This window comes from Peromyscus eremicus, chromosome 2 (genome assembly GCF_949786415.1).
Source record: "Peromyscus eremicus chromosome 2, PerEre_H2_v1, whole genome shotgun sequence".
NCBI classification, from domain to species: domain Eukaryota; kingdom Metazoa; phylum Chordata; class Mammalia; order Rodentia; family Cricetidae; genus Peromyscus; species Peromyscus eremicus.
The window spans coordinates 147,952,918-148,011,820 of NC_081417.1; the positions used below are offsets into that span (position 1 = coordinate 147,952,918).

The 58,903-nt window shown below is 54.6% G+C and overlaps 1 protein-coding gene across 1 annotated transcript; it reads right to left on the bottom strand.

Annotated features, from left to right (window-relative positions):
* Window positions 1-5,617: 5,617 nt before the first annotated feature.
* Window positions 5,618-33,936, bottom strand: Epha8 (EPH receptor A8). Its single transcript, XM_059256208.1, has 17 exons — window positions 33,846-33,936; window positions 29,010-29,074; window positions 22,281-22,944; window positions 16,696-16,851; window positions 14,582-14,917; window positions 12,318-12,442; window positions 12,045-12,207; window positions 11,179-11,272; window positions 10,672-10,739; window positions 9,774-9,938; window positions 9,442-9,627; window positions 9,125-9,186; window positions 8,352-8,561; window positions 7,918-8,067; window positions 7,643-7,833; window positions 7,312-7,485; window positions 5,618-7,185 (listed from the first exon to the last, which is right to left on the bottom strand). The coding sequence occupies exons 1-17, from the start codon at window positions 33,934-33,936 to the stop codon at window positions 7,071-7,073; spliced, it is 3,015 nt and encodes a 1,004-aa protein (XP_059112191.1). The 3' UTR covers window positions 5,618-7,070.
* Window positions 33,937-58,903: the final 24,967 nt, after the last annotated feature.

Below are 58,903 nucleotides of genomic sequence, written 5' to 3' on the forward strand. Positions count from 1 at the left end.
AGTTCTTCGTCTCACTCCAGGACCTTGGACAGCGCAGTCCTAGCCAAGTCACAGGGCCAGTTCTTTGAGCCCCTTTCTGAGACCCTGGGCCGTCCCAAGGCACCTCAGAACACTCCCTGTTGTTAAAACAACAATAGCGATTATCTTTTACATTTTATTTTATCTTGTGAGGGAGGGGGTGTGTCAATCATATGTGGCACGGTGTTCATGTGGGGTCAGTTCTCTCCTTCTACCATGTGGAGACCCAGGGTTTGAATTTAGGCTGTGAGGTTTGGTGGCAGATGCCTCTACCCACTGAACCTTCTTGGTGACCTACTCACAAAACTTATCTTTTAGAGAAGCATCAGGTTCACAAACAAGTTGAATGGGCAAAAGGATCTGTATGTACGGGTCCTGTGTGGTTTTGTTCGCCATTCATTTTATGTGTACGAGTGTTTTCCCTGCATGTATGTATGAGCACCACATGCCTGGTGCCTCAGAAGAAGTCTTCAGATCCCCTGGAGCTGGAGTTATAGATGCTTGTGAGCCACCGTGTGGGTACTGGGAACCGAACCCGGTTCCTCAGCGAGAGCAGCCAGTGTTCTAAACTGTGGATCAGTTGTCGTCAGCCCTATGTTGCTCTGTGAAGCGAAGCTGTCTTAGGGTTTCTATTGCTGTGAAGAGACACCATGACCACGGCAACTCTTATGAAGAAAAACATTTAATGGGGCGGCTTACATTTTCAGAGGTTTAGTCCATTATCATCATGGTGCGACATGGTGGCATACAGGCAGACATGATGCTGGAGAAGTAGCTCAGAGTCCTACATCTTGATTCCCAGGCAATAGGAAGTGGTCTCAGACACTGGGCGCCATTTTGAGCATATATGAGATCTCAAAGCCCACCTCCACAGTGACACACTTCCTCCAACAAGACCACACCTACTCCAACAAGGCCACACCTTCTAATAGTGCCACTCCTTTTGGGGGGGACATTTTCTTTCAAACCACCACATTGGTCTTGAGATGTATCTCAGGCTGTCTGCCCTACTCAGTCTCCTTGGTGCTGGAGTTACAGGCAGGCACCACCACATTCATTTCCTTCTGGCTTTCAAACGTTTTTATCTCTAAGATTTCTTTTATTATTTAATAGATGTGCATTTCATATATTTGTGGGTGCCCACAGGCTATAAAAGGAGATCAGGTTCTTTGGAGTTACAGGTGTATGTGAGCTGCCCAATGTAAGCGCTGGGAACCAAATTCCTGTCCTCCGTAAAAGCAGCCTGTGCTCTTAGCCACCGAACCCCCTCTCCAGCTTCCAACTATTTTTATTTTTAATCACAGACTACTTTGACACACAGGAGAGGAAAAAACAGAAAACAATTAACAGGCATATATGCATCCATCATCAAAACTGAGCACTTTTGGCTGGGCGGTGGTGGCGCACACCTTTAATCCCAGCACTGGGGAGGCAGAGACAGGTGGATCTCTGAGTTCGAGGCCAGCGTGGTCTACAGAGTGAGATCCAGGACAGGCACCAAAACTATATAGAGAAACTCTGTCTCGAAAAACAAATAAACAAAAAACAAAAACAAAAAAAGATTGAGCACTTTTTTTTGCCATATTTATTTCAGTTCTTTCAGAAAAGCAAATCAATGAAACACAACAAGTAGATGGGCGCTAAGCCAGGGTTTATCTGCCCCACACATTCCGTGCAGCATCCTGTCGCAACGTGTACTTCTGAAGTTTCCATAAATGAGATGACACTGTGTCTGCTCCGCTGTCACTCATTTCTCTCTCCAGATGACATTTGGAAGACTCATCCGTGCTGACTCATGCTGATCTGGTTACTTGTGTTAACTGAGGTAGATTATTTCATTGGACTTGTTAGGCAGTTTGTTTTCCTGATCCCCCACCGAGAGGCTGTCCGCTTGTCTCTGCTTTCCTGTTATGTGGTCGGCTGGGATGGATACCCTTGGACACACATGCTTCTGCATGTGAGTGGGAACCGCTGCTGGTGGGGCTGGGAGTGTAGTTTAGCTGTAGACAGCTTGCCTAGCATTCTTGGGGGAGCAGATCAATCCACAATCCTGTCCCCCAAAGTGCAAAAGTCACCATTGATGCCTCACTGAGTGTCTTTTCATCTGTAGGTGGCGTTGTCCCTCGGCTGCTGTGAGAGTTGGGTGCTGGGGGCTCATAGCTGTCCCTTCTAGGCAGATTATGAATTTGTGGGTGGCCCACAGCCTGTGACCTACATGAAGGTACAGAAAGACGAGCTATGGGGTCACTAATGCTCCAGTGCCTCGTTTGATCATAGTAATGCTAGTGTTGCAAGAACACTGCACTGCGGGGCTGGAGAGATAGCTCAAAGGTTAGGAGCACTGGCTGCTCTTCCAGAGTCCCAAGTTCAATTCCCAGCAAACTGCCTAACAAGTCCCAAGTTCAATTCTCACAACCATCTGTAATGAGATCTGGTGTCCTCTTCTGGTGTGCAGGCGTACATGTGCTGGAGAACAAGCAGAACACTGTATATGTAATAAATAAATCTTAAAAAACAAACAAACACACAAAAAGAACACTGCCCTGCCCTGCTGTCCCCTCATGAGTCACCTGTGTAGGACTCTCTATCCCGGGTCCTGCTGAGGGACCAGAAGTTATGGCAGCATGCATTCATAGTGGTATTGGCCAAGTCATAGACCTGTTCACCTTAAAATTTACTAAATGTTTCTTAGCTGGGTGTTGTGGTCCATTCTCGTATCCCAGCACTATGGAGGTAGAGGCAGGAGGATCAAAAGTTCAAGGTCATCTTTGCTACATAGTGAGTTCAAGGCCAGCCTGGGCTACAGGAGCCCTTGTCTTATGAAAAACAACAACAAAATTTTCCGAAGCGTTTTCAAATGACTCTCCAGAGTAGCATGCCAATTTGCATCCCCCCATAGCGTGCCAATTTGTATTCCCCCAGCAGTCTATAAACAGAGTTGTTTCCCGACTCAGTCCATAGCTGTTATTAAGTGGAGGTCACACTCAGATTGATGTAGTCTGTGGTCTCATTATTATTTTCCTTTGCATTTCTGTGTTGATTGAGAATCTTTGTAATATCTTTATTGGCTATTCAAATTTCTTCCTGTTATCTGTCCATCTCTGGCCCCTAGTCCTACTTCTGGGCGGGCGGTGGTAGTGAAAAGATTCCAAGGTTTTGTTATTGTTTATTTTTCATTTTCATGGTACTAGAGATGAGGCCCAAGGCCTTATGCCTACTAGCCGAGCACTACCTTGGTGCTACATCACAAGTCCTTTGGATTTTAAAAGGGTTCCCCTACCCCCCACTTATTCATGTGTGTGTCACATGTGTGCACACATGCCACAGTGCACATGTAGAAGTCAAAGAACAACTTTGGGGACCCACATTGATCCTGGGGATCAAACTCAGGTTGTCATGCTTGGTGGCAAGTTTCATAACCCACTGAGCCACCTTGCCAACCTCTGGATTGAAAAAAAAACATTAATTAGTTTGGAAACAAATTCTGTTTTGGCTACACAGATGACAGGTATTTCCACAGTCTGTAGCTTGAAAAAAACAACAACAAACAACCTATTCTTATTGGGCTGGGAATATATCTCAGTGGTAGAGAGCTTGCCTAGCATCATGCCCAAGGCTTGGATTCAATTCCTAATACCACAAACCCCACCATTCTTATTAGTCTATTGAGACAAATTCTTGCTGGGCAGCTCAAACTGGCCTTTACTCAATAATGTAGCCCAGGCTGCCCTCGGGCTTAAGAGCATTCTGCTTCTGCCTCCTAAGTGCTGGGATAACAGATACTCCCCCCCCCCCCAATCTACTTATCTATTTTCCACTAGAAGTTCTTGGGTTTAGTGATTAAGCCTCATCGTGTTTTCCTTTATCATTTATGCTTTGCATGCCTTGTCAGTATTTTCTCCTCTGTTTTCTTTTGAAAATTTCATTAGTGTTCTTTATACAGTCAAGGCTACAGTCACCCTGGGACTTCCTTTGTAACCGGTGTGAGCTGGGACCCCATTTTGCCTTTTCTGTAGTGCTCAGTTGTCCTGACATCATCCTTAAGCGGGACCTGGCTGTACCCTTGCCATGGTCAAACTCTCATGTGTATCGGGCTCAGTTCGGAAGCAGATTCTCTATTATTTTCAGACATTGGTCTCTGGCTTGGGACTAAATCAAACACTCCCATTCACACTTCATGATGGTGGCCAACACTACTGGGGTGAATTTCCCTGCCTTTCACCCTTGCTCCTTTCCAAAACCATGTTGGCTGTTCTGGCTTCTTTCTTACTCCACACATATCTTGGGCTGACCTTGTCACATTGCAGGGACGGTGCTGGTGACTCTTTTATTCAAAGTGCAAGGTACAATGTAAAATGGAGGGATACAACCAACTCTGCCTCGGCAAGCTTCCCCACCCCCACCCCACCTTGCTTCTTTTCCTCTCTGCATTCCATGCTTTCTACCAAGGGTTGCCTAGAAAATCAACACCCAGCCCTTCTCATCATTTAATGCCAAATAAAATGCTTCTCTCTGCAGGAAACCCTTGGTGACAGTCCCAGGCATCCTTCTCTGGCCTCCTCTAACGCCTTTGTGCCCATTTCTGGGATGTTTAGTATGTTGGATATTCTGCAAAACTCCACTCGGCTTCATAGCCCACGTGGGGCTCAGTAGAGTCTGATGATTGGTGTGTAAGGATGAAGTCTGGGCCTTTTCCTTCCAGAGAACAGCAGGAGCCACAGGGAGGGGCCCGAGGCTAGGTCTGGAGTTTCCATCAGGTATGGTTTCACAGGAGGCTCTTGTTGCATGGGACGGACACAGGCCCCGCCTACCATGTTTGCTCACTGCTGACTCCTCTGTTCCCACTTTCTCAGTCAGAGGGAGCTGAAGAGTGAGGACTCCTCCTCCTCAGTTGGAGAGTCTTTTATTTGTTCATCTCTATGAACATGAAAGCATCTTCCCCAAACACCCAAGCCACTGGCTCAAATGGACAGCCTTGAGTCCTGCTGTTCCCGTGTCCTGTCCTGTCCAGGCACTGATGCCCACTCGCTCACGCTAATCCTGCTGTTACATCCTTAGTTTCCTGAGGTGACTTCTAAGTCTCCCTGCCTTCCTTACCTTACAGTCCCAGCAAGTTGTTCCCATGAACCTTTTTAACTTCTTGTCTTTCTCCACTAGGGGGCGTGTTTCTTACAAGGAGTCTGGCAAGGACATTGAATAGCTGTGAGGACGGGGCTGGGGGCTGAACCCCAACTGCAGCCTTGGAGTCAGAACCTGGCCTCGGGGAGAAGTGCATCTCCCAGTGTGTGGGCTTCAGTTCACAGACATCCTAGACTTGACTGGGAGCAGGTCATTCTCTCCAAGACTGCTTTCTCCTGGAGCAGAGGGCTGGGAGGGATCTTGGTGTGAAATACACATTGCTGGTGCCTAGTGGAAGCAGGAATGGGGAAAATAAAACCCAGGATGCACAGGCAAAGATGAGACAGAATTTATTCTCATCACAGGTAATTTCCAGACAGGATGGGAGCCACAGAGAGGCCCCCAGGAGCCCCAAAGGGGACCCACCTCAGAGGCCTTGCCTGAGGATCCCAAGCCCAGACACTGGGTGAGTGGGGTGGGGTAGAAGACGGGGTGTCCCCCCACCTCGTGTCCTGACCATGTTTCCCACTTCCATAGGAAGGAAGGGCAGCTCGGCTACATAGTACTATAATATATAGAAGCGCAGGAGCTGGCCGCGGCACCTGGGTGGGGCTGAGGCCCCTGAATTATTGCAGGAGGGAAGGGGCTCAGTGCTGGTGTCTCGCGGGGTGCTGTGCTGGCTGTGGGCAGGGATGGGCAGAGGAGGGGGCCGCCCTTTCCTCTGGGTTGGGGCTCCTTGGGCCCCGCCTCCCCCGGGGTGGGGCTTTCTCACCCGGGGTGCTTTGTATGTGCTTTGAAGACCATTTTTGCATTGTCAGGAGTGAGGAAAAAATATTCTGACATGGTAGAAAAAAAGATATTTACATACCCTGGTGGGCCGTAACAGGGGGTGTCAACCTGTGGGGGGGATGGGCTTCCTAGGCACCTCCCATCCTAACAGACCATGGCTGGGAGGAAGGGGGCCCGACTCTGGAATTTGGTTGTCATGTGACCTCAGACAAGGCATCCCCTTCTGGGCATCCCTATCTGGTATAGGAAGGGGTGGGATTGGAGATTAGCATCTGCCCCATGCTCCTGTTCCCAGCATGGGCAGGGTGGCAGGGATGGGCAGTGAGAAGTTGGGAAGAGGCATCACAGCCATGAGAGTGGATGCTCAGGCAGCCAAGCTCCTCTGAGGGCATCTCACACTCTGCTGTGGCCCTCTAGGAAAGGTGGCCAGAGGGACTGGCCAGGAACCCTGTTTTCCTGTTGAGCAGCAGAAGGAGCCAGGCAGAACTGCAGGTGGCCCCCCAAAAAGGAAGGAGGCCCGGACCTGAGATATAGCCATGGTGGCTCACCCAGGCTGGACGGTGGGCCTGGTGCTGGTGTGGTTCAGAAGCAGCCTGGGCTCCAGCCTCCAGGCACTGGTGGGAGCAGATGTGAGCCTCTGTCTGGTCCCCACAGGTACGGGAACCGGGCAGTGTCAGCTCAGATTCCTCGCTCACACTATCACGCCTCCTCACTCATGATGTGTTATCTGTGCTCACACTCACGTGGCTTCTGCCCTAGTGGGTAAGCACACACATAGTAACCTGCACACATCTGTGTCAGGGCCTGACTGGGAACAGAGACATGGTCACACACTGTTTCCACCAGCTGCCAGGAACTTGTGAGAGTCCACCCTTACCATCACCTACATGCATGCATGCACACACAGGTAGGTGAGTGACATCACTGTTGGATTCTTGTGTTGGAGGACCTGGACTCCAGAAGACCCAGGTTCTGTGCCTCCAGAGGGCAGGTGTTCTATCCATTTGGTGCACCAAGGACCTTGTCCCAGGAGCCTGAATCCTGTAACTGTAGGTCCTACGGCAGAGCTCAGGGGCTACCCTGACTGCTGGGTGGCCCTTCGGAGCCCCTGACAGCTGGTATGACCAGGACCAGGTGGCCATGAGTCAGAGGTGCCGGCGAGGCCCCTGAGTGCTGCTCAGCTGGGCCCTCATGGTCTGGATGCTTCCAAGGATCTTCTTCTGGTGGCCCATGAGGGTGATGCCAAGAGCACGCACATCCCTGTGAAGGAAGCAAGGTCCTCTAGTTTGGCCTTAGGAGTCTGGGAGCTGGGAAGAGAGCCCACAGCCCACCTGAACTGCATGGAATTGCCTCTGGCCCTGCACCCTCTTACCCGCCCTTACTCACTGAGCATTCATGCGAAGCACCATGCCAAGAGAGGAGTACCCGCCGGCTGCAAAGTGGTCCCGGTACCGGCCCATTCGGATGGAGTCCAACCAATCGCCTACAGTGAGGTCCCCATTGCCACTTCCACCCCCTCGGAGGTCAAAGCAGCTCCTGGAAAAGGCAGGGGGTGGGCACCTGGGAGCAGAGTGAGTAGTCTGTTAGGGCTCCTGCCTTCGCTAGGGACATGGGCACTGGGCACCCTCTCCCTCCATTCCAGCCCTACATAAGGTAGAGGATTTGCCAAACTGGACTCCGGGAAGGAGGCAGTAGGGCTGCTGCAGGGCTCAGATACCTGCTGACTGTGGCTGTGGCCCTAAGGTTCTCGGGGCTGTGGATCAAGGCATCGAGAACGCTCACGACGTGGGAGAAGCGAGGCCGCTGGGCACGGTCCTTGTGCCAGCAGTCCAGCATGAGCTGGTGCAGCGCCCGCGGGCAGCCCATGGGTGCTGGCAGTCTATACCCCTCCTCCACTGAGCTGATGACCTGGGTGGGGCACAGGGCTGGGCTCAGGCTGGCTTCCCTGTTGAGGCCCCACCACTGCACCCCTATCCTGGGCCCCAGACTCACATCCTGGTTGGTCATGTTCCAGTAGGGCCGTTCGCCATAGGCCAGCACCTCCCACATGACCACACCGAAGCTCCACACATCACTGGCTGAGGAGAAAGTGCGGAAGGCAATGGCCTCGGGCGCTGTCCATCGAATAGGAATCTTCCCTCCCTGGGATGGATATGAAAATGTTGAGGGACCAGCGGCTGGGCTTGGCCTCTGGCCCAAGGCAGAGTCCTGCTTCCCAGCCCACCAACCAAGAGCACTTGTTTTAGGGGATCCCCCCCCTTCCCTGAGCCACTAGAAAGATAAGCAAGACAAGACTAAAGCACCCTGAAACACAGGGTGTGTTCCACAGAACCTATTAGAACATCACTGGCTGCTCACCAAGCTTTAGAGACAATAGTACAGCCCTGCCTATACCCCCTGCGCACAAGAGGGTGTTGGAAACGCACCGCAGTGGTGTAGGCAGCTTCGGGGTCGTCCTCCAGAGCCCTCGAGAGTCCAAAGTCTGACACCTTACACACCAGATGGCCATCGACCAGGACATTGCGGGCGGCCAGGTCACGGTGGATGTAGCCCAGGTCTGAGAGGTAGCGCATGCCAGCGCCCACCCCTCTGAGCATGCCCACCAGCTGCACAATGGTGAACTGCCCATCGTGGGTCTGCAAGGGGACAGAATGGTGTGGGCTTTGGGGACAGTTCCTGGCTCAGGGCTGGGGAATCTCCCATAATTCCTTAGCGACTAGAGATGAGCCCACAGTGGGCAAAGTGAAGTGTCTGGCTGCTTACACCGGCTCCTGGAGGTGTCTCCTCTGGGGAAACCGAGGCCCAGAAAGGTGACATTCCAGGCGTGAGAGCTCCCAGTGAATACCCAGCAGTGGGTGCTGGAAATGTAGCCACTCCCTCCCTCCAAGCTGGTGGTACAAGTGGCATGGGACAATGTCATCCCTTAGCTTGGGGTAGGGCAGTGGGGGCCCTTGCAACAGCGGGACCTTCACAGTAGGGGGCCAGAAAGCACTTGAATTACCGGACCCTTAGGATTCCCCTCGCACCCGCCTCTTCCCCATGTATGTGAGATGTAAGCTAGGGTGGGGTGAGGGGGGCCGCTTACAGACTCTCAACAGCCAGACTGAACCCCCATGTGCAGATGGCAAGTGAACATACCCCACCTGTGTGGGTGGCAGTGATGGATGTGCACCCTCCCCCTAAGTGGGGACAGACATACCCTGAGGAAGGCATCCAGAGAGCCATTCTCCATGTACTCAGTCACGATCATTGCCAGGCGGCCTGGACAGGGAAGGGGAGATGGAGTCCTGGTGTGTTTGTGTGGGGCAGGGCTGCTGATCAGGGGCCCCAGGAACATATGCCCCCTCCCCAGGAGGTGGTCAGGACAGTTTTTAGGATCTGACTGGGGTCTTGGGCTCTGAGCACTCCAGGGTCGTCTAGGGACCTGAGACATAGGGACAGAGTCAGGCCCATAGGCCTGATCCCTCTCTGAGTGGGAGTGTCCCACAAGGGAAGCTGCCCTCGTCTGGTACCTACCACGGGTGACAACACCCTCAAGGCGGATGATGTTAGGGTGGTCAAACTGGCCCATGATGGCTGCCTCGCTCAAGAAGTCTTGTCGTTGTCTCTCTGTGTAGCCAGCTTTGAGGGCCTTGATGGCCACAGGCAGGTCCCGCTGGCCTGGCACCTGCAGCCGCCCATAACATACCTCTCCCGACTCCCCTGTGGGGCCCAGAAGGAGTAGGCAGCAGTGGGACCAAGCTCCCCCTCAGGCCCACTCTCCAAGCCTCCAGCACCAGGTGCTCCTGGATCCCCATTCCCTACCCCTCTGGCCACGGGTCCCCTCCCTCCCAGCCTCTGGGGCTCACCCGAGCCTATGATCTTCTCAATATGGATCCTGGATGCCTCGATCTCTCGGGTGAAGCTGCGGCCTGCCCGTCCTGGCTCCTCATAGGTGTGGGGCTCTGCACCGAACTGGGGTTCTGGGAACTTCCCCGGGGGGTGATTCAAGGGCAAGAAGACAGGTGGGGGTGCTGAGGAGTCAAGAAGGGTCCTCAATGGGGACAGGAGGAAGTTCCCTCTCCCAATATTTCCTAGGGGGAATAGGGTGTCTCTGGGAATCCCCAGATATAGTACCAGACAGCAGGGACCCCCACAATGCTTACCCATGGGCGTAAGTGGGAAGTCTATGGCATGGGTCTGTGTTCTGGGTCTCTGGTTAATTCTGACATGTCTGCTGTTCTCTGTACTTCCCCTGCCCTGCACGCCTTGAGTCTCTGTGACCTTAAAATTGCTCTTAGGGTGGTAATGCCATTAAGAAAGAGTTCACAAGTGCCAGCTTTGCCTGAAGGTGGGTCACTAGAAGATGGCTAAGGATTCTGAGGCTGCATTGAGCTTGGTGGGAATGGGCATTCTGACTGACATTAACGGGCACAGTGGTAGGATGTGGTGGGAGGTTCCCCCAGGTCTCCCCTGCTTCCTGCAATCTACAGGATCCTGAAAAACTCTCTGTAGCAGAGGCTCTCGTCCATGGCAGCAAAAACCCCACCAGAGAAATCACACATGAACTATGTATGAGTGGACATGGCTGGGCCTTGCCCTGTCCAAAGAGCCTTTAGCATCTTCCAGAAGGCTGTCATCTGGCAAGGTGGGGGTGGTCTCTGTAACAGCTAGCCTTAGCCTATGGGCTCTGCCTGGCCTTTCCTATAGACACCTGTTCCTACCAGCCCTGCACTGGGTCCTGCTGAGGCTAGGCTGAGCACTCACCCTGCCCATTCTGATAATGCATCTTCTCTTCATCCGAGTCCTGGAAAGCCTTGCTGTAGCCACAGTGCCTGCATGGGGGTGAAAGTGGGGGCCAGTCAACACTCCGCTGGAGCCAGGCCAGCCTAGACCCAGTCAGAAGGTGAATTAGGGTGCCTCTCCCCCAGCAGGTTGGCTCTTGTCCCTCAGCAAGCCTTTGGGGGGTCCTTCTTTTGGGGGCTCACAGCTTGGCCCATGGGGACAGCCCCCAAACAGTTACAATCTACAAAATGCCCCCAGAGCAGCTGACCTTCGCACAGGTCATACTTGCTGAGGAGTGGGCTTTCAGGCTTTTCTGGGCCACCCTAGCAGATCCCTGTTTTTTCCTGGCCTGGGTGTGGCTGGGCATGGCTAGGTTGTAGTTGGTTGTGGCTGAGGTTGGCTGGGCATGGCTGGGTTCTGGCTGGGGTGGGGCTGAGGTTGGCTGGGCATGGCTGGGTTCTGGCTGGGGTGGGGCAGAGGGGTGCCTACCTCTTCTTGCAGATTAGAAGTAAGAGGAGCACCACCAGACCCGTGATGAGTGTCAGGCAGATCCAGACGATGGTCCGAGTGTCATAGCGGGGCCCTGCAGGAAGGCCTGGCCCTTTGCAGCCAGCAGCCAGCTCTGTTCCCACCCCACCCAACACTAGGCTTCCACTGTGCGAGCGGTGCATGCTGGGGAGAGTTACTTGCCCTCTTTGACCCAAACATTTAGAAGAGCTGAAAACCACCCATGCTGCCTCTCAGTCACACAGCACCAGGAATGTATGGAGAGATGTGAGTGCTGGCCTCAGGGGACCCTCTTCTCAGCCCTGTAAGACAGAGCCTGGCACTGTCTGCAGCCTACCCGAGGCTCTGAGAACTCTTACTGGAGGCCACGCAATAAACGGAACGGAAAGGGCATGATTGCCACCTTCCGTCTCAGAGAGACCTATGAACACCGGGGCTTGTGCAAACGTTTAACTGCTGGGCCCTCTTCTCCGGGTCTCTGATTCAGGGCAACGGGCCTGGGGACTAGTATTTCCAACAAGGCCCCTAGTGATGTGGATGCTGTGGGTCCCAGAGTACACACGGGGAAGCTTCTACAGGCTGTGGAGAGCATGAGCTTCTGAAAGATGTCCCTGGGACACCCTTATGGTCATCTGGAAAAGGCCTCACTCAGGCTCAAGAGAGGCCCTGTAGGTGAGGGGACTGAGCTTCACTTCCTGCCTGTAAAGATGCAGCCCCACTGGGTTGGATAATGAGAACAGGGGTCTTGTGGGCCCAGCCTGGTATGGCCACAGGCTTCCCCCCTGCTCACCCTCCTCCTCCTGGTCTCACCAGTGGGGCTCCCTGCCCCTCCCGCTCCTTGCACTCACGGGGTTTCCCCGTCTCCACCTCCATGGCCTGGCTGAAGCGGCCACAGCCTGCTGAGGTTCGGGCTCGGACCTGGAACACGTAGCGAGTGCCTGGTTTGAGTCCCGACACGGTAGCCTGGGTGGTAACAGCCTTGAGGGTAGAGTAGCTTTGCATCTCCTTATCCTGCCCGAGAGAGACCAGGGCAGTGAGGCCACGGGGCGCTGAGGCCCTCCTTGCTGCCCATATCCTCCTGTTGGCTCCTCGCCCACCCACCTTCAGGAACCTTCTCACACCTTCTCGTAGTACTTGATCTCGTACTCCAGGATGATGCCGTTGGGCTGCTCTGGCTCCTGCCACAGCAGCGACACGCTGGTCTGCCCCGTCCGCTCCTGCCGGATCACCACCACCTGGGACGGGGCTAGGGTGGCAGCTACCCGTCAGGCCTGGCATGGGCCATGCCTAGGCCTCTGCCCTGCCTTGCCCAGGCCCCTCTGGGACCCCAGGCTCAGCTTGTTGACCTTCCTGCTTCTACACCAGGACAATCAGCAGCCCTATACCCTGGAGAGGCACTGGCTGCCTCCTGGGTCACTCCTTGGGGCCAGCTGAACAGCACAGCCTGGCTCTTGGGCTGGGATGTGGAGCTGGCTACATCTAGACAGGCCTGCTTGCCCTCAGTGCCACCACCCTGAGCAGAGGTCTGGGTGTAACAGGACATGCCTCAGGTATGCCTGAGGAAGGACCTTGGGGTGGAGTCCTGGCTGGGGTAGTAGGGGACAGCGAGGGGCAGGAGCTGAGTAGGCCTGTCTGCATTCAGGGGTTCTTTGGTCATAGGAGGTAACCCACTTCCTACCCCCTGGCTTCATCTGCAGGTACTCTGTGCTCTCCTGAGTCTGCTTGAAGGTCACACATAGCTACAGACAAGGCCAAACAATGAAATAAGCTGGGCATGGTGGCTCCCACCTGCAATCCCAGTACTCAGGGTGGAGACAAGAAATCAACATGAATTCAAGGCCAGCCTGAACTGCAGAGTGAGACCCTGACTGGCCAGTTCTTCCTTGTCTAGGTGTCCTGTTGCTCCAGCATGCCTGGGAGCTCTTTGAAGGCAGGGGCTACATACAGTTGGTGCCCAATAGATGCTCCTGCTGCTAGAGACTCTGACGTGAAAAGTCAAGAAGCCCCTATGGAAGGACTTGAAATAGGGGAGTCAGATGTGGGAACTCACAGCTCTGCGGTGGCTTTCTTTTTCACTAGCCAAGACCATCTAAGTCACTTATGGCTGTCCCTGCAGCTGCTCTAAGGAGACCAGAGCTGGCAGGCAGATGGGCAGAGGTACAGAACAAGGAGAGGCACCTGCTCCATGTGGCCATGGTGCCAAGGTGGGGAAAAGACTAGCATGTGCAGTTGAGGTCGCTCTGCAAGGAGCCTTGTGGGAGAGAAGGCCTGTCCACAGGGACAGTACATGAGACCCGTGGTTGATGGAGTAGGGTAGCAGTGCATCTCTTTCTAATGTGGGTGCTGTCCAAATGCTGCTGGGTTCTCTGCTCTTCTGCCCCACCCCCCGCCCCCAGTACAGCCAGCCACCTGCCTTCCTGCTCCTGCAGACAGGTGACGGAGTGGGGCTATGAACCCAGCCACGGGTCTGGTCCTGGATACTGCTGGACAAGAGGGTGGGAAGATGCGGGGAATCAGGTGTGTCCTGGATAGATGTCACTGGACCACTGGAGAGATGGAATGCTGAACTCCCCAGGAGGCTGCTCATTTGGGTCCCGGCCTCTGCTTTCTATGCGGTAACAGGGGTTTCTGAACCATGCCTATGTACGGTAATGGTAGGGAGGAGCTGAGGGTCCTGGGAATGTTCCAGGGTGACTATTCATAGAAAGCTGCCCCTGGCTGCTCTGAGGACCAGGCTGCCACCTGACAGGCAGGACTGTCCCACCCCCTGCCAGAGTTTGGAAAGAAAGAACCTCCAGGGGCTGAATTCAGTCCACATGACCAGAGGTAACTGAATGGCCATGATCCCAATATGGCCAAACCCACCTGGCTCTGGAAATAGGCACCGAAGTGATGACATCTAGGACTGGGGGTGTGGTTTAGTTGGTAGGGTGTTTGCCTGGCATGCATGAAGCACTGGGTTCGAGACTCAGCCCTGCATAAACTGGGAGTGGTGAAACACATCTGTCATCTCAGCGCTGGGGAGGCTAATGCAGCAGGGTTGGTGTGGTTTCAAGGCCAGCTTGGGCCAGAGTGAGACTCAGCTGCCAGCTGCTGGACTGGACACTCTCCCTTCTCTCTACATCTCCACAATAGGAAGGCAGTACTGCTACGTCAACTGCACAAGAGAGAAAGTGGACACAGAGGCAGGGCAAGTTCTACAGTCCAGGCTCATGACGCACAACAGAAGACTGCCTCTGTGCTTTCTGGGGTACACTCATCCACTGGATGAGTTCCGCTTTCCTACAGGCAAAAATGTCCCCTGCTCAGGTCCTGGTGGGAAGGAAGAGCCAAGAGAGACAATGGCTCAGGAGGGGATGGGGACCCCCAGGGCTGCTCCGCCTACCTGCCTGGTTCGTGGTGATGTTGACCACAGCGGCACTGCGGGGCTCGGGGCTCAGGTTGGACACACCGTTGACGGCCTCGATCCAGAAGGAGTAGTTCATGTGGGCCAGCAGGTTGGCCACCAGCAGGCTGGCCTGTGCCAGGCTTGTCTGCTGCGGCACAAAGCGGGTTCCGCTCCCACAAGCCTCACAGTGGCTCAGGGCCCAGGGGCAGCGCCGGCATACTGCATTGTAGGTGATGTCACTGCGGCCGCCTGGGTCCAGGGGAGGGGCCCACTCCAAGGTCACAGATGTTCCATTCACACTGGAGATCAGGTTGACTGGTGCTGAGGGTGGCCCTGAGGGCAGAGAGTAACAAATTAGGATGGCCCTGGCCCAGGATCCCCATTATATCTGGGCCTCTAAACTAAGAAGTCACATCTACTCCACCCTCCAGAAGCTCCCAGGGCAAAGGTTGTGTCAGCATCTGAGGCAGGAGCCTGAGTTTCCATGCCACAGGGCCACAGTGTGTGTTCCTACAAGTCCCTCCTACAGCTGGAGGGACGCTGCCCAGTCCTGGGGTGCCCATAGCAGTCACACTACATGTAAATTCTCTGGTCATGCCCACCCTCCTCCATCTCTGCATTCCTGTGCTAATAAAAACGCCACCGGGCACTCTCTGTGGCACAGGAAGCCTGCTGTGTATCCACCAGGGTGTGGGGTACTATGCATCCCTGCCTCACCCCTGGAATGCAGGCCCAGGCTGGGCAGCACACACTCTGGAGAGAGGGGATTGTGGCCCCTTACTTAGGCTGATTGTGGGGCTGGAATAGAAATGTCATGGGGTTGAGCTGGGAGGGCACAGGGTAGGTAAAGGACCACAGGGCTCAGAATTACAAGCTGGGAATCTTGGCCTTGAGAGACCAGAAGCACACATTCTCAGAACCCTTCTTGAAGGGTTCTCAGGGCTCTCGAAGAACGCAGAGAAGAATTTCCAAGCCAAAGGTAGGACATCAAAAGCCCCGACTTATGGACTTAGGCCAGCTGGTAGCTTTGATCCCTGTATCATGGGCTTGGGAAGAAGCCAGAGTCTAGCCAGATGCGGGCACCTGCCTGGGACTAAGAGCTGGGCTTCCCCTCAGCTGAGGAGGAACTCTTTCTGCCCCATCAGGTCCCACATCAAGATAATGCTCAAGCTTGGGCAAGAACCACTGAGGAGGGCTGGCTGGCACGGGTATGTGTGGCACCCATGGGTGTGAGCACATTCAAGCCCTGACCTGCCTGTGCAGGGAGCCTGGGGCTGGGTGGTGATGAGAGGGGGAAGGGAGGAGGGATCTAGGCGGTAGCTTTAAGGCAAACTCATTCAAGCCCCTCTGCAGCAGGGAGTGAGCAAGGGTTGGTGAGTGCTGAGCCCCAGGCCAGTGGAGGTTGAGGGCCAGGGCTGAGAAGCAACAGCAGTGCCAAGACAGTCCTGCATCCCTCACAGTCCCCTTGGGTACACACGGCACATGCGCACAGAACCACACACACCCTCTCCAGGCACAAGACACACCTGTTCAAGCTCAGGAATCCTTGCAACTGTCCCGTGTCTCACACACACCCCTGAGAATCTGCCATACACATGAGTACAAATGCATTCTGCACAGTCACAGTCAGGCATGCAGACATTACCCGTGGATCTGCCAACACACACACACACACACACACACACACACACACACACACACAGAGCTTCCAGCTTTCAGCAGTTCCTGCTGGCTTGTCTAGGTTGGTGGGGGTGGGGTGGGAGTGCTGTTCTGGCTCCCACCCTCACCTCACACTGAGCACAAGGCTTGCCTACATAGCCCTGGGACACTGACATCACGGCCAAGTCTGATGACCAAAGCCGCCTTGCTCCAGGAAAGCAGGAGCCCTGGTTGAATGTTCCTTTAGGAGAGAAAGACTGAGGGAAGGGATAGAAAGAGGTTCTTGGGGGTCCCCGAAGAGACGGCAGGGGACCACAAGACTCTAGGAGATCAAGCTCGATGCTGCAGTAAGAGCCGATCCTTCCCCTACACACAAACCCACCCTTATTTCACAGACACCTGGCTCCTGTACCCTGGGGGTCCTACCAGGAGAGCTGCTGGGCAGTACTCACGGGTGCAGGCTGCTGATGGTGGGTCCAAGGCCGCACGGTAGTAGCTGAGGTCACAACGGCAGGTCTGGGCTGCAGGGGTCGCTGAGTGGCTGTGGGGTGGGCATCGGGCACACAGCTGGTCCCCGGGGGCTGACTTGTAGAAGCCCAGCTCACAGGCTGTGGAGGACAAGACAGCTATAGGCAAGCTGGGGGCCCACCACAGGGCTTCAGGGTAGGACTCCCCCTGAGCTTCCCAGGATGTGTGTTGGGGGGCCTTGGAGGGACAAGCTTCTAGCCTGTAACACGATGCTGCTAATCCTCACCAACAAATGGGGGACAGAGTGTAGAGAGAGCATTTGACTTCCACAAGGTTGCCCGGAGCTAGGACCTTGATATGTGTTCCGATATCGAAGCGGACACCCCAAAGCTCTGCCCCCAAGCTTCTCAAATCACCACCCTCTTGGCCTCAGAGTCTGACAGGGCCCAAGCAGCTGAGAATCAAAGGTAGGGTTGTTAAAGCCATGGATTGTGTGATCTGAGTGGCATAAAAGAGGGGGAGGGGGGATGTGGGCACGTAAGGAAAGACCCACGTATGACCTGTCCCAAGCCTGGACAAACAGGGACCCTCTCCCATTAAGGCCAGCTTCTGGCTCGAGCACAAACCCCAAGGGGGCAAAGTCCGTGGCTGGGGTCTGACACTTCATGCTTCACAAGTTCCCAAGTACACCTGACTCCAAGGCCCGACGCCATGTCACCTCTGCTGACTCCAAGGCCCGACGCCATGTCACCTCTGCTGACTCCAAGGCCGGACGCCATGTCACCTCTGCTGACTCCAAGGCCCGACGCCATGTCACTTCTGCCGCCTTGTTTCCTGTCTGACCCTTTCTCCTGCCGAACCTGCCACCTGTTCTACCTCATCTGAGTGACAGTGGCAGCCTCCAGCTGGGCCTCTGGTCCCACCTGCCCTCTCAGTCAGCTGCTGGCCAGATAGCTTAGGAGCAGGACCCTGGACCAGGCCCTTTTCAGACCCAGGGGACCCTGACAGGAATTGAGCTACCCAGCCCACTTTCTGGGGCCGCTGTGTTGGGGAAGGAGACATAAGGCAAACATGATATAAATCATCCTCAGGAGGGCAAGGGAGTCATGCAGGGCAGTGGCAGAAGCCCCCTCCACAAGGAGGGGGATGTCTGAAGGTTAAGAACAAGTCAGACAGGCAGACGGGTTCAGGAATCCCCACCAGCCCCCTCAGCCCCTTGGAGTTCCAAATAAAAACCTTCTCTGCCAATGTCAGCCACCCATCCTCCACGCCAGACTGAATGGGCGGTTCCTCCCATGCTGTTGGCCTCAGGGCCTTTGCACATATTGGGCTTTCTTCCCAGGGGGCCTTTTCTCTCCTATCCATGTGCTGAACTTCTCTTTCCGGATCCATTCCAACTGGTCCTCAGTGACAACATTGCTGGCCCTCTCCATGGAACATACTGTGTCTGTCCCAGTCCGTCACTCCTCCTGGATTGGGAGGGCCTCATGGTGGTGGTGGTGGGGCAGATCCTTAGGAGGTAAGGATCGATTTGTTCCAGAGCAGGTGCTTGCGTGAACCCTTCTGGAAGGTCAGGCAGACCCAGCGCCACACAGCCGCTCCCAGCTCTGTCCTAGCAGGAGTCCTCGGCCACAGGGACAGCTGCAGACTCCCTGGAGTCTCTCCACACTAAACCCCACTCTGGAAAAGCCAGTGCCCCAGAGAAGTTTTATTTAAGCATGTCATTTCAGAGCACGGTGCCTGGGGATGCCGATCGGATCTCTTTATTATGCCTGCTAAAGCCAAGTACATTCTAAAATTCTGCAGACTCGTGAGAAAGTGGGAGGCAGCGGAAAGGACAACTCCAGAGTGACTTCGGGGCACAGGACTGCAGCCGTGGACGGGGCTCAGTGCTGTCGGGTGATGCGACAATATGCCCGTGCTTCGAGGAACCTGCCCCAGTCTAAGGGACCCCAAGCAGATTCGGGCTTGATTCCATTTGGTGTCAGAGTACAGGGACCTGTCTTGGGGTGCAGCCTGGACACAGGCGCCTTCCAAGGTGGGGAGCTATCAGGGCAGCACTGTTAGCAGGGAGGTTGGCACCTCCATGCTGGACCTGGGGTTGAGCAACAGTGCCCTCACCATGGTGGGCAGACCCCTGTGGTTCCTCCTTCACCCACCCCTCACTCCCCTGCCTCCCCCCTCCGCCCACTACAAACTAGATCAGAGGAGCTGGCTCTGCCCAGTGAGCCTTTGGAGCAACAAGGGCCAGATAAGTAGTTCTTAGGGACATCTTGATGTGGCAGGGCACGAAGAGAGCGATGTGACAGCCATCTCTGAAAGTCTTGGCTGTCAACAGCTCATAGCAGGGTAAGGGTGGGCACTGGGGATTGACTAAGTCTCTTTCGGGCTTAACGCCACTGTTGGGCTAAGGGACACAGGGAACATCACCGGGCCCTTGTTTCCTCATCTGTAAAGCGGGGACAGCTATAGTGCTGGCTCAGGGCTGCAGTGACGGTCACATGAGCATCAGGATCTGGTAGTACCCGGCACCGGTTGCTATAACTAGACGTAGTCGGCCCATTGTAGCACAACTGTTTTGCCTGTACGTGTGAGCCTGTGTGCCTGTGTGTGCCTGTGTCTGTGTGCACGGTGGGGATAGAACCCAGGGCCGTGCCCAGGCTCGGCAAGCGCTCTGCTCTCTGACTGCATCGCGCCCCAGCCCACAGGACCCTTTGGCAGAAGAGGGAACAGCTCAGAGAGCTGCAGCCTTCAGCCCCAGATTCTCAGCCCAGGGGTGATGCAAAGCCAATCAGGGACCTTCCAGCGGGCCCCTAACTGGCTCTCCTTACAGCCCTAAGCTTAGAGGTGGCTGTGTCTTCCTTAACCACTAAGCCATCTCTCCAGGCTGGCTGTGTCTTCCTATAGCTAGTCGGCAGTTCCTTCCTGCTCCACTAATACCCAATAAGGCTATCACGTGTCAAGGCCAGATTAATCCACGCCTTGAAAATAAAATCATCTTTAATAAGAATACTAATCACCAGGCCTCAGGGAGCCCTGGATCCTGGAGGCTGGGCTAGGAATTAGTGGCTGGGACAGATGGAGACGCTCCAGGCTGGGGCCTGGTCCTGCCCCGTGACCCAGGGGGCTTCCGGAGTGGTCGAGGGCTGGAGCTTCAGGCTGTGGGCCAGGAGAGGCCGCTGCCCCGCCGAGGGCACCTTGCCCAGGCTGCCTGTCAGGCTGGCAGCTGCCCACAGCCTCAGCCACCTCTCTCTGCTCCCCCTGCACGAAGCCTGAGATTTGACAAATAAGGTGCCCGCCCGTGGTCGACCAAAGGAAATTAATTCTAAATCAGATTTTAAACACAGGCAGGAAGGCAAAAGAGCTCGTCGTCCCCCCCCCCCCCGCCCCCGCTACCCTCTGAATGAGCCTCTGATATTTATAGAAAGATGATTAGGGCCCCCGAGGGTGATTTACATCCGCATCCAGGTGACAGGAAGGACAGCAACTAGGCTTTGGACTCTCCCTGCCACGCAGAGGGTGGGGGTGATGCTCCAAGGCCCTGGAGGAGTTGGGGGAGGGGAGGAGTGCAGGTAGGTGACTGAGGAGGTCACTGAGTCACTAAGAGGCAGCTTCCTGCTCGTGGGATCCTGGAGACTGGAGATCTACCTACCAGTCCTTGCTGTGTGTCCCTGGGCCAGTAACTTTACCTCTCTGGACCTCTGTCTCTCAGTGGTAAACTGGACCAGCTTTATATGGCTCTGACTTTTTCCCCATGAATTTCTGACGACCGAAAGAAATCTCATTTAGGCACCTGAGGAGCCTGGTGACAGAGCGGAGTTTACAGTCTCCAGAGAGAGACCCAGGCAAGGCTGCTGGCCTGGCTCCCTCTGTGAAGGAAGGTCTCAGTTCGGAACCCATGTGGCTCCTTCCAGATGTGGTGACACAGACAGCCACAGATGCCACCAGCAGGGCTGGGGAATGTCCCTCCATGTGGGACTCAAACCCTGCAGTCCATCCCTATTGCTGCCTGCAGTGCACTACGAACTGATATTTTTTATAAAACCTGTAATTATCTTGCGACTAGCATAATTATGTTGCATTATGATTTAAATGTAAAACTCAAAACACACTGCAGTTCCCTAACCCTGCCCTGAGTGTCTTTGTTATTTTTTATTAATGGGCTGGCAGCAGCAGGCAGCAAGCTTGGCCTTGGCCTCCCAGTCTCCAAGGAATTCTCACCCAGAGCCCTGCCCTGCTCTGTTTCCCACCTCTGCCAAACAAGGGGACTTCCTAGTCTTTCCCACAGGCCAGCGTGTCTTGGTGCACGTGGGACTGACTGGCTTCCCTGTAGAGATGCTGCCATATAGAGCTGGGAGGCGAGGCAGCCCTGAGCAGGTGCTACCAGCCAGTCTGCCTCGAACTTTCTAAAGGCGGGGCCTCTGGCCTAGACCTCCATGCCTCTGAGCACACAGGTGCTCAACAGAATAGCGGACCGAAGGGAATTTATTAGTCTCCAAACACGGCAAACACTGGGAAAGGTGCCATAGAGACACTGTGTTCTCCTGGTCTGCTGGAGGTATCTCCATGACTCCTACAGAGGAAGATCCCTCCCTGGACCCTCCGTAGCCAGAACCAAAGTTCTCCATAGCCAGGCTTGTCTGTGCTCTGATGGCAGAGGAACCATGTGTCCAGCCCCTAGGGGATCCAAGAAGGGCAGAGGGAAACCAGGCCGAACCCCACACCAGCTGGTGCCCCAGCTGGTGCCCACGGAACTCCCCTAGGCATTTGTTCTCAGCATGCCAGGCTGTAGGGTCCCACACGGATCCACAGACCACAATGTGTGCACATGCACACACACACACACACACACACACACACACACACACACACACCCCACACGCATGCACACATGCAGCACAGTGCCTAGGTGTTCCTTGTCAATTGTGCCTGGTTTTGGTACACCCAGGTGATCAGCCGTCCCCAACAGGACTTTGCAAGCTCCCCAAAACAGACAGCCTGAGTCTGAACCATGTGACAAGTCCAGTCCAGCCTGTCCTCCTTGGGTGGCCCCGTCAGCATGTCTTTGCAATGTCCCCTCCCTATGCTTTTTCACTCAGAACGCTGGTTCTACCTCCATCCACTCCACACGTTGGAAGGTTGGTGACTTGTCAGCTTAGAGTCTGGAGCCAACGTCCAAATCCTAGCTTTGCTACTGCCCAGCTGTTCGACCTGGGGCAAGCGGCTTCCCCTCTCTGCTCATCTTCAAAACCAGGACAATAATAGCCCTTGCTTCACACGGTGGTGATGGGGACTGAGTCAGTTAATACACGAGAAGCCCCTAGAACAATGGCGGCACGGGTTAGCACACAGTGTTGTTTCCTACCCTAGGGACGTGCCTGGTAGCATACCCGATCCTTTGACAACGTCCACAGGACAGGCCACCTGCCTGTTCTCCAGCCCCCAGATGCCCTGTGCATCTGCTGACAGGGAGCCAGATGGCTGGTGAGGATGTCTTGTGCACCAGCAGCCCTGCCCACAGGGAGCCACCTGCCAGCCACCCGGCCAGCCAGCCTGGAGTCCCACTCACCCATACAGGCATCTCGCCGCTCCTCGTAGCCAGCACTGCACACGCACTTGCCGATGGGTACCAGCCACTCGCCCTCGGCACTGCAGTACATCTTGGGTGTGTCACGCTCCTCCGAGTGCCGCACACACTGGCCTCGCACCTCTACCAGCGAGGACGAGTCGGCCCCGGTCACCGCCTCCGAGAAGGCCGCCAGGTTGCGTACCATGGCGGGGCACTTCTTGTAGTAGATGCGGAGCGAGAGGATGGCGAGGCAGGCGCCTATGTCCTGGAAGGCCAAGTAGAAGCCACGCTTGCTGAGTGGGCCCACGCCACGCACCTCCGTGTTCAGCTTGAGCCTCCGCACGCCCAGGTCAGCTCCCGTGAAGCTCTCGTCAGCAGCGATGGTGTCAATCTTGAGGAACTGGCTCTCCTGCGTGCTGGCGCCCAGGTCCCGGTCAGACTCCAGGTAGTGAAGGTTGAAGGTCTCCTTGCAGGTGCCCAGTACGCCGGGAATGCTGTTGCAGTCACGCAGCGTGAACTTGATCTCAGCGTAGACACGCCGGGCGCCATCGCGGGGCACCCAGCTTGTGCGCAGCCAGTTGTTCTGATTGGGGCTCATGACGTTGCACACTTGGTATGTATGTATGGGCCGGAAGGACTCGTCCACTTCATTGATGGAGTCCCACTGTGGCAAAGAGAACACAGTCTGCTAAGGCAGAGGCCATGCCTGGTCCTCTCCTGCCAACCCCTGCATAGGTTCCAGAAAAAACACAGGAGAGAACTTCCCCTCTGGGCAGGCAGTCACTGCTGCCCAAGGCCAGGCACCTGCAAACGAACCCTCGAGTTACACCCGTGGAAGTGTGACTGACTTACAGATATGAGGAGGAGCCAGATGTGTGCCACCACGGGGCAAGGCTGGCCGGAGCCAGGGCCCACCTCTGCCTGTCTGCCGCCCAGGGTCTGACTGCTGTTTCCATATGGCTCTTCCCTTCATCCCCGAGGGTGACAGGGTCTTGCTTGGAGAATTTCCCATTGAGCTACTAAAGGGACCCATCCAGAATAAGAAGCAGTGGCCCTGGGTTGTACCCCACCTCAAATCTCTCTCCAGCTCCCTCTCCTTTGTGGACTATTCACTCTACCCTGCTGCTTCTTGGTTTGCAGTTTGTTTGAGATAGGGTCTCTTGTAGCTCAGGCTGGCCTCAAACTCACTTGGTAGTCGGAAGCAATCCTGAACTCCCGGTTCTCCTGCCTGTATCCTCTGAGTGCCGGGATTACAGACCTGCCTGGTTGGTGGAGTTGCTGGGGATGGGACTCAGGGTTATGTGTGTGCTCGGCATGCAAGCTGCAGAATGAGGTTCTGCTCCACTGTTCTTGGCTTGGGACCCCAGGGCTGGCCTGGACCCCACTCAGGCCAGAACAAAGCTGAGGGAAAGGTAAGCAGAACAAGGCGCAGGGGAAGGTACGCAGTACTGCTTCCGTCTGGCTCTAGTACAGCGAGGGAAACAGAGATAAACCAAATACCCCACAGAGCTGAAAGAAAGGCAGCTGGGAAGCAGGGGAAATCTGCCAACCATATATCAGACGAGACATTAATATCCATAACAAATAAAGAAATACGGCCCACCAACAGAAAACTAACAGTCCAATTAAAAAGGGAGTGAAGGACTTGAAAAGACATTTTTTTTTTCTAAAGAAGATACACAGACGGCTAAACAGCACAAGAAAAGACACTCAGCATCGCTAACCACTGGGGAAATCCGGATCAAACCCACAGTGAGAGCCCACGACACACCCGTTAGATATTTAAACAGAAAAGAGGTGCCAGCGAGGGCATGAGAAAGCGGGAGCCTGCTACCTCGCTGAACTGTGCAGCCGCTGTGGCAAACCGTGTAGCGAGGGCCTCGAAAACCGGAATTACACAAGGCAGCCGTTCTAAGTGTACATCGTCTTGATGAGAGACCTGTGTATCCACGCCCACGACGCGGATGGGCAGCCGGGTAGGGTATGCTGCTAAATGTGGTACAATGCTTTCCTAGCATGCAGCATCCCCTGGGTCTGATCCCCAGCACCAAAAACACATGAAAATCTCAAGTAGCTGAAGAAAAAAAAATGTAAATAACCTATCTGCCTACCAACAGATAAATGGACAGAAAAAACAGCACAGGCAGACAGTGGACTATTATTACTCAGTCTTAAAAAGGAATGGGAGTCTGATAACCATGCTAGGACATAGGTAAGCATGTTTGTGCATGTGTGGGGATGGAGGGGGTGCACGCGCACTTGTATGTGTGTGGAGGTGCTCACCCATGTGCATGGAGAGAGATCAGAATATGCTGAGTGAGCCGGGTGTGGTGGCCCATGCCTTTATTCCCAGCACTAGGGAGGCAGAGGCAGGTGGATCTCTGTGAGTTCCAGGTACAGCCAGGGCTGTTACACAGAGAAATTCTGTCTCAAAAGGAAAAAAAAAAAAAAAAAGAATATGCTGAGTGTCGTCCATTTTCACTCCCCATCACATTCCCTCAAGATAGGGTCTCTCACCGAAATTGGGCTTCATCGCTTTTCAGCTAGTGGTCCACAAGTCCAGGAACTCTTCCATCCTGCCCCCTCTATCACCACCATAGTGCTAGAGTTTCAAGTGCACACCCAACCATGCCTGGCTTTTTCTATGGGTGCTGGGGAATTCCAACTCAGGTCTTCATGCTTACACAATAAGAACTCTTACCCACTGAGGCATACCCCCCAAGCCCCATGGATGAGTCTTAAAGTCGTGCTTAATCAAATCAGCCATACATAAAGGGACCAATGCTGCCTCCTCCCACCCGACCGGCATCAGGCCTTTAGGTCAGTCTGACCCATAGAGTTGGGAAGCAATGATGCTTTCTAGAGGCTGTGGGAGGAGAGGGCAGGGTGTTACTGTCCATTGGGTACAGCACCCTGGCTTGTAAAGATAAAAAGTGTTCTGGAGATGGGTGGCCTGTACAGTGGTGATGTGATGGTCACACGGCGATGTGAATGTGTTGCACACCATTGAACTGCATGGCAAAAGTGGTTATGGTGGTAAATTTCATGTTATGTGTGTTTAACCACAATCAGAAAGAAGGGGGTATAGCTCAGTGGTAGAGTCCTTGCCCTGCATGTTTGAGAGTCTGGGTTCTACCCCAATCCCTAATACCACGGCAACCAGGACCATAATGAGGTAAATACTCCCTGCTCACAAAGCGGGTTCCTGGCCCCCCAGCAAAATAGTGCAGAGTGCTTAGCTCAGGGGACCTGGAATCCAGAGGAGGGGGAGAGAGTAACACCTGAGCCCTCCTGATGTGGCACTTGCCAGCAACATCCTGGGGGAAGCAGGGGCTTTATGTAGGCACAGGAAGAGCCCTGGCTCCCTCATCCACACCACTACCTAGCTCCAGCCAGGGGCAGGCACTGGGCTGAGTCCAGAGGACCTGAAGGAACTGCTGGGGCCGAGGACAGATGGCCATGTCCACATCTGTGACTCTCTCTGCCCTGTAGGAACTAAGGATCTTGTTACTTCAGTAGGGGGGGCTTGAAGACCCTTCCTCCTGACACTCTACTAATCTGTGGGTCAAGCTTGCTCTATTTGGGGCACAGCGGGGGTCCTGAGTATCCCAACCCCTTTCCTGCCTGTCACAAGTCCCTCCATCTGCCTCATTTCTGCCGACTGTGTGGTCTCCACCCCAGCACCCCCAGACAGGTCCATCTCTACTAGGCTGGGAGGACGCCAGGAGAAAATGCCTACAGAGTGCTGAGCTCAGGCCTGGCACAGGAAGGCACTCAAGGAGCAAGGCACGAACACACTGCTACCCTTGCCAGCACATCCCTGGTCTGCCTGCATGCCTGCAGGACCATCAGAGTGAGGTTCTTGTCCACAGGGCTTCTGGGGGTGCGGCCTCACTTGTAAGGGCTCATGCCTGCTGCTCCACACGTCCCACACCACAGCCCCAGCTCCAGGCAGCAGTGCCACATCTGGGGCTAAAGTCATTGTCACAATTAATGGAACACCAAAGAGCTTGCCAGATGCTCCCTGTCTGCTTCCTGCCAGGGGCCCGGATAAATTAACCAGCTTGAACGGAGTCCGCTCCAGCTGTCCCCACCAGTGCCAATGACCTGGCCCAGCCTGGCCACCCCCAGAGTGAGGGCAGATGCCTGGAATGTCCGGGTTCCTGGAAATAAATGCAAGGACAAAGCCAGCCCAGTCCCTACTCAGGGCCACTCCCACCCAAGTCACCTCTGCAGCTGACCCCTGATGTTGTCCCCACCTTGTTCCCATCCCAGAACAGAACTGGGCAGAGCAGCTGTGCAGCCCTGGGCATGTTACAGTCCCTCTCTGAGCACTGTCTTTTATCTATGAATGCCTGCTCCTTCCAGCTACTCCAGGGCATGGTGAGAGTCAAGGGAGATGTAGACAGTAACATGCCCCCTCCCTCAGGGCAGTGTGCGCTCTAGCTGTTCATTACCAGGCAAGATACAGGATCGCCCAGTGGGGGCAGGAGGAGAGATGCAGCCTGATTAAGTACATAGGGTCTGGGCCTGAGCAGAGTAGATTAAGCTCTCAAAAGCTTCTGGCTTCTCATTGGCCAAACGCCCTTTCCATGCATCACCCTATCCAACTGCACAGAACCTGCTCCATGATCATCTCGTTATAAATGGGGAGGTGGACGGCCTGTGCCATCCCACTGGTCAGAGAAGGCAGAGCTCCCCTGTCTTAGGGCCTGGCACCCATGCCTTCAGCTATGTTCTGTTCAAGCCAGATAACCCTCTCATGCTAAGCACACCCCAGAGGACCGCTGAGCAAGCTGCAGAATGAGAGAGCTGGGCAGAGAGGGCTTCATGAGCCCAGCTCTAAAGGCTCTCCTTGCTGGGCAGGAGAATCAATAGAAGGCCCCTGGGTGGGAGCATGTGCCCACTCCCCTGCTCGACCTGCCCAATTTCAAGACTGGGGTTGGAGCCTGGTAGCACATTCCTTTCTGGGCAACCCCAGGCTCTAGGTGGAGCACATCCTTGGCTCAGCCGACAATATGGATCCTCCCTCACCCCTTACAGGGAGTTCAGACAAGCCTTCAGCACCTGAGGAGCATATGGGTTCCACGTAGGCTCCAAGCCTAGAGAGATCTGGGTTCCGGTCCTGCTCACCACCACAGCTGGTTTGGTTGTTTGTTTGTTTGTTTGTTTGTTTTTGCTTATTTTTTCACTGCATTGATGTAGGCTTCATCTGCGGAATGGGCCTACCATCCTCCAAGGACTTGCTCCCAGGACCACGTGAGCACGAGGTTTTATCACTGTTTTCTAAATCTCCAAAGAAGTCAGTGAGAAGATGCTGCACACGCCTGGCATGCCATGAACGGCAGAGCCGTCTGTCACCCGGGGTGAGCCTCCCCAAACCAGATCCAGGTTCTCATTAACCTAGCGGTCAAGTCCCCGGTCCCAGGGCAACAGAGACAGCCAGAGTAGAGCCCACCCGGGGCCAAGGCTGCCTCTTCCTAGCAGTTAAGAAGCAGGGGAGATGCCAGCTCGGTGAGCATCGGGGAACTCAGCGTGGACCAGGCCTGAGACCGGAGTCCCCATGGGCAGGCCCGTCACAGGTCCTTCCCAAGGACAGCCACACTGAGCAGCATTTCTCAGGAGCAGGATCCCCAGCCTCTGACCTCACAAGTGGTGGCTGTACAGGCAACAGCTCTGGGCCTGGAGAATTGCAGCGCTCAGGCTTGGTCCTGCTAGCTCCCAGAGTCCTGTGTCCAGGGACTGACGGCTGTTGGCTCAGCCCACTGCTGCCTGTGATGAGACCCCAGAGAGGGAGAGCAGAGACCCATCCTAAGCCCCAAGAAGAATACCTCACCCAAGGTAAAAAAATGAGTCCCTTTCCAGGCCTGAACTCCTGGTGCCACATTAGGACAAACTAGGCACTGTCTCCAAAAGTAGTCATAAAAGCAGTCAGTACGCATGCCTGTGCTGGGGACAAGGGTGTGTGTCATGTATGTGTGTGTTCATTATATGATGTTCATCATCATATAATCACAGCATACACTAGTAACAGTGTTCAATGACTCCAAGAGCCACCACTGCTGAGGTCCCACCCTGTATCAAGGCCATGTAACAGCCTTAGGAGGTCACCACACACTCCTGCCTCTTTCTACAGACAGGGAAACTGAGGCCTGGAGAGGTGAGGTCCCACCAGTCACCGTCTCACCTTTACTATGACGCCCATGGAATTTGGGAAAGAGAATGGAGGCCAGAGGTTACGCAGCATTGTTACTGGAGTCCATGGTCGCCAGGACACCTGATGGGACCTGGGAATGTGCCATGGTGGACTGCTGTGCTCAAGGTGGTTCTGACAGACACTCAAGGCTCCTGGGTCCAAGCAGCCCCTGATGAGGCCTGGCAGCCGGAGGGAGGGTACTCAGCCCAAACGAAGGAAGGTCTGGGTGAACTTGGTTGTCTCTCTCTCTGTTGCCATGGTTCCAGCTACCCTGGGCCTGGGCTGGGCAGGCTGTGAAGACGCAAGCCCAGGGCACAGATATGAAGATCCACAGGAGTCGGCAGCCCGTGTCAGAGCTGGCTCTGTGACCCCAAGGGTCCCAATGAGCTAGACTGCTAAGAACTATCCACTCTGTCTCCCACTTCTGTGTCCTTGAATGAATATACTCACTTTTCGGCCTTTGCTTCCTTTTGACCTGTGTGCTGACTCTGAACTGTAACCTCTCAGAAAGACAACACTACTCCATCACTCACCCCGTGAGCCGGATACGTGAGCCAGCCCCAGTCTCCATGGATGGTTGACGTGTCCAACAAGTTCACTGTAAACAGAAGACAAGAGGGCATTAGGCCCAGTGACGCTTTTCCCAGCCAGAGGCAGCCACACTGGGCACTCTTAGCTGCCCCTTCCCAGGAGCTCACAGTTCCTAGTCCAGGATGCTCGTTCCCGACAGTGTCCTTCAACCCCTAAACCAACAGCCATGCTACTCCTGCGGCACATACTGCCCAAGTCCTGGGCTTCCTGGAATCGGTAGGTGTACAGATCTAGGTCTGGGGGTGTGGCATCCTGCAGGCCCAGGTTGGCATCTGGTTCCATCTCTTCACTTCTCTAAACCCCAGATTCCTCCTTTGTGGAATGGGGGGTGACAGTGTTTACCCCCAGTGCTCTCTGGGGAGGTGACGGCATTCACATTTACACTATCAAGTCCAAGGACAGGCACAATTTTCATGTCCTCAGTGTCCCCAGGATGGAGCCTGGCACCTGCTGGACCACTAAAGCCAGTGACAGGAGGGCTGTGGATGGGTGAGAACTGCCTCCTGATGCTACCTACCGTGTGCTGAACCCTGCCAGGGGCTTAGATGCCACCTTGCCTATGATGGTGTCTCATGACACTCCAGAGAAGCAGTCAGTACTACCTCCACTTTAGGAATGAAAGATGTATGTCTCTGAGAGGTTCGGGAAGTGCTCAGAAGCCCAGGTATGGCTATCAGGGCCAGCACAGGGAGAACCACCACTTGGCAAGGCTGGCCAGAGAAGCAGGTTCTCTGGGTGGTGCTCTGGGGAGGGGGAAGGAGTTCTAACTCAAATGTCAGCCTTTTCAAAGTCAGGCCCATGCCCACCTGGGGGACCTTGCAGAATCACAAGGTTAAGAGCCTGCCCTTAGAGTCAGGCATCCCTGGACCCTTGATACATCACAGTCCCTCAGTAGCAAGTGGCCTCCATTTCTTTGAATCTCAATTTCTTCATCTGTAAAATGAATCAGTAAGACTTGGGGGTTTGGATTGGGGGTGGGGCGGGCAAGGAAGCTGTTTGTAAAGCATTGGGCCAGTGCCTAGTCCAAAGCCCGTCCCTGCTGACACTCGGGTCAACATCCCTACACTTACTCACTCGCTCAACCAACTACAGGTTTGCTATCCTGCTCAGAGAACAGGACTCCAGTCTCAACTAGCTGCATCTGCTGTGTGTCCTAGGTAAGTCCCTTCCTGTCTCTGGGCCCTGCTTTTTTATCTCAATGGTCAAGATTGTCGTCAAAGGCCTTTGGCACAGAGCCCCACAGCCGTCCGGGTTTCATTTTCGTTTTTTTCTTCAGTATGTCTCCTTCCCTAGCCAACCACCACGGGCTTCCATCCACAAGGGTGGAATGTGACCTGGCCAGGTCACAGATGGTTAAAGCTGGGCCTCTTGGAACTTTCCCACTGGGAGGAGGGGTAGCCTTCTGCTTGAGATTTGCATAGCTCCGACTTGGCCCTCTCTGGCCCTCAAAGACGGAGACAAGTGTCATCAGGAACTGTGGAGTGAGGATGCTCTTACAGACTCCTTTTCTTCCTCCTTTCACCCTCCCACTCCAATGTCAGGAGCCTGGCGGAACCGGGGAAGACTCCTCTGCACTCCTTTCTAGGTCCCCAGGGACTGAGTGGAACCAGAACCAGAACAAATGTCCACAGGGGGATGTCCCCTCTCTGGAGCCAGCCCTACGCCAGGGGCACAGGCAGAGAGAAGGCTTTCCGTCTCCCGCCCTCCTTTGCTCTTAGGCAATAGACAGAAAAGTGGGTCAGGCAAGCTCTCTCCTCCTGCTGGCTGGGGGAGGGAAGGGGGCTATACTGCAGCTCCCCCCTCCAGGACCAGTGGGGCCCCATTAGGAGAGAGGGTGGGGAAAGAGCACCCAGGGGTGTCCCCACACTAGCCAGTATCCCACATACAGGTCTCAGGCCTGAGGCCCCTTTTCCAGGCACAGAACAGACTAGTTCAGACCTGCCCCTTCATCGGAGGATCCTGAACAAACATCCATTGCTACGGAGGCTCCCCCTGGACACCCTGACTTCAGGGCCACCTTCTGTCCCCAGGAAGTCCCGCCACATCAGCCAGTCCTCAGGTAATCCACGGATAAGTCAAAAGTCAATTCTATTGGATTCACAACAGGCTACAGTAGTCCAGGGCTGTTTGTTCCGATCCCTTCTAGACCCTTCTCTGTCCCTTCCCTTCTGTCCTTTTCCTCTGGACCATTGCCAGCTCCTGTACCTTGCATCTCCATCCACAGGGGTATGGAGGAGAGTGGGGTGTATCTCAAAGGACAAGCCACACCAACAGGAGGTTTGGTGGGGACTGGGTGGGGTTCCAGTACTAGGTCTGGCCGGCCCTGTCTGCGGCCCCTTGGACCAGGCCCCCTGGTCATGCAGCTGCCTGGTTTCCTGTCCTGCCAGACCGTGGGATCAATTTCCCCCCTCTGGATGGATCTCCTATTTGGAAAATGGTAGGCTGGACACTGAGGCTTCCCCCTGAACCCCTCAGGCCTCAGTTTCCTCATCTGGAGCACGCCCCCAGGCGGTCCTCCTAGGACTCCCTGCGCAGGTTGTTCTGGGGACCACACGGGGCCGTTAGGTGCTGAGCAGCACAGATAATAACTCCTCCTCGGCGGCGGCTCCCGCCTGACCGTGGAAGGCATTATGCGCTTCCTTTCTCTCCCGTACTGTCACCTTCCCCCATTCCATTTCGCTGAGACTAATACTTAAATTGATTCACATTCCCCGAGGACACAGCGCGTGATGGGGAGGCCAGAGGATCGGGGTGGCCCAGGGACATCAGGCAGGACATGCAGACTGCCTTCGAGACCACCCTGAAAGTGGAGGATGATCCACTCTAGGGAGTGATAAGGGGCCTGGCGCCTGGTGTAGCTCAAGGAATCTCTGCAGGTGCAATGGGCAGCTAGCCAGGCTGGGCACTGCCGCCCAGCTGAGAAGAGTGCCTTCTTCCTGAGTCCCCAGTGGTCTCCCTAGCAGGTTCTGGCTCTGTACCAGTGCCATGTCATAAAGGATTCCTGGGTGTTCCACATGGACATCAGGCCCAGGTCTCCATCATGTGGCCGTCTGAGTTGTATGGATCACCCCTGCTTGGCTGGACATTCTGCAAGTTATCAGATGGTTTTATATATATACCTTGCCCTTAGCCATACCCCCTCACTGTGGGCATGTTTCTCCCCTCTTCCCAGGCTTGCTTTTCCTCCAGCTGTGGCTCCTCTGTGGCAGGAGTTCCTCGCCTCGGATCTGTCTGCAGCATGGGAGCCTGGAAAAAGTCACTATGCCATAGGGGCTCTGGGACCCAGAGCCTGTGACTCTGGAAGGTGGCTGGCTCCTCGACAGAACAGTTAAGGCAAGGACTTCAGGTGCACAGCTGACTCCAGGAGCCTTGCTGAAGACCCCCTTAAAAAATTACTGGGCTAGAAACATCACCTCCACCCACAACCCTAACCCACCCCAACGTATGCCACGCCACTTGGCACAGCTCTGGGAAAACTGTTCTCTCAGGCCACTGTCCTTCTAAGCCCCGACTCAGCCCTCTTCCCTACTCACTCGGATTACCTCCCCCAAACACGTCTCCTAACTAAGCAGCCAGCCAGCTCTGCCTGCCCACCTGTCCCTTAGCCACCCTGCAACATGTTCCCATGTCTCCTTTGCTCTGCTTTCCTTGGGAATAGTATTTTACCTGTCTCAGAGTGCACGTTTCACTGGGCATAAATGCAAGTCTGAGGGTCTCTTTCTGTGTGTGCTGCGGCACTTCCATGCATACGTGGGTGTCACACATACCCATTTCCATGTGCATATGTATGTGCGCGTGCAATGGCTGCACTGCTGTGTGCGTGACGGTGTGTGTGCTGTCCATGCATTTGAGGTTCTGCTAGCCTGGGTCGGTGTGGAGGAGACTATGCTTATGGGCTGGGTAGGACCCCCGAGCTAAGTGTTGGCATTTCACGGGCACTCTGAGCAGGAAGAACAGTTCAGCTTGCTTGGGAGCAGTGGACAATGTAAGTCCATCCTGACTGGCGAGAAGGGCTTTAGCCCTGGACAGTGAGCCACAGCCTCCTTGGCACAGTATCCTAAGGAGAATCCACACCAGGAGCCAGGGTGTAGGAGGCAAGACCCCCTTGATTGCAGTGTCTGGTGGGACTAAGGAAGGGTGTAGGTGGCAGCCCTGGAGCCCCTCTCCATGCTGGGATCACTTCCCAGACCCTGTCGGTCCTGCTGCCCTGATGACTCAGTGCCCCTCCCACCTTCCTGGGGCCTGAGTGAAGGGGCCACCTGGCTTTGACCCAGACAAGACCCTGTTCTCGGAGGCAGCGTGCCTCTGTCCCAGGCCTTTCCTCACTTCACCTCTTGCCACCGGGTGCCTCTCCATTGCACCCCTTCCCCCTGGCCAGCCTCCGCCCCCACCCCACTCTCAAGACACCCCTCAAATCCGTATTCCCTAACCCTTGTCCTCTGGTCCCTGTCAGTTCTTGGCCTTGTTTCTCAATGCCATCTTCAGCTTCCGTTCCTTCAGTCCTCTGTATCTTGTCCCCGATTCTTGGATTCTTCGTGTCTCGCTGTCTGCCCGGTGCCTGCCAGTTCGCTCTGTCCTAGGTCCCCTCTCTCCTCCATATCTCTTCTGTCTCCTGTCCAGTCCTGTCCCCTTTCCCCTGACGTCCGATCCTCAGTCCCCTGTGCATCTTCCCTCCGCCCCTGTCCATGCCATCCCGCGCCCAGGCAGGCTGGGGTCGAGGCGGGGAAGTTGCGCCCCGGGCAGCGCCACCCCCGCCCCCGCCCCGCCGTGCCGCTCACCTTCGCCGCGCCCCGCAGACACGCAGGTGGCCGCCGCCGCGGCCGTGACGACCCAGAGAGCGGGGGACAGGCGGGCCCGGGCGGGGGCCATGGCCGGGCGGCGCCGCGCTCCTCGGGCTCGGCCCGGCGGCCGCGCGTGGCGCGCTCCTGCCTCTCCCGCACCCCGGCCGGCGCACACGCGGCTCAGCCGCACGCGGGCACCCGCGCCCGCCGCCGCCCCGGGCGGGGCCGCCCCCGCGCGCAGCCAATCAGCGCCCGGGCGGGCGGGACGCCGAGCCCGCACCGCGGCCACCGGCCGGCAGCACGTGCACACGCCCGACCCGGCCGGCTCGCGCCTGGGGGCGTTGGCCCCACACCACTCGTGGACCGCACCGCACGCTGGAGGCCTCGCGACCTAGGCGGGCCTGGGGATGTCCCGGAGGACGCACGCGGGACCGGACGGACGCATCGCCGGCTCTCTCACTCCTGCCCCAGCAACACCTCGCAGGGGACCGCGCGTGCATGCTTCTAGTTCCTGGGCCCATAGACAACTCAGAGGCACTTGCAGTGTACACACCTCTCTGCCTCCCTCACCTCCAGGACTAGGCGGCCACCGGGGTTCAGGGAAGTCATACAGATCGATGCTCCAGAGAGCTCCGCATGCTGGGCATCCTGGCTGTGTGGCCTCAGGCAAGTTTGTTACCCTCGCTGAGCAAAGCACCAATCACTGTGCCTATGCCCCAGGGCTGTGTTGAGAGTTAAGTGAAAGGGTCCAGGTAAGCTCCCAGCATCCTTTAAGGGCACACAGCCCAAGCTGGCAGTGGCTAAAGTTCACTCCCTACTTCTCCCTTACCTGATTCCCCTGACGCCCATCCATCCTGGGAGCGCTGCAGGCCTGGGGGGTGGGGGTTGAGTGGGGCAATGTCCCTCGGGGAGGACCCGCCACCACCGTTCTGCACTCTGAGCAGCCTCTGGGGGCCAGTCCCAAGTGTGAGTGCCACTGAGGATGAGACCCACAAGTTCCTGATTGGCACAACCCTCTTCCGAGGTCACACAGAATGACAAAGACCACTTGGGGAACACATACATGCCTCATGCTGTTAGTCCCTTATTTCCGGGCATTATAAAATGCTCTAGTTTAAGCCCCACATAGTTCGGCAGGAGGAGCTGGGAAGGCAACTAACGCCCAGAAAGACTATCATGAGCCTTAGGTTCCCCAGCTAGATGCTAGAGAGGGTTCCAGACTGTTTGGCTCCAAGCCCATTTTTTTTTTTCTTTCTCTGCATCTTTATCACGGAAGGGGCGGGGCAGTTCCATTTCAGAACTCTTTCTAGCAGGTTGAACTGACTGTCTCAAAAATGTAGTGAGCCTCCTGTTACCAGAGACATTCAAGCAGATATTAAGCTGGAGATTGCCAAAATGGGTGGGATAGAAGAGGCAAATTTGACTGGACCTAGGGAGATGAACTCAAGTACCCATGTGAGATAGGCATGCATCCTTTTGGTCCTAGCTGGGAGAGTGTCTAGCTCCAGCTCAGGGCCAATGGCCACATGAGCTAGGTTTCGTGCCTTTTCAAAAGCAGGTGTATTTTGGAATTGGTTTCCTGACTTTGAAAGCCAGAAGTTAAGGTGCTATTGTAAACCCCAAGGGCGAGCAACCTTGTGAGCAGGGATAGCCTTAGCCTGCAGGACATGGGACCACTCCTCTGATGGAAGAGCCACACCTAGGAAGTTGCCCCTGGGGTATCAGTACTATGCAGGTCTCAGTCACAGCTTTTCGGGACCCCCCCACACACACACACCCTAGTGCCAGCTACAGGGAACCCTTGCTGGTGGGGTGGCATTGCTAGGGTCTGGGTTTGCATCCCCAGGTGGTGGTGAGGCAGAGATGGCTTTGCTCACTATGCAAATGAGGAACCAGGGACAGCTGGGGACACTTGAGGCACTAGGAGGGTGCCAGGGTCATTCTTAGTCAGAATCTGCTTCATGCCCAGAGTCCTCCTTAGCCCGCCCTGGGACACAAGAGCCCCCGAGAAGTGCTCAGGTGTGCCTTCTCCTAGGAGTCTCTCCTCCCAAGCCTCTGTGGTCCTGGGTATCCGAAGGCAGTGGAAAGAGGGAGAAGCCATTAAATGTTCTCCAGCAGGGTCCTGGGCAAATGACACCTGGGTGGTGGAGCAGCCACTGGGCACTGGGAGGGCCATAGATGTGCTAGGGGTGGGGTCTTCCAGTCACTGAGTACACTCAGACTGGACCCTACACTCTCCTCACTGAATCCCTGCAGCCAGGCTCTTACTGACACAGGACAGTGGGAGGCTAGAGAGGACCAGTGACTGGGGAGGAATCACAGAGCTCTGAGAAGACGTACGTGTGTGTGTGTGTGTGTGTGTGTGTGTGTGTGTGTGTGTGTGGCGGGAGGGGGGAACATCTGGCATATGTGTGATCTGATAGCTGAGTCCCTTCTCCTCTCCCTGATGTTTGCTGACCTCCAGGAAGGCCGAGTCTGCATAGGAGCTTCCTGATGCATACGCATAATTGTTGAATGACCAAGTGTGGCTTCCAGAACCCTTGGAGAGGAGAGCTGAGCACTAGCTCCCCTCTTCCAGCACAGCACAGTGAAACCTTGATGTGCAGAGCAGGCAGGTCAAGGTGGGGAGGCTAGAAGCCTGGCTGAACTGGGGCAACCTCTGGGCCAGTCCTCCTCAGGCCCCGTTCACCAGGGCAGGGCTGGAAAGGGTGGCACTCCATAATTTGCATGCCAGTCTCCTCCTCCACATCTGGGAGGAGCCTGGGATCTAGAAGAGCTTGTGTTCTCAGTGTGAGACCATGCAGCTTCCTTGGGCCTCAGTTTCCACTTTGGAATGTGCCACCTGGGTTGTTTTTATAGCGTTGCAAAGGGCATGGAGGAGCCTGGCATTGGCCCTCCTCTGGGAGGGTGCCTAGTCCTCTGTAACAAAGTGTGACCTTGCCCTTGACGAATACAAGGCTAGAGCGGAGGCGACCCTGCATATAACTAAAGTCCCTCCTGCTGTCTGCAGGAGACTCAAGCTTCAGCTCTCTACCCGAGTCCAGGCAAGAGTGCTCAAGGCAATGGATGCCACATATGATTCGAACTTCTTTTTTCCAATATCACATTAAAAAGTAAAATGAACTAGTGAAACGACATATAAAGATAGATGTATAGACTGGATGCTGCCTGGGATGGAATATTAACTAATGAATCTGTTCACCAATTCAGCCAGGCAGGCAGACACAGGCCTGTAATCCCAGCCTCTGGGAAGTGACGCCAAGAGGATCAGGGGTTCAAGGTCATCTTAGGCTACATAATGAATTTGAGCCAGCCTGGACTACATGAGACCATGCTTCAAAACAAAACAACAAGCAATTCAAATTGTGAATTGGCAGTTGTGTTTGAGTCCCTCTCTGAGTGGTGCCAGGTCTGGTCTAAGCTAATGGGCCACACAGACCCAGCTTCTGCTCATGCTGAGATGTGGTGGAACCATGAAACCGATGAACAGGCGAGCACCAAACTCCCTCCCACATAAAGGGGTATTACAGGAACTGTCGGCACCAAAACATAAAGCCAAATTTACAATTTAAAAATACACATTTTTAAAGTCCCTTTTAAGCATAAATGTTGCATGTAATTTAGTTCTTTTTTTTTTTTTTTTTTTTTTTTGGTGGCTCAGAGTCACCCTATGAACAAAGAATCCTTGGCTTTGCATGGAAACCGATCCAGAGATAAGCTAGTCTGAGCCACTGCATGGGGGGCAGGCAGTCTAAGACAGGTGCCCTCGGGGACACTGGGGTGGGTGGACTGACTTGTCCCTCAGCTGGGTGACCCTGGGTGGCTTTGCTCTCTCCTCCTCACAGGCTGGCAGTTGCCTCTGCTGCAGAATCTCCTCCTAAATTGTGGTTTCTGATTCACTGCAGGCTTTTGTGACCGTCACTGCTGTTAGAATTACATGTAAATCAGGAGTCTGTGGGGTCCAAGCAAGGGACTTCCGGGGAGTGGAGTTGAGAGCCAAGGCTGTTTACAGGCCTCCCCTTCTTATGCCAGGCTTTTCCAAAGATGTTTGTTCTTAGGATATTGGTCTTCAGGTTGGAGGGTAAGAGAGGTGTCGTTATAAATACATAAGAGGTTTATTAATGGCTGGGCATGCACAGACTAATTGCTTCTTCCTGTTTATGCACAATCAATCACTTCTATGGTGGGAACCACTGGCGAGCACAGAGTGGATCAGAAAGATGTCCAGGCAGGGAAGGGCCTCAGCTGCTCCATCCTTCAAGTTCAAGACTTTCATGTCAAAACAAAACAACAGCAAGACGAGCCAACCAAAACATGCTTGACCCCTTTCCGCTGTCCCACTGCCTTCTCCCCGTCCTCCCTCCCAGCAGTGTGGATGGAAGGTCTGTCCTCCCTGTGTCCGGCTCTCATCCCAGCCCCTCCTCCTCTGCTCAGCTCTCCTCTCCCTGTGATCCGTTACAGCCTCCTCCATCCTCAGTGCCATATGCCAATGGCTGATACCTCTGGTCCTCTCCAAGCTACACAAGCCAGGAACCTGAACTTGGTCTCTCTTCACTCACACCTTGTGATGAGAGACCAAATGAATCTGGACCACCACTGTGTCCCCATTCCACCTCTGCTGCCTCTAGTCCCCATTACCATGTTATCTCTGTGTCGTATCTCTAGATCTGGGCATACTCTCTGGGCCCTCTGGCTACTACTCACTGCCCAAGATCCAGACCCGTACCTTCATCTCATTAGAGCCCTCCCAGAGTCAGCTGTTCTGTGCTGATAGAGGTCCACCCCGTAGGGCTCCTGCAGACCAGTCCAGGAGCTCTGTGCCAACGGCTCATCTCAGGGCTTGTCTTAGCCATTTCCATCGGTCCTGAGCTCCACTGGGAGTTCTGACTGTGTGAAGTAACCCCTCCTGGGTTGGCACAACCTCCCCCTTCTGTTCTTACTGGACCTCAAGACGGAGGGGTCTCCTATCATAAATGCCTGGTGCCGTTTGGCCACGGCTCACTCTGAGACTTGAGACAGACCTGCCACTGCATCTCAGGCACCAGGTGACCCTGTGACTTCAGGCAAATCGCTCAACTTCCTATCTGGGGCTCTGTGCAGCCAGGGGGTGGGGGGAGCTACTGAGGACTTTCCACATCTGGAATCATGTGACAGCTCATGCACTGTTCTTATTAATCTTAATAGCAGCCCTTTGAAGTGAGTTCTATTCTTATCTGCATTATCTCTATAGAAATGAGAACCGGGTGGGGAGGGGGGTGACATAACTTGTCCAAGATGTCACAGATGTTAAGTGGCAGGCTCAGATCTGCCTGGCTCCACAGTGGGAGCACTTAGCCATGAGGTCTCCAGGAAGTGGGGGAAGGGAGCTGGAGTACTAGGAGAGTGCAGAAGTTCTAGATAAGGGCCATGGAGGCCCTGGGGAGAGCTGACTCCATGCAGGTCCAGGCTATTGATTTATGGACTACTGGGCTTGCTGGCTGTCCCCTAGCCTGCCAGGGGAAAGTAGAACAGCTCATATAGCCTGAGGAGAGGCCCATGCTCTGAGACCACAGGGAAGGGGTAGGGTGCTGTTGCCAAGTCCAGAGACCACAGCTGGGCCTGACCTCCCTGCAGGCATGGAGCAGAGCAGGTTGCCTGGAGCAGAGCCAGGGCATGGACTCCTGGGCAGCAGCTGCAGAGGTCAAGATTTGTCGGCAGGCTGAAAAGAGGGTGTGTTCTGGCCTCAGACCCACTCCAGACATAGCCCTTGCTGTGCGGCTCTGGGAGGACACCACCTCTCTGGACTTTTGTCCTGATTTGTAAAATGAGGACACTACCACCCGGCCTTTAAGTTTATGGAGATTAAAAGACACCCAGCACACAGTAGGCCATCATGTCTCACTTCCCTGTCTCTGCTTTTCCCTCCCTATCTCAAGACCTTCCTCAGGGATCAGAAGGGAGCAGACCAGGGCTCATCAGCAGAAAGAGATTGTTCATAACCCTGATATTAAAAGATAACCTTCCTGTCACCCTGCCTTGTCAGGAGGGGAGCCCACATGGCATTCTGACAGCTGGGAGCAGCTCATTGTGTGTTGTGATGGCTTCCACAGACAGACAGACAGACAGACAGACAGACAGACAGACAATGATGAGGGGCAAAGCCAGGAGGCCAGTGTCTAGTGATAGGGCCTTGCTGGAGGTGGGGGGAGGAACAGATGGATGGATGGTGGTGGCATCTCTTTAGACTCAAGACTAGCTGAGGAGGGGACCAAGGAGGTAGGACCCAGACTTGGATGCTGAGCAACCTGATGACCTGAGCCTGCTTTTCATTGTGAGGGTCAGACAGAGGGGTGGTGGCATGTCATTTCTGGAAAGTTCAAATGCCAGGATCATAGCCAGGTCCATGTGGTACCAGCCTCCACCCTGCCAGCTACTCCCATCCAGGCCCTCACCTCAGCAGCCGTGTGGAGGAAGTTCTGCCCTCTCTTGCCCTGTGGTGCTAGTGGACAGCACCAGTCATTAGTCACCGCTGTGGCAGCCCAGGGCTCCCTGGGGACAGCTTCCCCTCCCCCATCCATTTGTTACACAGGCAAGGACCCCACCTCCTCTTGCATTTCATTCCTTCTCCTGTGTTCTTCCGGGCCTGACAGCCCGGGGCTACTGTAGGGCACACAGACTCCCCTTGGGACACAGCTAGTGTGATGGCGGGGAGACTGGTCAGGCCAGGCCGACTAGTCACCAATTCATGACGGTGAGACAGGAATGGTCCAAAGGAAAGAATGTGCAAAGACACTGTGCATGTGGGAGCAGAGGCAGTGACCTCAGAACCAGGGAGAGGAGATGACTCCCCTGAGGCCGCACGGCTGATCTCCCATCCTGCACTTAGTGCTCTGGCCCCTCCAGAAAACCATCTCTCCATGGAGCCACTGCAGACAGAGAGGTCAGGCTGTTGGCCTGTATGCATGCCAGCTCCCCGAGTAGGAGGACTGGAGTGTGGCATGGTGAAGCCCCAGTGGTGCAGGGGGACACACAGCTGGAAGGAGCTGTCATTGGTGAGGTGCTCATAGTGGCTGGGCCTTTGCAATGTCCCTGTACACTATTGGCCTTGCCCTGAGGCTGCAAGGGTCCCAGACCATTTCTATTAGGCTCCCTGGAGATTCACAGTGGGAAAGTGACCTGCTGAGGATCTGGAAGTAGGTAGGCTGAGATGTGGGCCTGAGATGCCAGCCCTGCGTATGTCCCATCAGCCAAAGGAGTCCCCCGAGATGGATTTCTTGGGATAACTTGGAAGCTAGAGACCCATTAATGGCTCAGTTCTTGAGATGCCATTTTAATTTGGAATGGCCCCAACTGCAAACATGTACAGTGGGGATAATGGAGAACCAGGGCTAGCCCTCCCCTCTGAAGAGCCAGGGCCTCAGGGGCCCAGCCAGAGGTCCCTGTGTCTGGGGTGGCCTAATGCCTACTAAGCTAATCTGCAACTCAAGGTCACCCTTGAGGGAAGGAAAGCAGCTCCTGCCCGCCCTTGCTGCCCACTGAGCTTGGACTCAGGCGGGGCTGACAGACAGCTTCTAGTGAAAGCCTAGGAAGGGGCTGGCTGGGGGAGGTGGTGACAGGCCCATGGTGACACAGTGTCTCCATGGGGAGCTCCCTGAGACTATGACAGCTTCATCTCTGGCTGTGGAGGAGTATCACACAGGACAGAGATCAGCCTGCATGCTGCTTTGTGGCTTCCTGGGCAAGGGTTCAGCACGGGGTCTCCTCCCCAGGAACCCTGGGACTCACTGGTCTCCGGAGACCAGTGACCACATCCAACCCTGTTGAATTGTTGCCTCTTGTCTCCTGGCCACAGCTTCAGGACTTTTTCTGACTCTACCCCTGACCAGGGTGCTTTCCCAAAGCAGGGCATCCCCCTGCTTCTCAGCCGGAGCAATGCCCCGACCCAGGAAAAGACCTTCCATGTCTGAGGTGTGGCTTGTCCCTGTAGTTCACCCCACATCTCGCTGGCTCTAGGCCCGACATGTGTGGCTCTTTCTGCCTCCCATGGACCAATGCAGGTGTCAGCTTGGACATCACCTCACCTCTTCCTTGATGCCTTTCCTGAACCAAAGCCCCAGTGGTGGGCAGAGTGAACCCACCCCCATCACATACCCCTTAAGCCATCTGCCATCACAGCAGGGTGCTCTCAAAGCCAGCTAACGGTGCTGTTTGCTGGGATGGCGAATTCCACCCCAGCACTGACCACGGGGATACTTGCTCATTTTTTACCCACCTAAACTAGAGGCCACAGAACTGCTCTTGCCAAGAGAGGAGGGGTGATGTACCCACATAAGGGGGGAACCCAAGGGCTCCGACTTACCCAGCCCTCTTGCCACACATCACCCTCGTGTCTGAGCTTCCAGTCCTGACTTCCTGCTCATCTTGGATCTTCACGTCCTCACTTCACATCTGGCCTCTTGGCCTGCCATGCCTGCCGCTGGCTAGCTCTGTGCCACGGTGGGCAGTCTGAGAAGTGCCCCAATCCTGGGGCCCACCCAGACCCGGCACTGGGTTTGGGCATGCTCTGTTTGCTGTCCCCAGAACAGCTTGTAAGCCCCATAGGGGCTTAGCTCAGGCCCTGCCTCTTCCCCACTAGGGGAAGGGGCTGGGGGCTGGGCATGATGAAGTCGTCAGAGAAGGACGATGCTAAAGATGTAAACGAACCCATGAAATCCCGGGTGACAGCCGTGACCGCTGTAGCTCCAGCCATTAAGCACGGAGCTTTAGCGGCCCTGAAATACACCTGGGGCGCTTGTAGCTGCGCCTGCTCGACACAAGCACACATAGCTGAGCATGAGCATACCCTGCTGCAGCTCAGGGGGCGGAACAGAAGGGTAAGAGGAAGGGGAGCAGCCCCTTCAAGGGGGAGCGCCAGGCCTCAGACCGTCTTCCAGGCCACATTTGATACATGTTTGCAGCACTCACTCGTCCTCTGTGTCCTTCTAAAAAGGCTGTGGGTCACATGCTACTTGATTAACATCACACCTCCTTGTCCCTCAACCCACCCTCCAAATGTGTAGCCTAATACCAGGCACTGGACGATGAGCTAGGTGCCATCAAGGAGCAGTCTAGAGAAACTGGAAATCTGTCAAGTCCTATTGATGGAGCTGCGAAGCCCGGATGGGGACTCTGGGCTCTAGGTTCCAACCTTGGCTAAGGGAAAAGGGTCTCTCCTGCCCTGCCTTAGGGCGTTCTGTGGCTTTGTCTGGAATGGAGTACTGGGTGTTGATGGGCAGTGCTTGCTGCAGCCTGGTAGTGGTTTCAGCACCTGCCTGGCATCCCTGTTGAGTCATCTCATGCCCTCATCTCATGCCATCATTTCTGCTCACTCAGCACTAGACATGAGGCCTGTGGAGGTACCAGGGAATGCTGCGCTGGGGGGGCAGGGTGGGGGTGGGGGAGGGGGTGCTCAAAGGAAGGTGCCTTCAGCTGCACTGCTCTCCAGCAGGTCTGTGATGGACTCTGGCTCTTCTCCTCTCTCTGGCTGTGTGTCTCACCACTCCTGTGCCTGCAACGGCCACGGCCACCCTGAACTTTCCTTTCCCTGGCTGCTGTGGTCTTTCTCTAAGCTGGTGTGTTCCCTCTCTCCCCACCTCCCCCCTGCTTTCCCCTATTCATTGAATTCAGCCTCAAACCACTCAAGTTTCAAGTCTCCAAAAGAGTCCCTGAGGAGGGCATGGTGCCATACTCCTGTAATCCCATCACTTAGGAGGTGGAAGCAGGGTGGTAAGTTCAGGGCTAGCCTGGGCTACATAGTGTAGCTCTGTCCCCCAAATCTAAAGCCTCCTGTACCTCCTCGCCCAGGGCAGGTGTGTCCTCAGGGTTTCCCCAACCTTTGGAACGTCCTGTCTTCTCAGACTGATCATGGTGGCACAGCCAAGTCAGGCCATACTGCCTTTCTCTTGAAGTGATGTGGGGACATCTCTAGTGCCATCAGAGGTCCTTCATTCCCTCCTGGACACCTTTTCTAAACAGTGTCTTTTCTCTTGCTCCTAAAGGCCTTGGAAGCTCATACTTTCTGTCCTTTCCGGGGGTCATGTGTCACAGATGACAGGAAGAGAGTGTCAAGGACTTCTATTTTGAAATCCACAAGGAGAAAACCGCCCCTTCCTCTGGGCCTGATGGTAGTTGGTAATAAGACCAAAACCCAAAGGACTTTTCACAGCAGAAAGATCCGTCTGGCAGAGGCCAGGCAATGGCGGAGGGGCAGCCTGGTCTGGCAGAGATGGATTCCAGATACCTCCAAGTACGAAGCCATCCTGCCAGGAAGGACTGACAGCAGGATCTGTGACCTTAAAAGAGGCAGGTGGACATTTCCAGGGGACACTGCGGTGCAGGAAGTAACTGAAAACCAGACCTGGCCTTGGGGCCACTGGTGGTGGCTCTGAAGTTGTGGGCAGGGCAGGCATGTGGGATAAGAACTAGAAGTCACGTACCTTCTCAGCCCACTGGTGAAATGGAGATCATGCCATAACATCATCTCCCGAAACAATGCCCAGGGTTTATGATCGGCTAACTGTTACTGATGACCGTGTGCTCTGCTATTGTTACCAGTCTGCTAATGATCCCTTATGGAGCAGCTGCCATGGGCTGGGGGCTAGTCAGGTCATAATGAATTTATCCTCCCCACGCCTTGGGAGTCCGTACTCTATGCAGAAGAGGCCTAGAGGGGCAACGTCAGTGGTCCTGGGTCACAGAGCAGCAGAGGTACAAAGACAACCCAGAAGCCAAATCTGACCCCAGAATGCCCACTCAGACCTCACCCTCGGGCAAAGGCTCTAAGGGCAGGACCGGGGCACCTCCCATCTCCTTGCTGCTTCCTGTCCCCCATCTGTGGGAGAGGTGTGAGGCCCCAGCAGTGGAGCTGTGCCTGGGTGAGGCTGGTGGCTAACTCACTGAGCCTGTTCTGTGGATGTGGCCAGCGGGTATGGTCAGGAAGAGGGACCTCCCTCTCCTGGTGACCCTGCCTGCTGCCCAGAGCCTCAGCCCAGGGCTTGTTTCCCACCGGGACTCATTTAAGAGCAGTGGCCAGCTTGCTAGGGGACTTCAAAGATAGTATTTGATGAGTTTTAGCAGCTTCAGCAAAACTCTAATTTGAATTTCAGGCGGTGGTGTGTGATTTCCTTGGTGACAGCTCCGAGGGACGCGAGGAACACGCAGACTCGGCTGTCATCCATGGGGCTTCTCCATTGCTGTGCGCACCGCCGCCTTCCCAGGGAGGAGAGGGAATCTGTGAGAAGCCCATTGAAGCTAGGGGAGGAGAGGGGTAAACAAGTGACTAGGAGGGGACATAATAGCTGAGAGAGAGGGAGACAGAGGGGGAGGAGGAGGGGGAGGAGGAGGAGGAGTTGGTCCTGACAACTGGAAAAGAGAATAGGGGTGAGACTGGGGGCCCCGGGGGTAGCAACAGAGACCAAGAGACTCCAAAGTATGTGGGGGAGGGATGATTAGCTCCAGAGGGAAAACGAGAGAGAGAGAGAGAGAGAGAGAGAGAGCGAGAGAGAGAGAGAGAGAGAGAGAGAGAGAGAGCGAGCAGACAGACAGACTGAAGAAGAGCAGAGATCCAGAGAAACAGGAAGACTTGGGAGCCAATGGTGACAGAGCTCTGAGGGAGACCCAGAGAACAGGAAAGGATGGGGAATGGCAGGGGACACCTATGACGAACGGAGGGAATGCAGAGACTGTGCAGAGACACAGAGATGCCCACACAGCCAGCATGCATTTGCTGAATAGCTACTCTGTGCCCAGAGGACCCAAGACAGGTCTCATTCAGAAGGCATGGGATGCCTGTGTGCTGCTGCCCAGCCTCTCTTACTTAGCCCATGGCTGCTCCCAAGATCAGAGGTGCCATGTCTGTGTCACTGTCCTGCTGAGAGCTGTCCTGACCTTCATCTGATGCCCTGACCCCTTTGACTGGGCAGTTTACAGACAGGAGCTGTTTATCATACACACACACACACACACACACACACACACACACACACACACACACACAGAGTAGGGAGACTGAAGCCAGAAGGAAGGAACTTTCCACAGGTTCAGGAGCCAGAAAGGAGTGCTTGGAACACTGACCCGAACAAGGGTCCTGGGGACAGAGCTAGGACAAGACCAGTAGTTGGTTTTCACCCTCTCCCCTCCCCTCCCCACCTCTGGCAAGTGCTGGCTGAGTTTTCATTAGGACAGGATTTGAAGGCATAATTTCCCAGAGTTCAAACACCTGCCAGGTGGATTAGGAGCTTGAAAAGGCTCCTGCCAAGGCTGTCAGAAGATCCTGACCCCAGCCGGAGGCCTCATCAAAGACAGGGCCAGAGAATTCATGACACCAGAGCCCGGAAGGAGTGCGCTCATTTCAAAAGCCACAGGGGGCTGGGGGGACCGGTCAAGCTGAACTGCAGCCGATTATGGTGTCTGCAGAGCCCTCCCATGGCTGACTAGAAGACAAGAAGGAAGTCCTGAAGATATTAGCGGCTCCATGCCTGGGCTCTGGGGACTCAGCTGAAGGCCCCTGGCAAAGAATAAAGACAGTGTCTTGAGGCAGAGCTGGCTGAGTGACCTTGGCAAGGCCATGCTAGTGGGTGCAGGACCCTCTTTTGTGGCAGGATGTCTGAGTGTGAGCCTGGAGATCAGGCCAACCTGGCCACCTGAGTCTGCCACTTACTAGCCCTGGGCCAGCCTTTGGGGGTCCCTACTTCTTCACCTGAAACTGTATGCTGCCTACTCAGAGGATGGCTGAGGGGATCAAGCGGTGACAGATGTGGCTGGCCACGTGGTGAAGGGAATTCACTCAGCAAGCATTTCCTGGGCACCTGCACCAGTCCAGCTGTGGGCTCCCAGCAGCGAGAACAGCTGGCCATGTCCCTACCCTGGAGGGGCTGTCCCCATGGTGGGGACAGACCTAAAATGTTAAGGCTCAGAGAGAAAGAAAAGGCATGTTGAAGGAAGGAGAAAATGAGCTGCCCTGTGGGGCAGGAAGGCACGCTGTCCTTGAAGGGGACAGCAGCGGAGTAGCATCTGGGTCCTGGACTGTAGCTTAGGGGCTGTGCTGGCAGAACCGAGGCTCCAAAGCCTGATTTCTGGGGCTTTATCCAGTGCCACCTCGGAGTATGCCTTAGGCAAGTCATTTCCCAGCTTGGTTGCTTCAGTGTTGAATGGGATGGTGGATTTACTATGGGGGTGGTGACAGTCACTCTACCCCTAGAGGCCACTTCTGACTGGTAGCTGGAAAGATGGGCTCAGACAAAGGCAGCAGAGCCCAGGTTCCAGGACCAGATGCTGCACAAAAGAGACCTCCCCCCCCCAAAAAAAAGCTGAGGGGTCATGTTTCCACACGGGGAGCCCTAGAGGCTCCCAGAGCAGAGCAGATTCTCTTTGGCCAGAACTGGGGCAGCAGACATGGGGGTGAGGTATTCTGAGTGAAGGATGAGGGGAGGGCAGAGTGATGGGGCTGGGGGACTGGAAGAGGTCAGGTCTCGGGGGAGCCTGACTGGCCAGTGAAGCTGCCAGGACCTCATCCTGGGTGCCACAGGGGTCCGTATCAGGCCTCTGTGTGGTCAGATCTGTGTCCAGTGTCGGATCTGACAGCTGAAAGACCTGTGAAGACAGCTCTGGGCGCCTGGGCTCCCCCTTCCCTGCTGCGGGTCTCCAGGGCCTCCAGCCGCCCCAGCCCAATTCCTTAGTGCGTGCCATGCTTCTTAACAGCTCTGGGAGAGCAAGATGGCGGCCCTTGGACAGACAGCCCAGGCCACCCATAGGGAAGTCAGGCACAGGAAATCTGTGGGTGCCTGCCCCCCGTCACATATCACCCCACCACCACACGTCCATATTCTTAGTTGTTCTGTGCCTGCTTTCAGTCACTGGGCTAAAACCCTGGCTCAGTCCTACCTGGGTGACTTTTTTTTAAAAATTATTATTATTTATTATGTGCACAGAAGAGGGCGCCAGATCTCATTACAGATGGTTGTGAGCCACCATGTGGGTGCTGGGGATTGAACTCAGGACCTCTGGAAGAACAGTCGGTGCTCTTAACCTCTGAGCTGTCTCTCCAGCCCCCCTGGGTGACTTTTGACAAGTGATTAACTTATCTGTGCCTACCTCCTCACCTATAGAAGGGGGCAGAATCTCTCCCTCACATGTGTGGACTCACTTATCCCTAGGCTGTGATCTCTGGTTTCCATGGGCTCCTCCAGTCAATAGTCGGGTGAAACAGGTGGTGGTGATGGGTGGGGTGAAGGGGGCTGTGTTTGCCTCTCAATTCAGAGATGGCCAAGCCCAATCTGAGAGGGAAATGGCCTGTCTGGGGAAACTAGGCACCCACCCCCACACCAGTACTGGAATTCTGACATTAAATCAGGTAGCTACAAGAACACTATCTGCTGTTGAGGAACAACAGGCCAGGATTTACCCCAGCTGAGTCTCTTGGCCTCCTTATCCTACCTGTCCAAAGGGATCAGCCTACGTAAGCGTCAGTGTGCTGGCCTACAGTGCCGCTCAGTCCACGGAACCTTGAAGCCCAGCCTCTCCTCTCCTGGCCCCTGGCCTGGTGGCTCTGGCCTCAGGGTGTCATGTTGCCTGATCTTTCATGCCCCTCACTAGGTTGTGGGCGCAAGGGCAATGTCCCTGAGCTTGCTCATCTTTATCCCCAGCACCAGGATTGGCCACTGTATTCCCAGCCTTGACCCAGTCCTCCTTCCCTTGGCCTGGGCTGCCCCATCTTATTTTTGGTGTTATTCCCCAATGATCCTTTATAAGAATTTTTTCCTAATAGAAGTTTCATACTATTGATGGACTATATGTCTGTGTATGCAGCTTGTACACCTTGTGTATCTCTGTGCTTTCTAACAGGAAGCAAGATTTTCTAGCCCAGTAGCTCATTATCACCCCCTTGAGGATGCACACCCCAACCCAAGCCGCTCTGGTCCTGAGCACACATGCTGGGCTGGTGTGATTGCCTCGCCAAGGCTAATCACTTCTCCAAGGAACTTTGTAGATGGCAAAATTGATGTCAGGGCACATTTTGCTGGTCAGCTGTGCATTCTAGGATGGCACAAGGTGCTGACACAGAGCCCTCTCCGAGCTTGGAAGATTAGGGCAGCCATACTGATCTTGTAAGCTACCGGAGGGCTGGGTTCCTGGGGCTCCCGGAGACAGTCTGAGCCACATTTTACTGGAGGGACCTGGACATCGGAGACCTGGGGGTGGGAGCAGAAGTTGGAAGGGGAGGTTGGGGAGTCTGTAACTGGAGTGAGAGCCCCTGGAGTGGGGAGGTCAGGCCAGTACTTGCTCCCTGCTGAATCGATTGGCTAGGTCTGACTCAGGTTAGACAGGTCATATTAGGAGAGCAGATGGATGATGGATGGATGGACAGATAGACTGGAGGGCAAACTGACCCCTGTCTCTTCCCCACTCTGAGGTGGTAAGTCAGAGCTGCAGCCAGGGTCTCCAAGGGGGTTTCTGTGATGCCAGGTGCCAGACAGGAGACAGCAGAGGAACACCGGCCAGCATGTTCTGTAATAGTAAACAGGCATCCAAGACTGCAAGCACCCAGTACATTCCTTCTCTCTCCCCAAAACATGCCTTTCTCCAGGTTCTCCCACAACCCCCAAGCCCTGGGCAGCCATGCTGGACTCTGCTCCTTTCTCTGAGATCCCGACTCCAATAACCCACCAGCAAATCTGCTTGCTTTCGTCCGCCACCCATCATTTTCCTCGCTCGCTCGCTCGCCTCAGTCTCATTCCTTGTACACAGCACTGCTGGGAGGAGACTGAAGGGCCCTTTACTAACCCCCAGCACCCACCCTTTTCCTTCTGTTTGTTCTCCACACCGCCCAGTGCTTCTGCTCAAAACCCTTCTCTGGCCACACCTGTAAGATGACCCACAAGCTCCCGTGTAGCCAGAGCCCTTGTTACTTACCTAGCTTTATCCACCAACTGGTCTGCAGTTTGCCTACGCTGCCCTGGCCACAGCGACCACTTCAACATTCCACACACACATTCCTGCCTCGGGGTCTCTGCACTAGCTGCTGCCTCCGCCAGAAACGTTCTAAGAGATTTGTGTGGTCACTCCCCGGAGGCCACCAAGACTTTCACTCGAATCTTTTGGTCAGCAAGGCTCTTGATTACACTCACTGCCATGGCTGGGATAGTTTGAATGTGTCATCCAAAAGATCACACGCAGGGAGCCTGGGCCCCAGTGGGATGCTTTGGAGGAAGGGAATCAGGTGATGGGATGCTGCCCTTGGAAGGTATTAACTCTGGCCTCACAGGACGAGTCAGTTCTAAGTGAGCAGTGGTTAGGAGTCAAGGTCACAACACAGGCTTGTCTCTCTTTCCATTTGGCTGGCTCACTTCCTCTTTGTCTGCCCTGTAAGTGATGCAGCCTTGGGGGCCTCACTCACCAGAGGACACACAGGTAAGCCACCAACTTTCTGCTTCCAGAGGTGGACATTAAGTAAATTTCAGCTGGGCATGTTTTGCACATGCCTTTAGTCCCAGAACTCAGGAGACAGAGGCAGGTTGATCTCTGTGAGTTCTAGGCCAGCCTGGTCTACAGAGTGAGTTTCAGGACAGCCAGCGCTATGTAGAGACCTTGTCTCAAAAAAAAAAAAAAAAAAAATCTCATTTCCTGCCTTTTATTTTTACTTTGGTATTAATGAGACAGTGTCTCACTGTGAAGCCCTGGCTAACCTGGGACTTGATGTGTAACCCAGGCTAGCCTTGAATTGATGATCCTTCTGCCTTTGCCTCCCTTGGTGCTGGGATCACACCATACCAGGGTTATAAATCTCATTTCTTTATGAAGTCCCCAGGCTCAGGCATTCTGTTATAACAACAGGAAACAGGACTAAAACACCATCTAAAATGGTACACACTGCCTGACACCTGCCTACATGTCCTTCCCCATTTCAATTCTTCTCCCTGGTGCTTAACCACCACCAAGCACCCTCCTCATTCCTTATCTGCCTGTTCTATTGACATGAGAGCCCCACAGCACGGGCTGCAGCCTCATCTTTTCACTATGGTTATCCCAGAGCCATGACCACCATCAAGCCACAGTAAGTGCTCAGTAAATCCTTGTGGGCTGACTGGAGATGTGTGACGGGTGTGCTAGGGTGCAGTGCCGGGCTCCTGCAGCCAAAGGTATGTCACTGTCCCTCTGCTCTACTGCTGCTTTAGTGCTGGGGACCTCACAGATGCAGAGCTGCAGTCTTAGGATGGAACCCAGGACCTTGCCCACGCTGAGCCATAGTCCCAGCCGCATGCACTCTTAATCACAGGCTCTACAGAGCATCGAGACGACAGAAACACCACACAGACCTTCTTCTGAGAGTTTGGTGAGTGACAGTCATAGTGAACCGGTGGTGGCAGGGCAGTGGGGGAGGGCTGACTGCTGATGGACAGGAAGCTTCTTTTTGGGGTGATGAAAATGTTTCATGGGTACAGGGCTGTAATGTGGAAGGCTGGAAACAGCCTGGTAGTGAGGGGCATGGTGGGACTATGCCTGAAACTGCTCAACTTTTTACTTAAAATGAGGTGGTGGGTTTTTATGCTTACATATATTTTACCACCAAAAAATAAAAAAAACCCAAACCCCCAGAATTAACATAAATGATCATGAACTTAGTATTGTGTTTGCATGCTGTTGGTGGAGTCCAGGGAGCAGCCTGGTGAGGGGTAGCTATCTAGAGTGCAGGCATTTGGATGGGTTGTGCAGGGCAGGGAGAAGCTGGGTGAAAAGGCAGGCAGTGGGTGTGGGTGGCCACCGCTGGGTCAGTGGCTCTGGGGATGTGCACATGTCTGGGGCACACCCTAGTGTTTGAAGTGCAGTGACTATCCTTACTCCCTAGGTTTGAACCCCAAGAAAGGCTTGTGTGAATGTTGAGGAGGCAGCTCCCTTCTCAGGCCTCCTGAGTGATAGGATGAGGAAGTGCTCTGGGGTCAACTAGCCAGGCAGGTGTGGCCTAGAAGCCTCAACATCTGGAAGCACTGAATACTCCTCAGTGCTCAGTCCTGCCTCTCACAGCTGGCACTGAGGCCACAGCTGTAGGTCAACAGAAATCTCCTAGCAAGAGTCTCCTATCACTCATGGGCATCAGAGCCCAGACAAGGAAGCATGGCTTCATGCAGCAGGCAAGAAATGCCACTGTCCTTACACCCTGCTGTGCTGGGCAGGACTCTTCCCACTTTGGAAAATGTCCTTCTTCCAGGCCAGCTAAGTGGTTACAAGGCCCCACCTACGGAGGGGAGGCCCCTTTGGAACTGTTCTCAGCCCTTGTCTGGCATCTTGGCCTAAAAACCAACACAATCCCTCCACATCTGAGGACAGAGCTCTTCTTCCACCTCCCGAGTGTGGGGCCACGAGGCTGCAGAAGTACTGTACGCACAGCACAAAACCTAGAAAGACCTTCACTGCACACTGGCCCTGGGCACAAAATCTCACTCCTTCCTCATACTGCAAGTGGCGTCACTAGACAAAGAAGTGTTGGCATAGGTGGGGAGCATCACATGGTAGTGGTGCATAGCTCATGTGCAGATCCTCTGTGCAATGGAGCCTTCCTAAAGCTGTGCAAGGGAGAGCCTCCTGGCTGCCTCCTTGGCCTCCTCATTTCTCTTCAGCCCTGGTCTACCACTGGGGATAAATAGGATGGAGAATATGGGATTCTCCATTGACACCAGTACGACTCTGAAAGCTGAATGACCTTAAGCAAGCTCCTTTCCCAGTGTTCTGAGGATCCATTTGGTCCCTCTGGATGAGGAAGATGATGAAGGCAGAGCTGGGATCCGTTTCCTAGGGGACCTCAGGGCAGGGGACAGCCTCAGTGCTGACACTGTCTTCTGAAGCTTGCAGCTGAGCTGATGCCACCCATTCAGCCAGTACCACCCAAATTAGGTGCCTTCCCTTCCTGACCTGGTCACCAGTGGGATTGTCACGGGCTTTGGGACCAGATGGCAGAGCTGGGCTGGGAGGTGGGCTCTGCCACTTGTGGTCCTTGTCCCTGAGCCTAGTTCTCTGTTGTTCAGTGACAGCCACGACAAGCTGCATCTGATGCTGAGATGGAAATGAAAATCAGGTCCCTTGGTTGCACCAGATTTCAAGTACTATCAGCCGTGTGGGCCTAGTGATTTCCATACTGAATGACATAGTAGACTGATCCCACTGTCATGGAGTCCCATGGGACGCTGCTGATCCAGGGGCCTGAACACAGATGTGGTGCCTGCACTGGGGATACTTACATTGGAAGGGAACAAACGGTGCCCCCATCACTGTTCCCTGCTGTGATGCATGCCATCACTTTTCTGCTACTGTCTTCTCCTGTGACACAGTGATCTGCCTTCCCAAAACAATGCCATGTCCTCCCAACCTCAGGAGCACCGACACCAAGATCAACGAGTAAACGACCAGAAGTGCCCTGAAATAAGGGGACTAGGACAGACAGAGGGACAGCACGATGACAGCCTGAGTCTGGAGTCAGGGAAGCCGGACTCCAGCTAGCTGAGGAAGCTTAAGAATGAGGCATCCATTCACTGCAGGGGGGGGGGGGTTCTGCATGTCCATATTGTAAGGATCAACAGAACGCACACGTGAACCGTGTGAAACAGCGGAGTGCTACCGGGAGGGGAGGCTCGACTTCACATCTGTACCGCCCATCCACAACTGAGGGTGCCTTGTTGAGCCTTGGCCACACTCTCTTCTGAGCTCTACCTGCTACAGAGCCGTGAGTCATCTGGTGGGGACAGAAATACGGACAATGCATAGATGAGATGACCTGTTTGGCCCATGTAAGAGGTGTCCCTGCAGGAGTACTGGCCCAAGGAACCTACCTGCCCAGTGGCCTCTGCTATCCCTGTACATACACTTCAGAAGTTTCCAGAGTGCCAGCCATGGGCCTGGCACCAGGGAAGTGGGGACAGTCAGGCAGCTGGGACCAGGCCTTGCCCTCTGATACTGCTTCTCACCTTTTCCTCCAGTCCCACCCCACCTGAGCGCTGGCAGCACCTGCGGAGTCTCAGAGCCCGACTCATTACGTGACTGGTTACTATGGTCTCTGAGCACTGACGGCACACCAGTGACTAGGCCAGAGCCTTTCACATGTGTCTGTCTGTTACTCCACGAGTGTTCATTACCCCAGCTTACAGACAAGACCATCAGGACATGACAGCACAACCAAAGGGACACCCAACCAAGGACAGTGCAGGGACTGGAGCCCAGATCTGAGTAACTCCAAAGCTGGCTCTGCCCTGATGCTTTCTAGTGTCTTCTTGAGATCTGACACTCTGGAGGGATGGATGTTGCCATGGGAAACATTTTGCTTTAGGAGCCCAAGGTGAGAGGGGAAGCCGGAGAACCTTCCCCCTAAGTTGCTCAGTAGGAAGCTCCCCAGGGTGCCGCACACTGCACTGAGCACAGATACCCACATGGAGTCCTGGAAGGGTCTGTGACTGCGCTGCCTTCCAGGGGAGGCTTGGCTGAGCTGGTGGGTGTCAAGTGAAAACTGGTGAAGCTACAAGAGGTTCAGGGATCCAAAACAGGGACAGGTCACTGTTAGCTGAATACAGTGCCGTACTGCGTCTCAAGTGCAGGACCAGGAGGGAAAGGAGAGCCTGCTTGCAGGGAATGCTGGGACAGTACACTGCCTGTGAAGGAGAAAGGAGTTGGGGGTCTGGCACTTACCTGGATGACCAGACAGTAAGCAGGAAACAGAAAAAGGTTACAAACCATCTCGGGTCAGACAGCTGGATTCAAGTTTTAGCTGCGCTCACTGCCACCGTGACTTCTCTGGTTTCCCCATCAGTCACCTGGGGCATTAGCCTCTATACCACAGTGTGCACTTGGATTTTATGTAATAGGAAATCTTTTTTTTTTTTTTTTTTTTTTTTGAGCTGAGGACTGAACCCAGGACATTGCGCTTGCTAGGCACTCTACCACTGAGCTAAATCACGGACCCCTGTAATGGGAATCTTAAAAGGTCCAGTATCCATTGTGTGGTAAGCACTTAACACCAATTACTAATGATGAGAATATGTGAAGGCCAGGGGTCAATGTTGGTGTCTTCCTTAGTCACTTCTCCGCCTTTTAAGACAGGTCACTCACTGAACCTGGTGCTCAGATTGGCTATATACAAGCTAGGCACCAAGCCCCAGGATCCTATTTCCACCTCTCTGGCACTGAGATAACATAAGGGCTGAGGATCTGAACTCATGTTCATGTTTGCATGGCAAACACCCTGCTGGGTTTATCTCCCCAGACAACTATGAGAGTATTTCTTAAAAAATAAATAAATAAATAAATAAACAAATAAATACACATCTGTAGCTCTTACAGCTTTAGTCTAGGCTGGCATGGTATTCTCCAGCTTGTGTCTGGTGTGTGGTCCCTTCCAGCTAACTAGTGGAAGTTCCCCAGGCACAGAAGCCATGCATCTTTTCAGCCTCATCCCAAATGTCCAGTGCATGTGTGTGGGATCAGTCACTCCCAGGATCCCTGGTCTAACAGAGCCATGCAGTCAGACCCCTGGCGGGCCAGGCTAACTGCCTAAATGCTTGCACGTGTGCACTTGAGCAAGGTTACTGTCATCTTTGCCCTTGAAGGGGTCACAATTCGTGAGGGAGGCCTGAACTCACCCTGTGACAATCCAATATTCTCACGGATCCAAGCTCACCTGCGCGACATTTTACAACTTTCTCCCCCACATGCCACAGGAACATGAACACAGCCACCCTGTTCCTCAGCTGCAGCCCCTGGGCTCTGAGGCAGCTCCAATGCTGGCCTTGAGGGTCCGCTTCTGTCCTGACGTTGCCTGGATCAGGCTCTTCTATCTTACACAGGGTGAAAAGCTGCTGGGCCCCGTGCCAGTCCCCAGGGCTCTTCCCCACCCCGTCCATTTTTATCAGACCCTCCTGATGGCAGGACTACGAAATCTCTCCTGGAAAGGCCTGCAGGTCCCTGGACTGACCTTGTCCGGATGTGTTTGATCAGCTGTCCCTGGCCTGCGCTGGGGGAACCCGGTGCAAGAAGAATGGCAGGCATGCTGTTTGATCAGAGCAGCTGGGGAGCTCAGGCTAGCTTGCTCAGCCTTCTGCTAATCTCATCTCGGAGGACAAAGAAAGAAGGATGTTCCCACAGCCTCTCCCACAGGTATCTATGGGAGCAGCCTTGCCAGAGAGGTGAAGCAGAGCTGGGGAAGAGGCAGCAAGCAGAGTATGGGTCCCCTTTGTTCCTAGAGAAACAGTTTGTCAGGTTTGGTTCCTTCTTCAAGGCTCAGAGTCTAGCAGGGATGGAGCTGCAGAACTGCAGCAAAATCTAACTTCTGCTGCCAGGAGTTTCCACTGTGCAGCGGCAGCTGGGGAGGAAAGCCGGGCAAATCCCACCTCCGTGGGACTCCAGCAGCACTCGCCCCAAGCTGCAGATGTGCTGAGAGCAGGGAGGAACGGATGGAATTATAGTACGTGCCACCCGTGGGAAACATTTCCCGCAGGGCATGGGGGCACAAGCCCTATCCCTGCTTAACACAGTGTGCCTGGGCTGAGCTCCATCTCCAGCAGCAAGCAACACCTAAGTGCCCAGTGAGTATACTGTCCGTGACCAGATCTGTAGACACATACGCCATAGTTGATGTGGGACTTATGTTCTGATAGCACTTAGCGAGGGAGCCAAGAGATGCAGAGACAGGGGAGAATGGTGTCTGCACATCCTAGATGCCTCTTCTCAGAGAATCCTTGAGTTCTAGGCTCCCGCAAGCCATAGTGGTGATATCCCCCCAGTACCTCATTACCTCCCATTTTCCTCTTTGTGTGTTTTGAGACAGGGTCTCATTATGTAGCTGGCTGGTCTCAAACTCAGAACTCAGAGATACTCCCGAGTGTTGGGGTTAAGGAGTGTGCTACCTCGGCCAGAATTTATTTATTTATTTGTTTATTTATTTGTTTGTTTGTTTATTTGTTTGAGGTAAGATCTTGCCAAGTAGCCAAAGCTGACCTCCAGCTTGCTCTGTGGTCCAGGCAGGCTTCTAGCTGACAATCTGCCTGTTTCTTCCTAGGAAGGCTGGGATTATAAGGCTCATATCATCACACTAGTCTGTTTTTCTTTTTTCCACCCAAGGACATACATGATCACAGGCTCACAGAGAGACAATGAACAGTAGGCTGAAGATGCAGCTGAGCAGCTGGGAGCTTAGCCACGCTCACCAGACTTGGTCTGGTGCCTTTACTCTGGTGTGACCCTTCGGCTGTGCCGCAGAGGACTCCAGGAGCCTGTTTGTCCTAGGGAAGCTCTAGGCTTACTGCAGTGCAGCCTAGAGGCCCTGTTCTTAGTCCCCCTTGGGTTACACAGGGCTCTGCTCCTCTCCAGTCCTTGGCCCTCACTCATTCCCCTGGAACCTATCACAAACAGCGACAACCATTCGGGAAGCTCTGCACTCAGGTACTTTAAAATGTTAATAACTGTTCACAATCACTCTTAGGAAAGGCTTGTCCAAGGTCATCTTCTTAGTAAGGAGTGGGATGGGGGGGACTCCCATTTCCATTTCTCCCCTGTGTTGTGCTGCCTCTCTCAGCCAGCGACCCTCATCCAGGCAGAAGACTACTGGCTCACCAGGGATCCCTCAGCCCATTTCCTACCTCTGTTCAAACCATCCCAGGCCAGGCCCCTCTGTATTCCCCTTCCTCCAGGGCCCAAGGACATGCTTCAGTTAGATCTCACAGCAGTGCAGACACTCAGGACTACTGCCCTAGAGAGACCTGGCCAGCTCTGGTATCTCTGCGAAAACCTCATGTGGACAGAAGGGTGTCTGTGGGTTCTGAACACATCCATCTTTGTGCCCCAAGGCTGTTCCAGAAGTGAATGCAGAGCCTCCCCTAGTCTTGCCTTTCTAGCCTTGTGGCCAAACTCAGTTCAAAGATGCAGCAGGCCTCCCCTCAACTCTAGTCCCTCTAGCACCACCTCTTCTTGTCCCTTGTCAGCTAACAGCAATGTGACATCTCCAGCTTTGCTTACTTTAGTTACTGCTGCACACTTGGCGCTTCAGGGGCCACTGAGATTCGATCCATAAATGAAAGCAGTGGATGTCATCAGGGTCTCAAGGGATCTGGGACGGGGAGACAAGGAGGGGCAAGAAAAGATTCTCCTCGTATCAGAGAACACAGGAGGCCGGCCTGTGAGTAAACCTGTACTTAACTTGTCCCCCAGCCCTGAGAGCAGCCACCATCCCCCTTCTTACTGCTGAAAGGCCAGGAAGGAGCTGAGCAGGTGTCCCCCGGAGCCCTGCAGGTAGGACACTGCAGGACAACTCAGGTGGACACCAGAGCCCATGCTCTGAAATGGGGCCCACACTGCTCCTTTGGAAAGAGGACTTAGAATGAAACCCCGCATGATCAGAGTTATCCCCTTGGCCACAAGCGTGACCTAAAGGTACACAATGGTCTGATGACACCATGCCCTTTGCTCAGAACCAAAAAGAAAAGGGTCCACAACACAGGTCTCCTGAAACACATGCACCACAAAGTATTTTGCTTCCAAAGTCCACACTTTATTTCTATCCCCAGTGCCTGTTGAGCAGAGTACCAGTTTGCAATCCAGTTTACACAGCATCTCATGGGGCTGGCTGTCCTGGTCATGGGTGGAAACAAACATCATTGGCCTTGCTCAGGGAAATCATGACCAATTTCACAACTTGGAGGCCATGTAAATTAGCCCAAAGAACGATTTCCTCAACAACAGTCCCCAAAGAATGTACCTACCACTCTCTTCTCTTTCATAGGCCCAGTCAGACTGGAATAAGTTTGAGTTTTTTTCTGAGTTTTTAGCATGAGTCCTCAGTGCCCCAATGTTTCCATAGCAACCAAACTATTAACCTGCCTCTGAGTCCCTCGGCCCCATGTCTTTCACTTTTCTTCTAGGCTCCCAAGTGTCTGCTGGGACACACAGGCCCTACAGAACCAGGCTGGGCTGAGAGAGCTGACTGGAGCAAACCAGTGTCACTGCCACCACCGGTCAACTTTCTAGTTCCCAAAGGAATCCTCCTGTCCCCTAGAAGCACTAGCCTG

Bases quoted from the DNA above. Each gene is read 5' to 3' on its own strand.
- Epha8 (XM_059256208.1), bottom strand. From the start codon at position 33,936: ATGGCCCCCGCCCGGGCCCGCCTGTCCCCCGCTCTCTGGGTCGTCACG. The intron at 29,075-33,845 runs GTGAGCGGCACG...TTCTGTTTACAG, and splicing joins GTCTGCGGGGCGCGGCGAAG to TGAACTTGTTGGACACGTCA. The intron at 8,562-9,124 runs GTATGTCTGTCC...GTCCCCTTGCAG, and splicing joins CTCTGGATGCCTTCCTCAGG to ACCCACGATGGGCAGTTCAC.